This window comes from Drosophila innubila, chromosome X (genome assembly GCF_004354385.1).
Source record: "Drosophila innubila isolate TH190305 chromosome X, UK_Dinn_1.0, whole genome shotgun sequence".
Taxonomy (NCBI): Eukaryota; Metazoa; Arthropoda; class Insecta; order Diptera; family Drosophilidae; genus Drosophila; species Drosophila innubila.
Window position 1 is genome coordinate 27375908 of NC_047626.1, and position 71601 is coordinate 27447508.

Genomic DNA, 71601 nt, shown 5'->3' on the forward strand with positions numbered 1-71601 from the left:
CTGCAAATGTACATAAAAATAATGGCTAATGGATATTATGTACCCGGAACATAACCTTCTCTAAGGTAACCAAAACTCTAAATCCCTTTCTCCCCTCTCTTTCTCTTTCTCTCTTTATCTCTTTCATTGGCAACGTCCTTAAGCTAAATCACACTTACACACTCTCATACATAACTCAAGGCCCCATTGGGAGCGTGCGATGCTAAAAATCTCGCCAAAATATATTTTGTATGCCAAATAGTTGCAACAAAAAGGAATATCCCACAAAAAAAACCTCTAAACGAGGTAAAAGTCTAGTGACGAAAGCAATTTCTAGACCCAAAATTTCTGATATCCAATTTTGTGACGAACAAAATTCAGTTTAATCTAAAAATTTTAAATAAAAATATAAATTAATATAAAAAACGAAAATTGGCATTCGGCACTGTGAGTAAAAGGGTGATCTTCTTTGTACATAAAATAACTTTTGCGCAGTGCCGAATGCCAATTTTCGTTTTTTATATTAATTTATATTTTTATTTAAAATTTTTAGATTAAACTGAATTTTGTTCGTCACAAAATTGGATATCAGAAATTTTGGGTCTAGAAATTGCTTTCGTCACTAGACTTTTACCTCGTTTAGAGGTTTTTTTGTGGATATCAGAAATTTTTGCAATTGCTTTCGCTTTTGACATTGTAACTTTATCATTAATGCAGGCAAATAGTAAAATATAAAAATTTAGTTGTTGAACGTATTTCATATTTAAAAAATTTATTTCTTTAATTATAAAGAAAAACTAGGGGGCCCCGCCCCCTGCTCGCTTTGCTCGCGTTGCTACAGCTGAGCATACTATACTGTCGGAGACCTCGTACTTACTATGAAAAAAAAAGTTTTTCATACTAAGACTTGGATTTCACCCGATCGGTCCTATGACAACTATATGATATAGTGGTTCCGATTAGAACCAACTTTGTTCAGGATATATAAGTCTTAAATAAATGCATATTCTATTAGTTTGGTTACGATATCTAGTAAAATAAAAAAGTTTTTCATACTAAGACTTAATATTGGACCGATCGGTCCTATGACAGCTATATGATATAGTGGTCCGATTTGAACCAACTTTGGTCAGGATATATAAAACCAAGTTAAATGCATATTGCATTAGTTTGGTTAAGATTTCTCATTAAACAAAAAAGTTTTTCATACTAAAACCTTATTTTTACCCGATCGGTCCTATGACAGCTATATGATATAGTGGTCCGATTTTAACCAACTTTGGTCAGAATATATAAAACCAAGTTAAATGCATATTGTATCATTTTGGTTGAGATATCTCATAAAACCAAAAAGTTTTTCGTACTAAAACGTGATTTTCGACCGATAGATAAATGTATTTATTCACTTAACAGGTAATATCTTCCGAACCCCTCAACCAAAATTTATGTTTCATATACCAAAAAACGCGAAATTGTACGTATTACAACATATTAAAATTTAACAAAAATCGTTAGAGCCGTTTTGTCAGAAATCGCCAAAATGTAAGCTAAAAAACTTGATTTCACCTGTAAAATGTTACCTGAGTACTTTAGAAAAAAAGTTTAAAGGTACGCCTAACAGCCCTCAAACACACCTTTCTAATGATATATAGAACATGTCTGTAGCTTCTATGGTTTGGAAACTGTTGAGGTTTCAATTTTATGGATTTAGCGTTTTCCCGCTAAACTAGCGGGAAATTGAAAAAGTCGTAGAACAAACATTTCTAGATTTTTGAAAAGGAATCAATCCCCATCATTACATTTAAGCTTCTTTAGCGCTTTGATGCAAACAGACAAACAGACAAACAGACAAACAGACAAACAGACAAACAAACTGACTTTTCATTTCATTTTGAGAAGTCCACTAAAATTTTCAAATTTAAATATCTTTTGAACCAGTTATCGGATTTGGGTGATTGAGGTATCAATCGACGCGTATTTTTAAGTAGAATTTTTAAAAATTAAAAAATTTTACCAAAAAGCCCCAACGGCCCCATAAGCTGCAATTATCAAAATTTTTCCCCTCCCACTTACACCCCCGTATCTCATGACCCAGGTTGATTAGAAAAAGTTTTAGTACGCCATTTTGTAAGTTAGAACTAAACCTGTCGATCGGTATATAACTCGATCTGATCGGACAGTCGTAGCAAATTTTCCAACTTAGCTGTATATATAGTTAGTCGCCTTTCGCACCCTTCGTGCTGCTTTCGTCACTAACGCGAACTGCCGTCCGCAGTGATAAAAAATATACACCAAATTGGCTAAAAAAAATGATAAAATGCTAAATCCACTTGATTTTCATTGAAAAATGACGAGAATCGTAAGAAATCGTTGTAAAAAATTCAATTATTTTACATATTTATATAATCACAAGTAACTTAACTAACTAAATATAATTCTAATTACCTAAGCCACTTTTTATGAACATTTAAACTGTATTCAAATATATTCCTTAAAATTAACAAGCTAACGATATAATTACCATTATGTAATGGTGATTCTTTTGTTGGTTATTCCTTAAAAGGTTTTTTTCAACATTATAAAATTAAAACCAACTAACTGGGTCAGTGGTTATCTTCTTAATAATCTTAATAACTGTTTGTAAAAAATTTCGAAATTTTTTTTAATTTATTCCTTAGACAATTTATTTACACAAAGCTAATTAAATCAAATGACATATACTTATATAAGCTTTTAAATTTTTAAATTCATACTAAATAGCAGTCAAATAGAATGCATCATATTTAATATTAATTTACTTAATATTACTTAATATTACAAACTACGTATCTTTATGTCAATGAAGATGAAGAATTTTTTTGATTTTCACAGGTTGAATTCTTACAGGGAAATATATAAGAAATCCTGCATTACTATATATAAGCAGATAAATCGAATTTGGGGTGTGTGTGCGAGTGTGAGAAAGAGTGTGTGGATTGTGTGTGTAGCTTAAAAGCCAACATCAAGAAATACAACAAAAACAACTGTATAAAATGACTGCACAGCACAAATACGTGCAATGTCCTTTGAGTCACGTTCCAGAAAAATAATTCAAATAACGATAAGGCACCCAAAGCAGCAACAACAACAACAAGGACAACAACGACAGCAGCAATTTTTCACTGTTTTACCAGTTACGGGAAAAATGTCGGCCGGATATAAACAAAATATAGTTTCCTCTACGATCCCCGTCATCTTTCTTCTCCTCGCACAATATACACATATACATATATATTTATATACGAGTATACATGTGTGCGTGTGTGTGAGTTTTGGCGTTGCATGTCAAGAGTATGTAGTACTGAGAGAGAATTGGCCGTATTGGTTGTTGCCACGCTTTGGCGACCATAACTCCAGTTCCAGCCCCAGACCCAGACTCAGACTCAGTAGCCCCCTCACTCTGTCAGGCACTGTGAGGCAACGAGCCTATCTGTCTATCTTTATATCTGCCACACACTCACACGCACACACATACACACGCACGGGACACAACCAACACACAAAACACTCAGGCTCGACTAAGTCTATATATCAGCGCTCCATCTATGGCTCACAGCTTGACTCGCTAGCACAGTGGAGTAAAAAGCTGATGAACTGAGCCAACTTTCAGTACTGATAATATTCGAAATCAAGATTGTGGTCTCAGAACTAAAACTATCGGTCTAAAAAATGTGACGAGAACATAATATTTCAAATAAGACCAAGTTCTTTTTATAAAAAGAACTGTTTTTAAACTCAAGTCAACAAATAAAAAATTATAAGAAAAATTTTTAAATTTTTTTTTTTTTTATTTTGATATATACATTTTTTCTGGCTTGGTTATTTTTACATATACACTGATAAAAAAATGTTCTAAATTCAAAATTTTGGTCCTAAACATAAAATTCTTAAATTATGAAACACATTTTGATTTTAAGAACATTTGGAAAAGGACCAAATGAATAAATTTTCCTATTATAAGAATAAATGTTCTTGGTCTTTTTTTCAGTGTACTCCTTCAATATGTTATTTCTTGGAGACAGTGGGATTCGAACTCATGCTACTTATTTACAAACCACCACTGTTGGTTTTAAATCAAATATGACATAATTATACTTTCCTAACAATTAAAGATTTTTATTCTTTTATTAAGAAGTAAGTTTTTTTTTTTAGATTAATATTCTTAGTATTAGTAATTCGGTCTTATTTTAAAAATAATTATTTATAAGAAAAGTATTTCATAGACAATAGAAGAAATCTTTAAGGAAAAGAATATTGTGAAGTGCGTTATTGGTTTTGTGTTGCGAGTGTCCACTGTGCCATTCTCCAGTGGCAGTCCAAGCTCGATAAGGCGCCCATCGACAAAGACGACACCCAAACTCGTTTGTTACGCTCACCCGAGAAATGGACTTAGGGCTCTGGGCTCTACTGTGCTTATGTAGGGGCAGAAAGTGCGGGTTCGGGTGGAGGTGGAGTTGTAGCTGGAGGTTAAGGTACGGTCGGGTAAAAGACAACGCCTTACACAGCAGCAGCAGCAAAAATATTTGTGCTGCTATTTGTAATCCTGTGATCTACTGAGAGACCAGGAATATTGTTACCTTTGGCCGACTCAGTTGGAGTAATAACTTTATGCGAAAGTCGGCAAATGAAATCAGGCTCAAAGAAGCATAAAACTTTTGCCAAAAACGCCAATGATGATGAGGTTGTGCAACCCTCGAGACAACCCAGGCCGGATGACTATCCAAGTCAGCGAAGCGACCGACGTTTCATGTCTGCCTCTGTCTGTAGTTATATCAGCGCCGTCATCATCGATATAAACTCTCGACTGACTGACGGACAGACGGACAGGCGGACGGACAGACGGACGGACAAACTGACAGAGTGACAGAGTGACAGTCGGTGTAGAGGCGATGGATGGTTTGATAGTCGTCCATTGCCTCGGCCTGGGCTCATTCATCCATTCATTCATGCCAGTCAGGCAGTCAGCCAGCAAACCGATACACCGCAGTAATCGGTGTGCCAGAGAGGGAAGAACGGGGGTGAGGGCGAAGGAAGAGGTGTGTGTGAGTGTGTGTGGCATTTGTGTGACTTACTCGCACAGCACTCGACAGCAAAATCGAAAACGAAACTCTGTTTGAAAACAAGTTGAGTACGATGCGGTTTGGTGGGAGTAGGAGGGATTGCTGCTGGGAGGGGGGTGAGCTCGTTCAGCATACGTATACGTAATCTGGCATTAGATTACTGATCCATGTCAAATCTTTGGCTTAGGTCTTAGCGTTCCATTCGCGTTGTTTTGATTGATACGAGAGACCAACTAAATTCAACGCGAATCGCCAGTTGCCAGTTGCCAGTTGCCACTTGCCTCAAGTTGGTGTCGACACAACGCTGCCCAGCAGTCTCTCCCCCCCTCTCTCTCTCTCTCTCTCTCAGTTTTCTTTCCTTTCTCTCTCACTCTATCTATCGCTCAGTCTCTATTCCATCCTGCTCCATACGCACCGTTGATTTTATGCGCATCGTTTCCACATCGCAAAGCAGGCGTCCAAGTTTCAAGCTCCTTGTGCACAGTCCCAACCCCTGAGTGTCCCCTTCGCTTTCCATGTTCGCCCCCTAGCCTCAACCCCTCATTTCTTTCGTGCAAAAGCTTAAAAAAAAAGTTCAATGCATTACTTATAAAATTAAGCAGTGGCAAACGTAGAAAACAGACAGAAGCCCAAAATCAAATCGAAGGTAACACAGCTGAGAGAGAGAGATAGAGCTGAGAGGGCTGATGGGGGGCAAGGGGTGGACACAAATGTGACTGAACAGGTGAATTATTAGGCAGCGTTACAGCAGCTGGAAACCAACTGGCAAACGGGCAACTGGAAATGCCAGTTGATTGAACTTTTTGTGGAACGTTCGTCAACGAGGTGGGAGGAAGGTAAAATGACTAAAAAGGGGGTGGTGGGAGAAGGGGGCCAACTGATGACTAGGATTTAGTGTAATGGTAGATGGTATTAAAAAAACGAGAAAACAAAAAGCAATCTCGCATTTGATGCTCTTACACTTAAATGCATTCCCAGAGTGCCATGCAAATTGTCCTAGAGGAAAGCAAAATCAAAGATTACTTTGCTAGCTACTCGATAATCAATCCGGTTGTTCGCATCCAATGTCCTGAAAGATCAGTCCATGTAATACCTAAGCCCTAATAACCAACCTATTGAAAACTTCATTTAACTAAAATTGAAACATCACTAAGAATTTGACTTTATAAGTGATTCTAATGAAATGAAATTTCACAAGCATTGAAAGTTTACTGCTATGAAAATGTTGGTTTCGACATTAAATAATAATAATGAAACCTAATTTCATTAGCAAAACCACTTTCAATGCTAACAAAATTCGATTTTCATTAACATTACAGTTGTAAATGCTTTTGAAGTATGATTCTATTATCAATAATTTAATTAATGTCTTGTTAATTTGTAATTTAATGCTAATAAACTTAAATTAAATTTAAAAAAAAAATTGTTAATGAAAATAGTTGTTTCGACATTAAATAATAATTGAAACTTAATTTCATTAGTATAAAATTCGATTTTTATTAACATTACTATTTTAAATGTTAATGAAATCAATCAGTAAATTAATCAATGTCATGTTAATTTTTCAAAAAATGTTATGAAAATGTTTGTTTCGGCATTTAATAAATTTTTTGAATACGAAATTAAGTATTCAATAAACATTTTTTTTACTTTGAAAAATTATCATGACATTGATTAATTCACTGATTGATAAGCAAACGTATGTTTAATGTAAGTAAATTTCAATATTCATAAGTATTAAATGTGATAATAATTAAGCTCTGTTACCTTATTTCAACTGTTAACAGGATACAAAAGTACAAAGTACAGTCTACTTATAACTTTACTTAAGAAACTGATTTCAAGAGCACCTCAAACAACGACTTTGCTCAGAAGCATGATGAATTTATTACAAAACTAGAAGGCTCTGCCCCCTGCTCGCTTCGCTCGCGGTTCTTCAGTCGAGTATACTTGACTGTCGGAGTCCCCGTACTTACTTACTATGGAAAAATCTATGAATGGAAAAAATTAAAAAATATTTAGTTAACTTAAATGCATATTCTATAAGTTTGGTTACGATGTCTCATAAAACATAAAAGATTTTCATACTAAGACTTGATTTTCGCTCTTCGTCATTGCAAAATCTTGAAACTCTAGCTTTTAAATTACTCTTACAATTTGGATTTTGTAGATTTTTGGGCGATAAAGGTGGCGTGGCCGTATTTTGAAACAAACTTGATCTGCTTGCGATATAGAGGAACCAACATACCAAGTTTGGTGTCTCTAGCTCTTATAGTCTCTGAGATCTAGGTGTTCATACAGACGGACGGACAGACAGACAGACGGACATTGCTATACTGACTTGGCTATCGATGCTGATCAAGAATATATATACTTGATAGGGTCTGCCACGCCTCCTTCTGCCTGTAACGCGCATATTCTTTAAAACAAACTTAATAGACCCCTTTTTTTCCTTTTTTTATGTACGGGGTTTAAATATTTTTACCTAAATTGCAATCTTTTTAGAGATTTTAAGATTCTCATTTATAAAGATAATTTTCTTAAGCATAACTCAAACAGTCTTCTAAGTTATTTGCTCGACTTCTCGTTCAACTCGTTCACTTAGGATAAATTCCAGGCACTATAATTGCTATGCAAGGATATTTCCACTTGGTTGATACAACCAATAGATTTGTTGGGAATTGCGACTTAGTTGCTGCTCCTCTTGGCGGCTTCTGCCTTGGCAGCATCATTAATAATGCACAGTTTACCTTAAGAGGATTTTCAACGCCTCCCCAAGATAATAAGTAAGGACACAAAAGCCTCTCCACCCCCTTCACCGCCTTCCCAGCAGTTCCCCGTTTCTTGCTCCCCAAAGAGCCAAAAATCCCCCCACGCAAAAACTGAAGCAAATATGAAAATATATGTGGGAATATAATGTTTTGTTCGAGTTATAGTTGTTTTTGTTTTTGTTGTAGTAGTAGTAGTAGTAGTTATTGTTGTTGTTGTTTTTATTGTTAGTGTTTTTGTTGTTGCTATATCGGTGAGTCCACAGCACGCCCTAATTTTTGGGCTTATTATTAACCAGCTCGCTTTGGTCCTTGTGTTCCGACCTGGTTCTCGTTTTGTTGCCGCCGTCGTCGTACACACTCCCCTCACCCTCCCCCTCCCCCTCCCCTTTGCCATGGCCCGTCCTTGTCGAATTGTAGGCGGGGATAGCGGTGTGGGCGTGGTCCCAGTTAACGGCAACAACATCTGTGAAGATGCTGCCAAACGCCGAAACGCCAGCATAATTATAATAATCATTTCATAATCATATTTTATTTTAGTTGTATGGAACGCCCGCTGCTCGCTGCTCGCTGCTCGAATTCCCCGCTACCCCGCTCGCCCCCTCTCCTCATACGTTTTACCCCTGCCCGTGGGCCCGCCCCTGGATTGTCCCAGCAGGTTTCCTCGCCTGTTTGCTGTTTGCTTTTCTCTTTGCATTTTTTTTTTTATTTTTATTTTGAAACAGTTGCCAAAAACATATAGAAGGAGTCGGAGTTGCAGGAGGAGGAGTTTTTGCCTGGCTGAAAGGGCAGGGTGGTGGCATGGACAGAAGGGCAGGCAACTGGAGAGAGCGACAGATGTGTTTCTCATTCGATTTTTAATATGCGGCCAATCTAACTGTAATTGGTTTGTTATTGTCTCCCGGCTATAGAAGCGATGCCTGCAAGGAAGCAAACCTCAGGAGACTTTTTCTGCATCGTTTCCCTGACTGTGTCTGGTGGTGGGGTGGGGTGGGGGTAAGGGGTGCCAGCAACCCCTCCCTCCCTCCCCTTGCCTTCCCCTTTACCGTACTGTCGGCGCTGTGTTCTCCCGCTGTGGTAAATATCTATCGTTTATTGTTATTGCTCTTGTTCGCTCTATTGTTTTCATTGTTCGTCCTTCGTCCTTCTGACAGTCGACCTGTCACCTCCTTCCCTCTCTCCCTCCTTCTCCTGCTCCTTGCCTTCTTGTTGCCGGTTAAATTTATGAAAAATGTTGTTCACACTTTCCTCTCGAAATATTCGTGTGCTGCTGCCAACACCCAGGGGTTAGGGTTGCCCTCAAGGGTGTTATGGGTTGTTGTTGTTGTTGTTGCTGTTGCTGTTGCAAGTTGGTGTACCAAATGGGTTACATGCTTGCACATGTTGTACTTCACCTGCTCTCCTCAACACCTCGGCAATTGCTTCTTGTTGTGTCGAGCACGCCAAAAACTAACAAAAACTAAAACAACTTTTCCCCAGGAAAACCAGGACGAGACCTTTGTGAAAACGCTTGGACAGATTTTAATAGGATCAAAGCTTGTGCTCGACACTGAAATGGATGCTTCTCACTTAAGCTCTTCGGACTGATACGACAAACGCTACAAGTTGATCGAATTATTCGAGTTAACAGTGTTGCCAAAGAAGACACTGAAAGACAAACAGTGTGACTAAATTGATTGAGAGCTAAATACAAACATATAGAATTATTAGAGTTGATCAGCAAAGCAGAATCGTTTAAAACTCTTCATATTTAAATAATTTTCATCTTAATTTGTTGGATTACTGTTAATAGAGATAATATTGAAAAATTCATTAAACTGCGCAACAAGAAAAATTCAAATCATTTTGAAAACTCCAACAATTGAATTGAAGTTCAAGCTCATTAGAACAGATTCAGCACTATATATTGCCAATGTGACCCAATTGTATTTGAATGTTTCTTTGATAATGATGAATTATTATTGATCAAATTATAAAGGAACAATTGTAGAAGAACAATCATAAGATTTTTAAAATCGTTAGAGGAGGAATTCAAAATGTTTTGAAATCTCGAGTATATCATGAGTTTAAAAATATCTTAGATATTGACATTGCACTATGGCATATTTCAGGAAAGTACGTGGCAAAAATCAATTTTCGCGTTGTTCCGTTTAGCAAAAATTTGAATGTGGTTCGATTAAGAATTGGCTCTAGTAATTTATACAGAAAGTTTTATATTTTTTAGTATTTTTTGAACAATTTCTGAAAGATAGAAAATATGCGTTTTAAGCGCAACTTTTGATCGGTATATCTTTCAATCGAGGTGAGGTTTGGTATCAAACTTATTTTATTCTTTAAACTGACTTATATTTAAAAGTAAATTGATAAGCAAAAAAAAATTTTTATTTAAAATTTTTGTTCAATAAACGTATAATTTTGGGGACTTTTACAAATATAGGTTGATTTTGACGTTTGTTTTTGATGCTGTGAATATTCAAGAAGAGGTTAAAAAAAAAACCATTTCCACAATTGTGCTCAGATTTTTCGTTTGAACTTAAATATACGCCATTTCCCATGCCACGCCTTCTCTTATTTTTTGGACCAAATTTTCTTTGAAGTGCTAAGAATATATATAAATATAATATTAGATCGATATCTCACCGGGCTCTTAAGTTACAGATTTGTGCCACCTAATTTCCTGAAATACGCCATAGTTATTAAAAAGAAACTGCGCAACAAATGGAATCGAAATGTTTGTTGAAATAATAATAATGTTAATAAAATATGTAAACTCAAAATTAATCAACTTACAACAGCAGAGAATTAAGCTTCTTAATATTAAAATGTATGATTTATGGCAGTGTGACCGTATTGGTATGTTCGATATAATTGCCACAAAAATATCCTGCAAAGCGTGAAAATAATTACAAATGAAGTTGATGAAATTTGCAGCTTAAAATTAGATATAATCAAAGGGAATATACGAAAGTTCTTGGCATCGTCTCAGTCACATTTTGTGGCCGAGGACCGCAAGGACAAAACTTAGAAAGCGTAACGAATGAATGTGGCATGCCCCAACGAATGCTACAAAAAAGGGTCAAATGTTGCTCAAATGAAGGGCGGAAATGAGAAGAAGAGATGAGGAGAGAAGGAGAGAAGGAAAAAAGGGAGACGGGGTGTCTAGCGGTTTTTGTGGGTGTGAGCATTAAACTCGTATGCAGTTTAAGCCTCGTCTCGGGACGCATCTGATAGTATCAGATTTGTCGGCCGTGCTATCGTCATTACTATCGCTATCGTTATCGTCTGACTGTGCCCAGGGTCTCTTCAATCTAAACGATTGATGGCAGCAGCAGCAACAGCAGCAGCCTGTCATGTCACCCTTCTCCTGCCCTTTCCCCCGCTCCCTGGCTTGGTGAGGAAATGATAAATTGCGCATTTGGGAGTTTTAAAGGTCAATTTAGGGGTTAGTCTGTGCGCCTGTCGTGGTTACAAACTGACTGACAGAACGACTCGTCATGGAGTGAGCCAAAAGAGGTTGAGCTAACTGGTAGAGGGTTTGACAGTAGGTAGAAACACAGGACTCAGAACATAGGACACACAGCCCATAAACAGCGACACTTCAAAGTTAACTCGCACAATAAAAAATACTTGTACGATTTCGCTCTCAAACATTTGTAGCACATTCGTAACCATTTGAAATGCAAAGTAAAAAAAACAGAATACCCACATTAAACAAAAGTGCGCCACTGTGGTGCGTCGTAAAGGGGTTGCACCACTCGAGTGCACCACTGGGCGGAAGAGGAAGAGGCATTTGCTTATAGGATTTCCCTGCGCCTGTTGACTTCTCGTTGGCGTTTATATTAATGGCCCAAGCGACTGGTGCGTACTTTTCCTGTTCACATCCTTTTTTTTATTTTTGGGATTCTCGTTAGACACGACTCGGGCTTTACCTGCGAGTATCACAGAGGTATAGAGAGAATAGCGAAGAGAGCGGAGACTAGGGAATGAAGTGCGTGTTCAGGTGAATGACTGTTGAATCAAATAAAATACGAGTTTTTAATTCAAATGTTGTTCATAAATTGACATCCCTAAAGAAGTGTTGGATTGAAATCACTTTACATTCTAGAAATAAATTTTAAAGTCTTCATTATCCCTATATTTGTATTGTCCACAAAAGGGACCATCACTTTTAATGGTTATTTAATGGCTTTTTATTTAAAAAAATAACAATTAATAGTTACTTGTATTATTATATAATTATTATATTTGATTTTTAATTTAATAGTCTGTTACAAGTCGTTCAAGTCATTTTTGAGGAATTAAATATAAGTCTGTAAAGACTTTTAACATTTGAAAACTTTTGAACAAAAGTCTTTGTGAAATAAAAATCAATAATAATAATTATTTTAAATTTTTTTAATCACAAATGCAATTGCATGTGATTTATAAAATCAAGTCTATAAATAACCATTAAGTGATATTTTTTTAAGTCTTAAATATAAGTTTATTGGCTGCTTGCAGAGATATTGAAAAAACAAAAATTTTGGTACATTCGAAACAATAATTTAACTTCTTTCTGTGGTTGATTTTTTTAGTTGATATTTTGATATAAGTATTCAAAATTCCATCAAATCACTGAAACGAAAATTTATTCAGCAAGATGTTATTCGGTAACTAAACATAAATACAAGTCCTTAAAAGAAAGTTTTCTTATCGCAAAGTAAAGCAAATTATATAGTTAATAATTGTAATTCATCTAGATGAATGGGAAAATGTTAGATATATACATTAGTTTTTTGAGATGCAGTATCTTGGAAATAGGATAAAATTTCATTTTTAACTTTAGTTATAAAAATCAATTATACTATAAATCTCATTTTGTGATAAAAAAAAAATTATTAATAATTTTTATTTAAAAATCATTATATAACATTAATTTAATTTAAATCGAAAAATAACTTTTATTTTTTATTTTATAATAATGATAAAAATTAAAAGATATTTAATGATTTAAAAAAAAAATTTTAAATGTAATTATTAATTTATAATTTGTATTTTTTCATCGAAAAATAAAAGTTATTTTTCAATATTTTTTATGAAAATCAACATATTAATTTTTATTTTATCATTTGTTTTTTAAGCTCATTACCGTTACGGACCCTGATCGTACATTAATATTTAATATAGTTTCGAAAGATTTAAATAAATTTCTGAATTCTTTTTATTAAGAAATATGAAAAAGTTAAAAGATATATTTGCTTTATATTTCTCCAGAAATGTGTGCACAAGATATTAAAATAAACGTAAATAAACAAAACTACTTTCAATGAACTAAAATTGTTACAAAAGAAAAAATTAACTACATAAGTATTTTATATTTCATATTATTACCAAATAATATTGATTTTTTGGTTTTAAATTAGATAGAATAATAAAAAAAAACCAAAAATTAAATTAATTTCGATTATTTATTAATATTGCAATGATTTAAGTGTTTATTGGATGTACTTCAGTACTACTACTTTACTACTTTAGTATGTTTAAAGTTTTATCAAAATAATTTGTATATAATTTAAATACGTTTTCAATAAAAATGTAAGATGATGAAATCATACATGTCGGTATTTATTTAGAATCCTTTCAAACTCTGTCTATTTAAAGTTAAATAAAGTCTTTGTTCACTGCCAAATCTTAAACAGATTTCATTAGTTGAACTCAAGTAAATTTTGGAATATTCTCTGATGTTGACCAAGGGGAATTCGGAATTGAGTATTCGGTGTTCGGCGTTTCCCGACGATTGTGTGAGAAATTTTTTGGTTTTGGTTTTGGGCTTTGTGTTCGTTTCCTGTCGCATTTCATTTAAAAATTCTCATGTCAAAAGCACACGATTAACGCGTGTCGGGGGCGGTGAAGCGGCGAATTAAGATATTTACGCTAACAAAACCATCGATTCTTAGTGAGAAACTGGGATGGTGATGGGAGATGGGAGATGGGAGATGGTAAACGGGAAAAGGGAGAGGGTGAGGGTGAGGGAAAGGAAACTGAAACTGGAGCTGACGTTGAGGCTGCAAGTTGTGTGGATTTTGTGTCCCTTTGGGCGGCGGCAGATCGCGATAAGAGAGCGAGAGAGAGAGATAGAGAAAGCTGTGATGGTAACCTGGTCTTTGACATCTCTCAGCGGCACGCGATTGTCAGAGTTGCGCTTATCACAGCAGCCAGGCAACATTTGGTGGCACGTGCGGTCACGTGACCGACGTTTTACACGTGCAACGTGCAACTCGCTGCTGTCGTTGTCTGATATGCTATGTCACGGATGCGGATGCGGATGCGGATGCGGATGTGGGCGTGGCAGCAGCCCACACTCACACTCACTCACACTCACACACACGCATACACGCACACACCTTTCGAAGTGGACAAGTGAACAGTTAGAGGTGGCATGCAACATGGAATTGGCAGCAGGCGGCAAATCTCATTTGCAAGCTAATTGCAGCCAGACTAACAAATGGCATCGAAATTTGCAATTTCTCTGAATACAGCGAGTAAATCAAAGGACAGACAATCAGAGAGAGGGAGAGGGGGAGAGAGGGAGAGGGAGAGTGGTAACTGATGGAACCACCATAAAAACATATGACACCATTTTGACGAGACACGTTTGGCACACGAAATTATGCATCAAATAGATTGCTGTGTTGACACTTAACCAAAGCGAGAGAGAGAGAGAGAGAGAGGGAGAGAGGGGAAGTGGTACTAATCGGACTTGTCATGTGCCCATCACAACAACTGCAGTTGAGGATCGAGGGTTGCGGGTTGCGGGTTGCGGGTTGCAGGTTTTACGGGTTGCGCCTCAAACAAAAGCCAATTGTCAAAATCAGAATCAAAATCTGCCTCAACAACTATAACAACAACAACGTCGAATCTTTTTTCTTTCCTCTATATTTTGTTTTTTAAATAGCTTCAATTGGGTTTGTAATTTGAAACTTGGCTCAGCAGGGTGGTTCGGTGGTTCAGTGGGTTGAGTTCAAATGGGATTGTGGTGGTGCTTGGATTCGATGTTCTACCAGTGTTATATGATTAGCAGCTAGACAGACCGAAACATGGCAATGACAGTCGGACAACGCCTAGATAAAACCCTCTATAATAATACAGTTATAACTGGCAATCAATAAAGTCGAATCACACATCAACAAAAACAGCCACAAATTAAAGATGAAAGAAATTTAACTAAATCACAGTGACTGTAACAATTGATTTTTTTTTCTTTTAATCCGAAAAATCATTCACCTATCGTAACCAAAAATATACCAAAAGGGCAATTCCACAATGATTTACAAAATTAATATTAATATTAATATATGAGTGTTAATTAAAAAATCATTATTATTGAGCAAAAATATTGAACTAAAAAAATAGTGATTATTCTTTTCATTTTTGTGCTCAAAAATAAGAATTATTTTTACTCAAATTGTAATTTTTACTTTTTACTGGCAAAATTTATATAAATTATAGTTTAAATAATCAATTCTTGACTTCAGGAAATGTAGGGAAAAGTGAAAATTACATTATTTTTGAAGATAAAATAATTTTTAAGGAATAATTATTATTTTATGAGCTCTATTTTTTTTTTCTTGCTCAAAAATTATTATTCTTGTTGTGAACTATAACTTATAATTAATCGTTATATTGCAAGTAAGTCAAGAAATATTAAAAATAATCAATTGTGGTGCTCACTTAACCCTAGCATCCTTGCATCCTTTAAAACGTTAATAGCGCCCTACGTTGCAACTCTGTCCAGTCTATTGTTTTTTGTACACATTTGGGCATTGTCTTTTTTATAAATTCTTTGACCAAATCGAATTGTGATTGCACCGTAAAGCGCTATTTACGTTTTAAAAATGGGCACATGTGCCATCTGCAAGGATGCTACGGTTAAGTGAACACCTCAAATATATAATTATTTTTATAAAAAAAATTAGTATAATGATCTGAAGCGCAGTGTGTGCCCATCTTTCAATTCAAATTTTTTAAATGCCAAATTAGGCACAAATTTTGCAGTTTATAGAATTCAAAATATTTGTAAATAATTTCTCAACTATACAAGCACAGCGTCATTGCAAAGCGCCCTCTGTTGTCATAATATGCAATCAAACTTATGAATATCGTAAGTTTCCACAGAATATGCAAGAAACTGGTTTTAGTCTTCGCTAATGTTATTGTTAAGTGGTTGACAACCAAATAATACGCAACATAACATTTTGAAACATGTTATACAAAACAAATTAGCGCCAATTTCAAACTAATATTTGAACAATCGTTTTATTTATGCAATACGAATAACTATTAATTAAACTATAAACTTTAAATTAATCAAACGTGATCATTAAAATGCAAGCTTTGACTTTCGTCACAGGGTTAAATTAAATATTTTATTTATTAAAACAACAATTAAAATGCCACCTTATTTTAATAAAATATGCATTTAAATTGAAGGTTCCCTAGCTTAAAATTTATACAAAAAATATTGAAACCAACGAGTCTTCTAATAACTGACGTAATTTTGGAAAAATACTCGATCCATTCTGATAGTGAACACAAAAATCATAAATGATCAAAGGATAAAGCAAAACTCGTCTTTTGAATATAATTGCAGTTCATTTGCATTTATTGTAATCTTTAAAAAGAGAACAAATTAATTTAATGAAATTAAAGTTATTCTTAATCAGATATTTTTTATAATAATCCTATAATTGGGTTCTCACAAAATGCACATATGTTGAACACTTTGTGGGGAATCAAGTAAAAATAATTGTATAGTAAATACTTACAAGCTTCAAATGTAAAAAAAAAAGAAAAACTGAGCTGAACTGAATTAATCTTCTAAGTACATTTATTTCTTGCGTTCGTAACGGAAACTATAAACGGGAGCGCTGTCTTTGGTTCCCTTCTTAATTTTTCGAGGCTTGAGTAGGCGTGGCTGTTTGAGGGCATACTTCATCTCCAGCTTCCTCTTTACAATGCTCAGTTCACGTTCCCGTTGTTCGCGTTTCTTTAATTCATTGAGAAGCTGCTGCTTCTGACTGTTAACTGTCGTTCCCTGGAATATTGAAAATAGATAACAGATTAATCGTTGCAAATGTGCATTGTAAATATACAGTTAGTCAAGTAATAGGATAACAAAAATCACAGATATTTAGCAGGAAAATATTACTCAGAATACGAAAATTCGAAAGAAAATATTGGGAAAACAAAACTAGGAATCCAAAATTAGGAAACCAAAATTAGGAATACAAAAATTAGGAAAAAAAATGGGGAAGAACTAAATAAAGAAATAAAAAAATGGAAAAACAAAAATTAGGATAAAAAAAAATTGGAATACAAAATTTAGGAAAAGCCAAAATCAAAAATATTTTAACTTTTTCCTATTAGCAAAAATATATAACATTTTGTTGAACCATCTGTCTGAAAATCAATAGGGTCTACATATAAATATTGTGAGCCACTTTGTTTTAAAATTCAATGCATTCTTTATTTTTTTTTTCGACGTTCGATTCGAGTAACGATGTTTGATCTTGTTCATCTTGCTCTTTCGTTGTGTAGTTTAAAAATTTTAATATTAAATTAAATATATCAGTTGGGATAATAATGTAATAAATTATGTATCCACTGTAGGTGAATTTGATTGCTTGTCGGAATAATAACTTGACCCACTGTACATTAGTATATGTATCTCGCTCTTACCTCGGTTTCAGCTGCTTCGACACGTTCGCCCAATGTCTTGGGTGCCACTGGCTGTCTGACTCCCGCCTCGTCGAAGGTGAAGCGCTTGTTGTGACCCGTTGTGGCATCCACATCCACAATTGAGGCACGCAGTCGATCCAGTTTGCGTCGCTCCACTGTCAATTTCATGATCACGTATTTGAGATCCTGCGTCTCCATGAGGGCCAACTGCTCGGGTGTGTGCTCATCCTTCTCCTCCTTTTCATGGTGCACATCTTCGGAGAGCTTGGAGTTGACCATGTGATGGTAGAACTCATCGGGATTCTTGTTGAGTGCCCGTTTGTGCAGCACCTTCAATGTTTTCTCCTTGCGTTGCGCATCGAGTGCGCGCTTTTTGTAGTCCTTCTTCTTCTCGAGCAACCCCAGATGCTGGCGGGACTCGGGTTGATGGCGCTCCCGGTGCACCTTTTGGTTGCTTTTTGAAGCCTTCTTCCAAGACGACATTTTGTCAAATGTATTTGAAAATAAAATCAATCAAGAACTAATTTATAAATTAAAACGTGCTGCACTCGCAGCTGAGAACAGCGATCAGTGCTGCCAGCTTGTTAAAAAACAAATAGTTGAACATATGGCAGCATCACCAACGCGCGTGCGGTTTAAAAATTGACGAATGAGCGCGAAAGTCGACCGCCCCGTATTTTTCCACTGCTGTCAACCTTTAAAGAGGAAAAATAGCTGTTACCAGCCAGAAAGCATCCGACAAATAGATAAAAGTGCGATTTAATATAAATAGCCCTGAACCCAAAAGCGGTGTGGCAAATATCGCTAATTTTTTTCTGTGATTCAAGGCTGCCACACCGTTTTTAGATTTGAAGGCTGCCAGCTTGTTGTATGTTGCGATGTGACTATAAACACAAGTTGGCAGCACTGAACTGGTACACATGTGCGTTTGAACTGCAAAACGAGAACTGCATAAAATAAACGTTATTCATTCGTCAAGTGGCAACTAGAAACATTGTGAATTAAAATGGTTAAAAAGAAAATAGATAATCGCATACGCGTAATGATTGAGAATGGAGTAAAGCTGGGCCACCGCACCATGTTCATCATCATCGGCGACAAGGCGCGCGATCAAGTCCCAATTCTCTATGACATTCTGACCAAGTCGACGGTCAAGGCTCGTCCGACGGTTCTCTGGTGCTACAAAAACAAGGATGAGGCTATTTCCAAGTGAGTAGTAGATATTGATTCGCCCCCTCAAACTGTTTGTTAAACACATTTCGATTGTAGTCACGGCAAGAAGCGGGCCAAGAAAATCGCCGCTGGAAAAGTGGATGTGAATGAGGCGGATTTGTTTGATTCGTTCCGTGTGGCGACCACAATCCATGGTCGCTACTACGATGAGACACATGCCATACTGGGTCGCACATATGGCGTCTGTGTGCTGCAGGACTTTGAGGCATTGACACCAAATCTTCTAGCACGCACTGTGGAAACCGTCGAGGGAGGAGGCTTAATTATACTCCTCCTGAAGACGCTGCAGTCCCTGAAGCAGCTGTATACCATGAGCATGGATGTGCACAAGCGTTTCCGTACCGAGGCTCATCAGACGGTCACTTGTCGATTCAACGAACGTCTGATACTCTCACTGGCGGATTGCAAGCGCTGCCTGGTGGTCAACGATGATTTGACCGTGTTGCCGCTCAGCTCCAAAACCATCAATGTGGAGCCAGTGAATGTATGTCTTCCAATCACTCCGCATCTTCTTACATTTGTCTTAATTCACGTGATTTTTACAGCCCGGCAGCATTGGCAAGTCGGAGAACGAGAGCAGCCTGAAAGAGCTGAAGGAAAGCCTGTTGAATGCCCAACCAGCTGGTGCTCTGGTCAATCTCTGCAAGACCTATGACCAGGGCAATGCAGTGGCCCAGTTTATTGAGGCCCTGGTGGATAAGCAACTGAAGCCACCGATTTCATTGACCGCCGCACGTGGACGCGGCAAATCCGCCGCTATGGGTCTGTCCATAGCTGCCGCCGTGGCCTTCAACTATGTGAATGTGTATGTAACATCGCCACATCCCGAGAATTTGATCACACTCTTTGAGTTCGTGCTGAAGGGCTTCGATGCACTGGAGTATCAGGAACATGCCGACTACACAATCATTCGCAGCACCAATCCCGACTACAAGAAGGCCATCATCCGCATCAACATCACCCGGAGTAGCCGACAGACCATACAGTATATTGCTCCCAATGATACGCATCTGTTGAACGCCGCCGATCTGCTGCTGATCGATGAGGCGGCTGCCATTCCCCTGCCGCTCGTCAAGAAGATGATGGGTCCCTATTTGATCTTTATGGCCAGCACGATCAATGGCTACGAGGGCACTGGACGCTCCCTCAGCTTGAAGCTCATCTCGCAGCTGCAGAAGGAGAACAATGCACGTCCCCCACTTAAGCTGGATGAATCGATTCGTTACCAATCCAACGATGACATCGAGCGTTGGCTAATCAATCTCCTCTGCCTGGACGCCAGCAGTGTGCCGGCGATTAGCTCGGGTTGCCCCACTCCCGATGCCTGTGAGCTGTATTACATCGATCGCGATGCTCTGTTCTCGTACCACAAGGCGGCCGAAAGCTTCCTGCATCGCTTGGTGTCCATCTATGTGTCCTCGCATTACAAGAACACTCCCAACGATCTGCAGATGATGAGCGATGCACCTGCCCATCATTTGTTCTGCCTGCTGGGTCCGGTACAGACCATGGATCAGCTGCCCGAGATTCTTGTAGTTGTTCAGGTCGCGCTCGAGGGTCAAATCTCAGCACAGAGCATCAGCGAGTCTCTGGGACGCGGCAAGAAAGCTGCCGGCGACCTCATACCCTGGAACATTGCCGAGCAGTTCGGAGATCGCGGATTCCCCAAGATCTCCGGTGTGAGGATCGTGCGCGTGGCAACTCATCCCAATTACCAGCGCATGGGATACGGCAAGCGGGCCATTCAGTTGCTCAAGGATTACTATGGGCAACGGCATGCCAAGCTGGATGATGTCAGTTTCAAACCCAACCAAGGTGAGTCATCCCATGGGATTGATTTTAAACCTCTTGCTTTGACTGTGCTTTGAACTCCTTTTAGCTGGCATTGAGGAAGTGGAGGAGGAGGAGCTGAGTCTGCTCAAGGAACAGATACGACCACGCAGTCGAGTTCCAATTCTGCTGCAGCGTCTGCATGAACGTGCACCGGAACCGGTTGAATACATTGGCACCTCCTACGGCCTTACCGCGGATCTACTCAAATTCTGGAAGAGCGCCGGCTTTGTGCCCGTCTATCTAAGCCAAAAGTCCAACGAGCTGACCGCCGAGCACACGTGCATCATGCTGCACATGCTGGAGTTGCGAGATCATAACTGGCTGCCACTCTACTATCAGGATTTCCGAAGACGCGTCCTCAAGCTGATGGGCAAAACATTCAGGGAGTTTGACACGAAACTCTGCCTGTCGCTGTTGAAGAACAAGTCGGTGGAGGATGGGAAATGCCAGCTGGACAAGAGTATCCTTGACGCATACTTTCTACCCCACGACCTGCAGCGACTGGAGAGCTATTGCCGCCAGCAATCAGAGTTTCGTCTGATTCTCGATCTGCTCCAGGACACAAGCTGTATTCCAGGGTGGCCGCTCAATCGGAGTGGCTACGAATCTGCCAATGAGCTGCCGCGTGGCGAGAAACTGAAGCCGCTGTCCCTGTCCCTCGACAAGGAGCTGGAGAAGACGGCCCACAAGATAACCAAGCAGCAGCAAAAGGAACTGGAGCGTCTCATCGCCGAGGCGCAGGACGAGGCGCCTCCCGAGAACTTGTCTCTGCAGGAATTGAGCGAAGCAAACAGTTCCATGAGGTAAGGTATTTGTCACCTCTCTCTCACTCTGTCTCTCTCTCTCTCCCTCACTTTTAATCTTTGTTTGTCTCTCTCTTGGCCATGGAATTGATGAATTGGCCACTTTGTAGTTAGACTTTGCTATTTGCGGCAATGTTATAAGCCAGAAATCAGACTATTTTAAAAATTTTGACATACTGAGAGAAAGTCAAATATATTCTCTGTCAAATATGTTTTAAGGGCGTTAAATAGTTGAAATAATTAATTAAAGAAATACTCAGTTTATATTCGGTATTGTTATAAGATACAAAGAAAATTTTATATATTATATTCAAATATTCAATCTGCATTTTCATATTATAAACAAAATTGACAGTTACTCTTTTTAGTTATTTCGTTACATATTTTAAAATCAAAATATATTGAAATCACTTGATCTTCTGACATTAATGTGCTACTTTATCTGACAACATGCTTTTTTAAATTTTGCAGTGGAATAGGAAATTCTAAGCGACAACCTGGAGGCAAATTCAAAAAGAGGAGATTGGAGGAGGAAAATCAGAAAAAGACGAAGAAACGAGCCGGAAACAAATCTCTGATTTAGTTCTTCCATTTCTTTTTAGCTTGTTTTATATAAGTTTTCGTAATAATAAAAAAAAAGAATCGACGTAGACTAAATTTTAATAATGCCCTTTTTGATTTTGAGTAGGGGTGATAGAAGACATTCCTATAGAAAGCCTGGGTCAAATTAAAACAAATAAAATACCCTGTGCCTAGACTCTTACATGCCGTTCGGTACGCCGCAGATTTGATGCCCTTGCAGAACTCAGTATTACATTTTCGACTGATTTTTCAGAAGAAAACTACATAATATAGTGGACCGATTTGAACCAAATAAAACCAGTTTATCTCCAAAAACAAATATGTACGTTTTTTGTATTATAACTTGAGACCAATCGTTTATGTGGCAGCTATATGATATAGTGCTCCGATCCAAAAATAAAAACAAACTGGATCTGCGTATGATATCCAGGAACCAACATATCAAATTTGATGTATCTATCTCTTATAGTCATAAGACTTTACGGTGTTGTAGTTTTATTTAAAAAATTTGAAAATAAACTTGATCTGCCGGACATTATAAGGAGTCAAAATTCCAAATTTGGTGCTATTAGCTCTTACCATCTCTGAGATCTATCGTTCACACGGACATACGCACATGGCTATTATGGACTCGGATAATGATGCTGATCAAGTATATATTTACTTTATCTACCACACCTCCTCCCTGTTACATACTTTTCACAAACTAAATCAGGGGTGCCACAGAAAACAAAACCAACCGAAAGTCTCCCAGAAATGTATGGAGTTTTGGGAGATTTCGGTTGGATTCGCGTTCTGTGGCGTTCTGAACATGGGCAATTCTCTAATGTCGAATGCGACATTTGTACGCATTCAAAGTAAAAAAAAAAAATACGCGAAAACATTTTTTGAATTTTGACAAAAGGCAAGACTTATGGATATTGATTAGAACTATAATTTTCAGTAATGCTTCGATTTCAAGAAAATTACAAAACAGAAGTCGTTTTCGAAAGCTGAGGAAATATTCGAATGTGATTAATAGAAGAATGTTATGCATTGATGCATCTTAATAATGTCTTTTATTTGATTCGAAAAATATTAAGTAGTTTATTTGTTCCGCCATGTCTTTTATGATTTTGTTTACTTCGTATGAATTATATATTCACTTTTTTAGTCCCTAAAAAGCTTTATTACTAGGTTTGAATTGTTCTCTTTGCATTTTAATTGCCTTTTTGCCAAACAATTATTATAATACAAACACTCCATTTTGGAAGCCACCTTGGCAAAACAGGCAAAAATAATTCAATTAATCTATTCGGTATGCTCATTCTAGTTGACTTATATATAGTATGTGTTAATTGTTTAAATTAGTAACTCAAATTTTTTCCGGGTGAAAATTTGTCAAGATGTGAGCTTTTGAGCAGTTGTAAGTTTTTGGCTACGGTTGACATTTCTGTGGAATTGCCCATATACTTTATGGGGTCTGCCACGCCTCATTCTGCCTGTTACATACTTTTCACAAACTTAATATACCCGCACAGGGTATAAAAGAGAAGAAAAATCAGAAAAGGACGAAAAAACGAGTCGGTATAAAATCTCCGATTTAGTTGATCTATTTTTATAGCTTGTTTTATATCAGTTTGTGTAATAATAAAAGGAGAATAGAATCGACCTAGACTAAATTTGGATGGTGTCCTTGTTGGCCTTGGCCTTGGCAGCGGCCGCCTTGCGTTGATCGCGCAGATCCTGATAGCTGACGCCGGCATCCTTGTGGGAGTTGCGTGGAAAACGCTTCACCTTTGACCTCTTGTGTGTGCCGGCCACAGTTGTGGGCAGAATGTTGCGCTTCTGGAGCAGCTTGAAGCGATCTGTGAGCAGATTACTCTCCGTCTTCACATTGCGCAGATTGCCGGCCAAATCCTCTGGCATATTGACATCCAAATCCGGCTCCTCGAACTTGTGGCGACCCAAACGCTTTGGCTCGAACTTTTTGCGCTCCGCCTTCGCCTTGCGATGTTTCTTCAGCTCGTTGAGCTCCTCGGCCTCCTCTTTTACCTCGGCACGTATGGACTTGATTCTGCACAGGGGGAAAGCATTATTATAGACTATCCAACAATCCGTTTTGGTTGTCGTTAGACTCACCTGATCAGATCTGCGGTCTGTTTCTTGAGCGCCTTTTTGGCCTCGTGAATACGCTGGAGTTCCTTTTGCTTGAGCTCCTTGTTGCGTGCCTGTTTGCTCTTCTTCTTATTCTCCACAGGAGCATTGACTGTTTGATAAGCCGTCGACTGCTTCTGATCCTCTTCAGGCTGCTCCTCCTCAGCCTCTGCCTCTCCCTCCTGCTGAATGCCCTCGCTCATTTCCAAAATTCGACGCTTGTCGCGCTCCTCGGGCGTCACCTTGCTAAACATGCTGGTGGTGACGCGCTTCAGATGCTGCTCCTTCTTAATGACACCCTCCTCGTGCTGCACAACCTGCGCCAACAGATCCTGATGCGCCTGCAGCGAGGGATTGTAACTCATGCCCGGATGCGGAGGCTCAAACTTTCTACATTTACAAAATATAAAAGAAATATAAGTTTCCACAAGTTGCCCTCGATTGACAGTTGAACGTACTTGGCCTTGGTTGTCTTATGATGGAGACTGGAGTGCGTTTTGACCACCTTGCGACCCACGTTGCCGGCAATATGCACAGCCAGATCGCGACTGACCCAACCCTTTTCATCCTTGAGGCCGGGTATTTTATCGCGAAAGTCCTCCTCGACCCAAACATCTTTGTCAGCTGGAGCACCACGCCTGCGACCTTTCTCCTGATCCGCCAGGCGACTGTCCAGCTTTTCGTAGTAACGTGCCCGATCGCTGTTGGCCTGACGATGACGCCCCTTGGTGGGATTGCAGACCTCCAGTTCAATGTTGCGTCCGTTTTTCTTCTGATTCACATGATTACTGTTGAGCACTCACATAGTTAGATATAGTGAGGATAGTTATTACCACATGGACTTACCGCTTCACAATGGGATCCTGCACCTTGGATGTGTTCTCTAGTGCCTGATATGTGCGCATGGGCTTCAGGGCATTCAATTTGCGCTTCTGCCTTATGGTCAGCAGCACGGGTGCAGGCTTGAGTGGCGACGAGTCCACCACAAACAGATCCTCATCCTTCTTGTCTGTAAAGGTGCTGCAAGTGTTGCGTTTTTGAATTTGTTGTCTGTCGACCGCATTGTTTACAAACTTCGACTCACCCAATACGCTCCTCTTGACGCTGATCCTCTAGAAACTGTTCGACATCTTGTATGTCGGTCTTGCGCCAGGCGGATTTGTTCTTCTTTGAAATGCGCTTTTTCTTAATCGCAGAGTCCAGCGCGGCCATGGCGCTTCAAAACAGATAAAAATAAAACAAAAAAGAATCCAAATTCAACACGTGCAAACTGCTGGCGTTATACAGCACTGAAAATAGTTTACACACTGTAAGTTGATGTTAAGCGACTGTTAGGTCAGCTGTTATGGCGGCCATACACGCCGCAATCAATTGCCAATCGTAGGAACGAATGAACGTTCACAATGCTTACCAGGTCTACCATTTTCCCGTTAAATCTGGCCTTTTTGGATGGCCAACTTCGGGAAAATTTTTAAAATTGAGTGAAGCGGGCATTCTGGATTTTTTAGATTTGTGTTTTGCTTTTGTTGTTTAGTTTTACATAAAAATTTCTAGCAAATTGTCATCACTATCTTTTGATAATTGAAATAAGCTAAGCAAAGATATCGGGAATATCTGGCTGGAAAGCATCCGAAATAGCTAAGATACTAGCCAAATGTGCGCGGCCACATTGATAAATTGGTGGCAGCCTTTCGACCGGGTGGCAGCCCTCCAAACCAGTGCTGCCAAGCTGTTATGGGGAACAGTAGCTATTTTTGGCTGGGAATCCTCCAAATTTGTTATTGTGGCACTTTGGCAAACAAACTCTGAAAGTAGCCAGAACTAGCTATCAAATACCTAAGTTGGCAACAGTGCAGTAAGGTTTCCTTATCTCTCTTGCGTGGGCGTGTTTTTGTTTTTCCCTCTACTCTTCACATCAGCGCGGCAAATTTAAATCAGTCAAATTGAGGTGCGCTTTTGAGATTCCGTACAGTCTTTCGCATAGTTTTGAACACGTCGCTCACTCTCGCCGGTAAATTGATCTTATCGCTGTACAAATACAAAATAGTTTAGGTAAGTATACATGTGAGTGTGCGTGTGTGTATGTGTTGATGTCTGACGTGTACCAAACAAAACGCTACGCATTGTAATGAATAAAGTGTTTTCGCATTATTTTTTTGATTTGTTATTGCTGATTATGAAGGCTTATCAAATTAAGAATTTAACTGAGAGCTGCGCAACTTTATAAATCTTGTTTGATCCAGGAATTGTCACAGAAGGAATTCAGTAGCCACAATGGACGCACCGACATTCGCCGATATTTCCGCCAAATTCACCGAGGCGACTCTCGATGAGATCATTCAGAATGCTGGCGGCACCAAGCACACCTCTTACAAGTTCGGCGAGGGCGGCAAGAAGGGTGACTCCTATCTGAGTCGCGTGTTCCGGCTGTGCGTTTACGGCGTCAAGGAGCCGGAGGGCGAACAACTGGAGGTCAACGTTGTTGTCAAGGGCATGCCGGCCAATTTGCACAGACGTCGACTATTCCGCTCCATCGACTTCTTTCGCAATGAGATTATATTCTACACGAAGGTCATTCCAGCGATTGAGGCCTTCCAGGAGTCACGCCAGCCCAAGCCAAAGAATCCCTTCACCGAGTATCCCAAGTGCTATGCCACTGTCTGCGATGGCGTCAACGATTTCATCGCCCTCGAGGATGTGGGATTCCGTGGCTATCGTTCCCCCAATCGGTAAGTAAAAAGAAAGAGATAGAGGAGAGAGTAGAGATTAGAGATTTCATATGTCCTGGGTACTGTTGTCAATTTGACTATTTTTTGCAATTTAAGCCAGGGACCACAAATACGAATTTTTAGTTTGAAAAAATTAAAGCCCAAAAAGGCTCCAAAAACTGTGGGGAAAAATACACAAATATATTTTTGTGCGCCAAATTCGAAAACATAATAAACTTTTATTTTCAATTTTTATTTTAAAAATCATTTTTAATTATTAAAATTAATTTATTAAATAAAAATCAAAATTTATATAGAAATCAACCATAATTCAAAACAAGAAATGCTTGTCAATATTTATAATAAAATATTTTAAAATTTCAATTTCTATTTTCAATTTTTTTTATAAAAATTGACAATTATGATAAGAATAAAAATTCTTTTTAAATACTATTTTTAATTTTTATTACAAAAATTCGAAGTAAAAATTAAATTAATTTTTATTTAAAATAACACTTACTTTGCAATGGGAAAAAAGTGTTATTTTTGGCTTTTAAGATTTATTCCGTAACATTTATTTTAAGAATTAAAAGTACAAAAATTTAAAGTGAATATCTTTATGTATATCACTGATAAATTATTCAAAACCTTTTATATGATACATTTCAAGTCTTTCAAGGAAAATATCCTAAATATTCGTTCTTGAAGGACATGAGATGTATTATAACTCTCATTTGATTAACTTATTTTACCACCTGGTACTTATTACATTAGCTTGTCCATATCGATCATTTCCGATATTTCGAATCTTATTTATAAATAAACTACACTTTTAGCATGAACTACATTCAGCTGGAGGATGCGCTCCTGACCATGCGCACATTGGGGCGCTATCATGGCGTTGCCTTGGCCTTCAATGCTCTGGATGCCGATAACTTTGAGAAGGCCGCGGGAAGTCTGCAGGAAACATATTACGGGGAACATACACGGGAATGGTACAAGGACTTCCTCAAGCTGGCCCTGAAGGTGTCTAGCGATGCCGTGGAGAAGACCTTCCCCAACACCAAGTATGAGACGCTGGCGAACAATTTTCTGCAGCCGCAACTGTTCGATGATATGATCAATCTGGTCTCCACCCGTTCCAAGTTGAGTGTCTTTGGACATGGTGACTGCTGGACGCCCAACTTCCTCACTTCCTACAGTGACGATGGCAAGCCGCAGAAGATCATCATCATTGACTATCAGTTGGCGCGCTGTTCCTCGCTGGCACTGGACATCAGCTTCTTCATCTATTCCTGCACCAGCCAAGAGCTACGTGAGCAGCACTATGACGAGCTGCTCCGTGCTTATTTGCAGAGCGCCCAGGATCTGATCAAGGATCTGGGAGGCGACGCAGAGGCTATCATCTCTTGGGAGACTCTACAAGAGGAGATGAAGCAATTTGGTCGCTTTGGCTGCGGCATGGGCATCGAATCACTGCCAATGTCCCTAATCGAGGACGATGAAGTGGCTGACCTGGATGCTATTGTTGAGGACGCTGTCCTCACGGACGTCTGGAGTATTACGCCCTTTGAGCAGCCCGCCAAACAACAACGCATTGCTGAGATCTTCAAGCATGCGATCGATCAGGGATACATTAAGTAATCCCCCCCAAATCCCACTAAACCAGAAGCACATTGTGCCAAGACAATAGTGCAATTTTAACTACAATTATCAGGATCACTGTACACTCAGATAATTCAATTTTGATCAAATATTGACACTAGCTACAACTGCTCAAGTACTAACGGTATTATTTAAGATAAATATTTTCATAAGATAATTAATAAATATTTAGACACATTTTTGCACCACAAAAATGCACTGAGTTTGATTTCAATCATTATCTTTTATCTGCGTCAGAAAGAGAATATGTATATTTATTTTCAGTATGTATATAAGAGTGGGTCAATAAAAACCGTAATCTACGATGAATTCGAAGAAAAATTGCCCAAGAAACCATATGTCTAAAATCAATATCGAGCTTTCACTTTTTTCGAGAAAGGTTTTCATGTTTTTTGTATGGCGAAACTGTCTGTTAGGTGAAACTTACCCCAAAAAAAAAAAAAACTTCAGATAGGGGAGATAAGAATTAAATGTCGGTCTTAACTAGATTTTTTTTTTAATTTTTTGTCAAGTGAATTAATTTAAAAATTCAATTAAAAGAGACCGCCAACTTATTCTTACCTCTAACTTCATCATAAATCGCCCTCCATTTGGGGTTTTTATTTTTTTTTTTGTTTTAGAGGGAAGGTTCACCTAACAGACAATTACCAATATATGAAATATGTTTAACTTCTCCGTAAAAAGTGGAAGCTCGACATTGATTTTAGACCCATGGTTTCTTCTTAGAATTCATCGTAGACTACGAATTTCATAACCGCCTTTTTTTTACTCCACACAAATTAACCCACTCTAATGTATATTAACCCACTCATATACAGACAGCTCTTACATACCCTTTTCTTTTAATATTAAAAAACATTGGAAGCATCTTGGAAACAAACCTACGAGCCCGCCCAAAAGTATGCTATAAATATTTCACACGACAAGTTTCCAATGCTAGATTTTGAAAATGCTAAATTTTAAATGTTTTCAATAATCTTATTTATTATTGAATTAATAATTAAATTGCTACTCAATTTCTTCACAAATTTCTTTAATGTAAGATTATCTGAAATGAGGTAAAAAGTCAGATCTTATTATCCAATAATTCTTTTTCACCCAAGTCAGTGATTCCTTTAATTTTGTATTGATCTTCAAAACACTTAAGGAAAATGGAAGAGTGAAAGAGCCGAAGAGATGAAGAGAGAGTCTGCAATCGCAGTGAAATTCTGAGAGTCATTTCACCCCCAACTTGTTGGTCACGACCTTTTATTTGCTCTCAATCCTCTCTCTTTAGTTCTCACTTCTACGTTGTAATATTGCGGCAGTGTTGTTATCTCTTCTCTTCAAAAAAGATAAACGAAAAAAAATAGCTAGTCGTTTAACGAGGCAATATTTTATGAAAAATATAAAATAACGCAAACTTTTTGAGTTGAAAAACATCTCAACTGAGAATTTTGCGTCTGTCGTTTTACATCCTTGTAAAGGGTATGTTAAGCTTGTGCAAAGTATATATTTTCTTGGTCAGTCGGTTGAGTCGATCTGGCAATGAAGATAATTATAAAAAAAAAAGTGGGACTAAGGTTTGTTATACCAAGGAAGTTGTATAAAACACTTGACACGACAAAAAATATTTCAAAACTACAACAACAATAAGAAATGTTTTACAAAAATGCAACATTTTTTTCTAATTTGAAAATTAAAAAATTTTCAAAGCGCAAAACTATTTTTAAAATTGAAAATTTCTATCTATAAAACCAATATTTTCTGAAGCGATAAAAATTATGTTTGTTGATAAATAAAATATAGTGAATATAGAAAATCCTAAGAAAATTTATAGCTATTTCCCGCTAAAACAGTAGAATATTTCTAACGGAAAAGATATAAAGTGAGCAACACTGGCGTACAGCGTCGCTTAAACACGAGCATCGCTGGCGTTGCATGCCTCAGTCTCTCCACGCACGCGACGAGCTGCGGATCAACGCTGCGATCGTCGTTCGTCTGAAAGTGGTTCTGAAATACATATATTAAGATAAAAGAAGCGTATTTAATATTTGTATTATTACTATTCTTTTTTTTTTTGGTTTTATAATTTTTGTAAGTTTTTTCAAAATTTTGTAAAAACGCATGTGGAAAACGCGACGGCACTTGAAACGATGCCATTGCCGTATATACAAATAAATATATATACATATGTACGATAATATACATTGTATATATAGTTCTACATAGAATGTGAATGCGTTAGATTAGTGTGAGTCGCGAGTGCTATATGTTATTTTTTTTTTGTTGTGGATTTTATTGGATGCACTGCAAAAAGAGAAAAGTGTCGAAACGAAATGCAAAAGAAGAGCAAAATAAATTGTGAGTGCTGATTGATTGATTGATTGATTGAAGAAGCTCGCTAATTGAAGAGCCTTCAAGCTAAAGATGTATAAAACAAGAAATTAAGAAATCAACGCAAAAAAAAAAAAACAAAGATATATCATAATCAAAATAAGATAAACGAGCGAAAAATCAAGGAAAACACGACAAACAAATAAATAAAAGTGAGTGCTTCAACATGAGTATGTATGTACATATGTAGTATATAGGGTAGTATATACAGATGACAGTCGGCAGATCATGATCATATTTTACTATATGCAATATACCAACCGACGGCAGACAGACCGGACAGTACTGGACAGACGAACCCGGGGCAGTCCGCATTCATAAGCTTGCTACGGTTATGGTTATGGTTATGCCCGGTTTCGGAAGCAGCCCGCCAGTGGATGATCATGATGATGATAATGATGATGATGATGATGATGCTGCTGCTGCTGCTACTGCTGATCTCTCGCTGTCTCACTGTCTCTTGTCTCGTTGCCGGTCTCGCTTCAGTGTGTGTTTTATCACAGGCAGAAAGAACGGGTGAAGAGGGGAGGTATTAGGCATCAGGCTGAATCTGAATCTGAAGCTGGGGCTGGGTCTGCAGCCGAAATGGAATGGAATTAAATTAAATCAAATGATAAAAAATATAAATCGAGTGTAAAAACAGTGGCAGCCCTCTGTGCCAGCAGTTAAAGCTCAGCGTAAAAACACACAAAAACAAAAACAAAAAAACAATATAAAAAAAAAAAATCAGAAAAACAAAACACAAAATGCACAAAACCAAAATGAGAATTGAAATCGGAATCAGAATCAGAATCAGAATCTGAAACTGAATGAGAAACCCCAACAAAGTCCGACAAAACTGACGAACCTACCAACTGGGAAACTGACAAACTGACAAGCTGATGGCATGACGTACTGTTGGACAGGCATTAGGGGGCACACACATACACAAACAAATATACACACACACACAGAGAGAAACTAATGGATATGCTCTCCCATCCCGTCGTATATTAACCGTGCACCACATGCCACAAAGCACTGCAAGAACGGAAGGAAAAAGGGCTAAATGGTAAACAGCGACAATGCAATAGGGAGTCGAGAATCGGGAATCGGGAGTCGGGAGTCGGGAGTCGTAGAGTCGGCACTTGTTACTTACTCCTGCTGCAACCGGTTGCTATCCATAAATAAATTGAGAAATACATTGAACTCGTTGAAGTCGTTTGCCATTGCTTACATAATGAGATTTAGATTCCCCTTCATTTGAAAATGTCAAAAATCTGTGTGTCTGTCTAGTGTAAAAATAAGTTGTTTGTTCTCGAATCTGCATCTGCATCTGCATCTGACTCTGTAGCTGTAGCTGTTAACAGTAGCTGTATCTATATCTATAGCTGAATCTGTATCTGTATCTGTTTGACAGCATCCGCCAAGCAATAAACTGTACTCGTGCCCTGGCCAAACAATCGCCAATCGATCCACTGCCATTTGGCATTTGTCAAAAATATTCGAACACACACACACACCCACACACACTTATGTACATATGTATATTATATAGCCAGAGATTTGCGCACTCACTAATTGTATACCCTGTAAAGCTGTCTGCTGCCCATTGCCCCGTCTTGATTGTGAAACGTTATACAAATAATTTTGGAATATTGTAAATAATGCTTTCTTCATCAGATTCTCCCACTACAACTTCATATCCATTTGAATTTTGCATACCTTAAGTTTTCACAGGGCATCTTTTAGTCGCGCGTTCACAGTCCACACATTTTGTATTATTTATCTTACTGATTCGCAATATTTGATAAATGATTTGCAATTTGTGTGGGGATTTTTTTTGGGTTCACAGTAAAAAAACAAAAGATATTCAAACTGTTTGTTATCGATAGACTTTGCATTCGCAATATCCAATTGGCTTAAAGAAAATAGCATTACTGAATTTAAAAACAGTTGTTGATATAAAGTAAAACTACTGTTTCTGCTTTTAACAAAGCAAATTGTAAAAATATGTGGAGAGAATTATTTTTCAGTTGATAATCTCTTCATATTGTAATAAATTTTTTTAACACGTTGTAATTTGGTTTTGCAATGTAGTATGTTATATGAAGTAGTAGAATAAATATCGCCATTTTTTAGATGTTTTTCTTTAATATTTGTAAAGTCTTCACATATACTAGTATTACAAGTTGCACTGAAAACCTTATAACAAATTGCGTTACAAGTTTTATCTTAAGTTTTAGTATTAATTATATTATGCTTGATACACCCACTTTAAGAGAATTCTATCTACATCGAAGCACTATAGTTTTCGACCACCCAACAAACGTTTTCTACAGGGTGTTATAGCTTCGTCACTCTGAAGATTAATTTATGTTATTACTGTATTATTGGTATTTACACTGAAATTTCGCAAACATACTTGAATATGCGGGCACACACACACACACACACACACACACACACACACACACGCACACACAGTTGGACAAATGTGAGACAACTAACTGAAAAGCTCTAAACAATTCTACTAAATTGTTGCTGAAATGCCGCTGATCAGTCAATGTTGTTCTTGTTACTGTTGTTGTTTTTGTTGTTGTTGCTCATGGCGCGTTTCATTAAATTGTTGCTGTTTGCTCATGGAAACGTTTTAATGGTTTGTCGCGCTTGGAATTTACACAACAATGAGAAGAAAAAAAACAAAAACAAAAACGAAAAAGCAAAAAAAAGACAAGTAATACTAATAAACAACAAAAACAATCATAAAAAAAGAATGCTGTGGGCATTCAGTTGATATTTTAATAATGCCACTGATGACCGCGGCCTGTTGTTGTTGTTGTCGTTGTTGTTGCTGTCACAAGGAAAAATTCCTCTTCTTTGCGGCTCTTTAAATCGTTGCCCAAATTTGAATCCCTCAAGAGATTTTAATACGATTTCTTGTGGTATTTTTGCATTAAGATTTGCGCAATCGTTTTTAAAAGTAATTCATTTTGGATTTTAATCCTAAACTAATTGTTCAGAAGAATGAAATGAAATATGGTTTGTTCTTCTGAACAGATATTATCGATCCCTTTGCAGATGTTTGAATGTTTTAAAATCAGGTTGTTAACCAAGTCTGATGCGAACTTGAATTCGAATCTACAAATCCACTCATAATATTCTGAAATCTTAAAGCTTAACTTAATTGAAACTTAAATCAATACTGCAATTACTATCTTTTTAATAACAAAAATACTGTATATGATTGCTTGAAATAAATCATAAGATTAATCAATTTCTAATGTAGACAAAATACTTTTTAAGCTTATATAATATACTTACTATATAAGTGAATTGACGGGCCAATAAGCGTACAAAATTTGCCTACTATATAGGCATAAAATATTGAGTTGAACATTTATAGTTTATATAAATAATGCAATTTCATTTGTTGGATTGTAATGCATTTGCATCTGGGGCCCAGTTAAGAGCAAAGGCTCAGGCTGAGTGACCCATTTCGAGGACTGGTACGCTGTTTCGGTTTCAATTAGCAGCGAGCTGCAAAATGCAACATGATTTAAATTGCTGTCGCTGTCAGTTGTCAGACAAGAGCGATAACAACAACGACAGCAGCAACGACAAGGCGCAGCACGCCTCAGACGCACCAAAATGTATCTTATAGATACATGTCTCTGACATAATAATCTCGGCAAGCACAAAGCGAGACGAATGCTGTTGTTGTTGCCATTGTTGTTGCAGTTGTTGTTGTTGTTGTTGCTGCCTCAATGTCTCTGCAGTTGCCACACGCCGGCCTGTGTCCTCCTTTGCCTCCCGTTCGTTCTCTCTTTCCGTCGGGGACTATTCGGAACTTCTTGGATACTATAAGTATGTATATTCGAGTATCTATATCTATAAATATGAGAGTCTCGGTAGTTCTGTCAGTGCGCTAAAAATATGCTACACTTGATTTTATATTCCTGTTGTTGTTCTTCTTCTTGTTGTTGTTGTTGTTGTTGTGGCCGATTGCACTTTTCGTTTCGAGTTGTTCGAGTTCGAGTTGCTGGCCAAGATCAGGAGCAAACAGCAACAGACTGGGACGTAGTGCCAGGTCAGGGTCCGAGAATCTGGCAATGAGAACATCTCAAAATGTCGAGACATCGAAAGCTTATAAAAAACGTACCAAGCTATAAAATCTTCATCGCCTTTTTCTATTAATGTCTTAATTGACAACCAATTAAAGCAAATATTTATATAAAGGGTGATTTAAAACATAAACAAAGTTATTCTCATTAAATTACTGCAAAAAAACATAATCTTCTGTCCTCAAAAACGATTAATATTCATCAGCTTGTCGAAAGTTTAAAGCTTTATTAATCTAAAAATAAAAAATTACAACAAATTTGAGTTTTTAAAACTAAAAAAAAACGAGTCTAACAGAATATTTGTTAAGGGGTTTTTTTTCTTAGCAGGTATATAATTTGATTTAAATTAGCATCAGACATTTGTACATTTGTGCTGTTTATTATGCCTAGGGTTAATCAACAAAAATCGATGGAAAGAGTTGTATATATATTTATAATTATGAGATATATTGAAAATGATTCTATAATAAATGAAATATGCATATAAATGTTTAAACGAAAAGCTATATCTTTCTAATATTTCACTTTGAGTTATCATTATAATTTTAATAATTTTCAGATTTATAGGAATCAGAGATAAAGCTAAGTCATCTGGTACGTCAACAGATTTTATTTATGGGTAATATGTTTTGATATTTCATTTGTTAATTGTTGCGACATGACGACTGATTGACCAACTCACAGATTAATGAAAGAGAGAGAGAGAGAGAGCGAGAGAGCGAGAGAGAGGGGCCGAGTGACAGGGATGGCGCAGGGCCAATAAATAATGAAGACGACGTAAATTGGCGCATTTGTTAACTTGGCCAAACATCAAAGACAAAACAAATAGATACGAGTTCTGTATCTGATAAATACAATTCGGGTCATTTGTTATAAACACACACACACACACGCACACACACATTCGAAGAACCGGAACCATTCAGCATTAGAATACAAGCTAATCATCATTCAATTAACATTCAAATGCGTTTTTAATAGCCACTGACATTATTGGGCGTGGCAGGTGCGGATTAGGGCCCGCCACCTTCATTATGAACCATAGGAAATGCCATTGCCTTTTATGAGCCAATTTCCTATATGAAATGAAATGAAATGAAATTCATTAGAAATTGAAATTGTTCACCGGATCTTGAGTCGTTCTATAGCAACGAGCACACCAGAGATATCGATTGTAAATCGAAACAGATAGTCTTATGAGTTATCCCCAACTCTCATTATCAATCTAAATCCCCAACCGATCCGCGATCCCTTTTCTCCAACTCTTTCGGTTCCACTTTGATCAATATTCCAACTTAATTGATTGATCTGCTTCTGCAGTATCTTATTATCTTGATCGATTATTCCCGAAGTGGCCCAGTCAGATCTGTCTCTCTCTCTCTCTCTCTCTCTCTCTCTCTCTCTCTCTCTCTCGGTCAACTCATAATTCATAGAATAGGCTCGTGTATCTACATATGTATTTACATATTCATGCCCCTTTATAAGCCAGTGCGCTTCCCTATTCCTCCTCTTGCTACTTCCCCCTTTTTCCTCCCCCTTCCCTGCCTCCCCTTCCTCAACGCTTTCGTTGACCATTGAGCTGCTCTGCTCGTCGGTTTACGGTGCCGGTGGCCATACGAGTAATGGTTGATTTTAATTAAATATATCTTCTTCCTGTTGCTGCTTCCATTATATTCGTTTCGTTTCGTTTTGACTTGTTGTTGTTGTTCTTATTGCTGTTGTTGCTGTCATTGCTCTATGAGGTCTGTGCCGTATGCTAAACCCAAACCGCTTTACCACTGCCTATAAAACCCGCTTTTTCCTACACTCAGAAAAAAATCAAGATTTCCGTACTTTAACAGGCGATATTCAAGTACACACGATCTCAAAAGCTGTCTAAGCTCGGAATTTCTAAAGTTAAAAACAAAAAACTTATTTCAAGTACGAAATGAGATTTTTCGGGTATAATTTAAGTACGTATTGGGTTTAATTCAAGTCTGTAAAAATTGAAAACATGCTACTTTAAGTACACAAATATCTTGAACTAAATCCAAAATGTACTTGTTTCTAGTGCATACAATAGTATGTATATTAAAATTAAGCACAATACCAAAATTTAATACCATTTAATAATGGTGCATTTTGTTGGTAAGCGACTTTTCGGAATAGGTGCTGATTTTACCAGCGATCCAAGCTTAACGTCATCTTTGCGTCGCTAGAACCAGTTAAGAATTCTAAGGTGCGATAATGAAAAAGAAATATCCCAAAATGTACTTGTTTTTAGTAAGAAACGTTCTTATTTTTAACTTCCGTTTAATCTCGAAAAAAACTATTTTAAGTACAAAAAAAAATTAAACTAGCTTAGAAGTTAATCGGAATGGGCAGTCAGAATTCTAATTTAAAATCGATTCATACTAAAATCAAGATTTTTAGTACACAGCAATCTTAAAATTTTAAGAACGAAACGGTATAAATTCAAGTACGGTCATACCTAATTTTAGGATGGCATATTTTTCTGAATGTATCCGCTTTTCCACTCTTTGCTACGAGTCTCATTTCTAACGAGCATAGAGTAGACTAGATCAAGTTTTTGTTTATATATTAGTATATAAGTTCCATTTATCAACATCATAGATTTTAATATCAAATGTAGGTTTTAAAAGTTTTTTATGTAACTATTTTGAAAAAATTCAGAGAATACAAATCCGATTGTTTATCATATTCAACGATTTGAAATGGATTTAAATTAGATTATAGCAGGGAATAATACTGCAGCCGGTAACGAAACCGTTAAACGAAACTAACCGTATCATTTGAAGTACCAGAATCGGAACCGTAACCGAAATCAATTATTTTCAAGAAAAAAAGAAAATTGAAACATTTGTACCGGTCCGGATTAGGAACACTTTTTTTTTCTGTATGTCCATGTATATGGTTTTGCTTTATGTTAAAAAATAACTTTAAGTTTTAGTTAGACTTATCTAAATACGTTCTTGATTCTGAGACGTTTCATTCCAATCATGCCAAATTGGTCAAAAAAAGTTGCTTGGTCAAAAGTCAAACAAACTTCAAACTTTCCAACTTTATCAAAACGGAACCGAAAATGTATTATCTTGAAATTCCAATGAAGTATTTTATTTTTGAGTGTATTAAAACATTATTTAACGATTTTAGATTTCGTTTCATATCTGATATCTTTTTTCATGTGTCTGTAGTTCCTGTTAGACCCATGACCCACAAGTTAGTATAGCGAGAGTTATTAGTTTGATTGGTTTTCCTTGGTCTTATCCATTGCAAAGTTGAGTTGCTGGTGCAACGGAAGTGAAGCTACTGCCTCGTGGTGGATGTGGAAACATTACCACTCTCTTTTTCTCTCTCTTCCCTTCTTCGCCTTTCTCTCTCTCTCTCTCTCTCTGTATCTCTATCTCTGTTTCGCTCGCTGCTCTGTTGACTGACAACCGCTGCATAAATAATAATTGTATGCCTTTTATAATAGTTTCGTTGTTGTTGCAGTTTGTTGTTGATGCAAAGGAATCGAGACAGTGGCAAAAACTGCAGGCAGAGCGGTCGGCGGCTGAGCAATGAACCGAGCGAAGCAAATGCCGCCCTCAAGAGGGAAGAGCAGAGTGGAAGAAAGGGAGAGGTGGAGAGCTGGAGCGGGGGAGAAGTTTGGGGAGTGTGCGAATCGCCTAAGCACCCCGTTGACATTAAAGTTGATTGCAAACTGTACGCATTTATGATGTTCATGATGACGATGATGTTGCTAATAATGATGATGATGGCGTCGCATTATCATCATTATGATCATCACTGGCCGCCGGTCGGTTTATTAGTTTGCCTTTGCGCGCGTTTTTATGGGCGATAATGGCACCCCGTCTCTCTCTCTCTCTCTCTCTCTCTCTCTCTCTCTTATACACTCTCACACTCCCGCTCTTTTTCTCTGGCTTTCGTTGAGCTTGTCGCTGCCCGCTGTGCTGCCATTTTCCATTAGTTTGCAACTCTATTTCAATAAAACGAGAAAAACAAGCGCCGAGATTCCCCACAGATTTTCCATGATAAGTGTGTGAAAAGCTTATGCCTGGGAAAATTGGCAAAATGAAAAACGAACAAATTTACAAATAAATTAACAAATATTTATTTATTTAAAGTTTTTATGAATTCTTCTTTCTTTCAACAGAAATGCAGCCGTTAACGCAGTCAGCCGCAGCAACAGCAACAGCATCACCAGTAACAACAACAACAACAACAAGAACAACAACAACGAAACATACAACGAGTAGCTGTAAAACTAACAACAACAACTTAACATTAGCCATAATGCATAGATCAACAAGAACAACAACAGCAAGGAAAACGAGCGCAAACTCCAAATTTCACAAACGCCGACGAAGGCGACAGCGCAGCTGGCAGCGCAGCAGCAGAACAACAATAGCAACCGCAACCGCAACAACAACAACAGCAACAACTAGAAGATATAGTTATCCAAATCTGAGCAGAACTGGCGCCTATCTGACGCTGCTGCTTCTAACCACAACATGTTCCTTGTGCGCCTCCGTCTCCGTCTTTGACTCCGGATCTGAAACAAGCGCCGTCATTAGCAGCAGCTCTGCTTCAGCTGCTGCCACTGCCGCTGCCTCCGTTGGGGCATTTGCGGTGGCCAGCTCACCGTGTGCACCACAGCATTGGTGGAATCAGCTGCAGGGCAAGTGCACGCCCTGCACCAGCTGCCAGGGTGAGATGATATCGCTGCGACCATGTCAGCTGCATATCGATACCGTATGTGGTTCCATTTACGATCTGAAAATCGATTGGGTTGTGCTCGCCCAAACGGAGCGCAACTGGAAAGAGGTAAGCAGCCCCCCCTGACCACCCCTGAAACGGAGATAAGTGGAGGCGCGGTAGATCCTATAAAGTATATATGTTTATTCTTGATCTGGAAGAGTTGAGGCTATGTCGCCATGTCCGCCTGTTCCTCAGTCCCTCTGGTCGTCAGTCTGATGACCATGTTTCCGATTGGTTAGGTACGATCGGTCGAAAATTAATCTTCAGTAAAACAAAACTTTGTGGTTTCTTGAGATACCTCAAACAATCTCACTGATTTTGGTATTTTCTTATTACATTCTAAACAAATTCAAAAAAATAATCGGACTACTATATCATATACATAAATTAGCTGCCAAAGAAACTTTTTATTTCTTGAGGTGTCTTAACCAATTTCACAGATTGTGTATTTGGCATTGTTTTTAAATCCTGAACCAATAAGGGTGGAATCGGACTACTTACTGTAGGACATAGGAAGGATCAGTCGATAGTTGAATATAGGGCTTTGCAAGGGTATACGACTTCCCTAAGTTTAGGTATATTTCTTTCTTCTGAATACAAAAAACATTTGTTTATTGCATTTACAGCGCCGAAAGTCCTCGGAGTATGAGCATATTGATCAGGCAACGGCGCTGCAGCATTTGACGCACGAACAGCTGCAGCAGTTGCATGAGGAGGCAGCTGCCGCTTTGCCCCTTGACTGGCAAACGGGCGCTCTCTTCATAGCGGTGCTTGCCTGTCTCCTCTTCTTCTCGGTCGCCGCCTGCATTCTTATTCATCATATGCGCCAATGGCGTCGCATGGAGCGTCGATTGGATCAAGGTAAGTCTTCTCTTGCAATTCGCAATCAGTTCTAGCTCTAACTCAACCACAACTCTAGGAATAGCAGTGCTTGAATATAAAATACTCTGAACCCAAACATATTCAGTTACCCTAAGACATATAACAACTATCTTTTTAATTCAAAATATATCAAGATCAAGTTAGTCTTTTAAAACTCAAAATATCTTCAACATTGCGTCTATGAAAATTAAATTTTCTCCAAATTATCGCCTAATGAAAATTTTGTTATAATTCGCAATTGGTTTTAGCTTGGTTGTGCTATAGTTGGATAACTTTTTGTTAAACTGGGACGCTTGATTCGACTTTCACACGCTTCGACCATGGCCTCGACATGATCCTCTTTCAGGGGGCACCTTTAACCCCCACACTCTCTTCACAATGCACATGCTGCTTTCTATGCTCCGCACGTTGCACGTTGCATTGCCAAAGGTTGCAGCGTTTCAGTGGCAATGACAGTTCCCTGGTCTTTTCACTGTTTAGCATGCCCGGCATGTGGTTGAGTGTTATTTGATTTCTCGTAGAAAGCTGAGAGAAACAACCTGCAACAACAACAACACACACACACACAGAGAGCCCTAAAACGTGGCATGGCCAACACAAACAGCTCTTACATATTTATAAGCCGACGGGCCAGAACACGACACTTTGATGTATGGGAGCTCCGACAATCGCCAGCGGCATCTCCAGCTCCAGCTCCGACTCCAAAGGCAGCTCCATCGTCAACGACTTGGGGATCGCAAAAGACGCGAGTCCCTTTGCACAAAGATTTCCAGCGAATTGCAGCAGCAATCTTTCCCTCTCCCTCCCCCTCTCACTCTTTCTCTCTCTCCTTCTTCTTCACTCTCTCGCTTATTGTGCCTATATGCCTCTCTATCTGAGAGTCTTCACAGGTGCATATTAATGAGGTGCCCCTACATGAGCTGCGCCTGTGCCAAAGTAGAACGAAACGTCCAAATATTTGGCGCATGTTCGTCCGTGACGTCGCCTCGTCGCCTGACAACGTCGACAGCGACAGCGACAGCGCCATCGACGTCAACTTCAACGCGCTTTGCATACTGCGCAGCACCAACATCATGTTACTTCTTCAAATTCTTCATTTGTTATTCTTATTAATATTTTTCGCCAGATTTGATTTATATTCACCTTTTTTTATTAAATTTATTTATTTACGTTTGCCGTTCATGTTTAATCTGACCGCAACATGCGCTCCATAATCCAACTCCATGAGAAACAAAGGCAAAAAAGATTATCAAAGGTTAAAATGATTTCGTTTATTTCCTCTTTAAAAGGCTGCACTTATGGAGATCATTTCTTATTCTTTAAATATTCCTACGTTTATATAATTGAATTGGTTTAGAAAACATATATTCAAGTAGATCCTAAAATTATTAAGTGAATATTTATAATTGCGAATTAAACTTATAAATGCCACTGAATTCCCAAATAGTCACTAGTTTTAATTTGAATCAAATTTCCCCATTAAGGGAATTCCTTTAAGGTGCATTATAGTAAAGTTAACTCCAATGCTTAAATGCTCTACTGCAAAGTCATATTGTTATGTGTCTATCTTACTGTGTATCTTTTAAATATATTTTAAATATAGTATCTTCTGAATATTCTTATATTTTTGCCTGTTTTTTTTTAACAGCTTCTCAGGGGCAAGAGAGAGGCCAAAAGGCATTTTGCTGTCCTTGACAATGATAATGTTCATGTTGTTTCATTTGATGGCAATGCAAGGGAATCGGATTCATTCCCAAGACGGCATAAAACATTAAACATTCACATAGAGAGCCATATGTAGGTCCAAGTATTCCCCCTCATATGTCATAATAAAGCAGCATTTAAGAAAGACGCAACCCGCAACATAAATGAGGCATGCAACGCGGCCGCACACAACTTTCAATATTTTGTATCTTTTGAGGGCCCCATTCTCCACTCTTCATTTCCCTCACTTCTTTAGTTGTCAGCTTTGAGTTTTCCACCGATTTGACGTTCCTTGCGGATTTAGTTTAAACTTTTACGAGCAAAAGACTTCATAAAGTGGGTAGCTCATAAAATTTTATAGAGTTTCCATATGAAAAACCTCGTTCATAAACTTAGCTCAATTTCTTTGTGATGTCGGTAATTTGGAATTAATTGTAAAAATTACAATAGCTTTTATTGGATAGCATTTTGCCTTTTCTGCCTCAATGTAGATTATTATTTAAAGCCTCAGATCGTCAAATTATACAAATAAAATTTGATATTTAGCTAAAAGTTTTTTAAATACTAAGGAGGATCCCAAGATTCTTTACTTTGTTGAGTGTTATGATTCTTTCCTTTGATTTTTAGCTCATTTAATTTATTTTTATTATAATTCTTATTAAAATTATAAACTTGGAAACAATTTAACGGTTTCATTAATAGATATATTCCCATTCAGTTAAAGTATCCCAGTTTAAAGCTAATAAAAAACCTTGTTTTTTTTTTTTTTTTGTTTTTATTTTTGAGCACCTAAATTGATTTGGAATTAACGTAAAAGTGAAAGCTTTTAAGAACTTTAAAAAACTTGAACTCGCTGAGTGTTTCAAGTTTCTTGTCTTTTTCTGAGTTCGTCTAATCTAATCTCTTTCTATTTTCGATGCCTCTAGACTTTAGGTGCCACATGCTGTTGAGGCGCAACAATAGCTAAAAGCAAAGAAAAATAATAATAACAACAACATTGGTTAACAGCGTGAATTTTCCACGCTTTTCGCGCCTTTCCACCCACGGACTATGAAGTGTTGGGGATTGGGAGTTGGGGGTTGCTGATTGTGGACTAGGGAGAGGGTAACGTTGTCTGTTGTCTGGGGGCCTCAGTTTTGAAATTTATGCCTTGCTTTGATAGGTTCCCGTGTTTTTTCTTGTAATCATAATTCAGTGTGTGTCGACGTCGACAGCGGCGTCGACGTTGGCGTTGACGTTGACGTTGACGTTCAAGTCAGCCCACGCAGCGATCAGTGAAAAAGTGCAGCCATGTCCAGTGTGAAAAATTTATGAAGCCGACAGCGAAATGAAAATAGAGAAGCCAAAGGCGAGAAATGAGAAATGGGACAGACAGATAGACAGCAATAGCAATAACAACAACAACAACAACTCAACAACACTTGCCACAAGCAACGATCCTGACAGTGGGGCGATCTTAACGATCCCAGAAATGTCTGAGATGCCAACTTTACCCATCCTCAGACAAGGGCCGGAAGCATTTCAACACACACACACACACACACACACACACATGCATCTTTGCCCAGGTAAAACGACACGTGCAACGGAAGAGTCCCCCTTCCCCTCCCCCCTTTTGCCTTAATCTGTCTGCGTTTGTTACATGCGGCATGAGGGATGAGGGATGAGGCATGTAGCGTGTCTAGCTCAAGGACAAGCGGATGTTTGTAGACCGCAGAGTCGAATCACTTCCGTAGGCATGTAATGAAATTCCAAAATCATGTCACAGCCAGAAAATGCAATAAAATAAACGAAGGGCAGGAAATGCCAGGCAGTAACGCCGGCAGCGACTGCGACGACGACAGAGCGACAGAGTGACAGAGCGACAGAGTGACAGAGCGACCGCTCTTTATGTAACAGATTTGTTAGCTGTTGTGGATGATCAACAGATGAAAAGCGGAAAAACAGTGTCAACTGAATGGAATATCGAGCAGCAATTATGAAATGAAATGGGTTGTAGTTGCAGTTGCAGTTGCAGTTGCAGCAGTTGCTGTTTGGAGAGTTGTTGCAGTTGGGGCATGCACACGTTGTACGACATATGCTGTTCACGGCTTCCGTCTCTATATCTATAAATAGTTAGCGAATTCAATTCAATTTTTCAACCCATAGTTGATGATTAAATATTGGACCAGCTGCTCTGTTGTACAGGAAGTTGTGGCTGCCACAGGAAAGGTGTGACTGGGGCGCATTCAAGCGCTCAATTGACAATTGCCCCGTCATGTTGCACAGTCCTGTCCGCTTGCCTCCCTCCCTACCCCGTATCCGTTGCTCTTAACGGCTTCCCATTTTCGTGCTCATTTCAATTTCCATTCGTTTGGCACGCGCTTATGGCTTTCTTCAACTTGGAAATGTGCTGCAAGCAAAAGAGGCAACAGAGGCAAAGATGGCGATAAATTGCCCCGTGTGGCAGCTAAGCAAATGCAACAGATCTGCGCACCACTCGCAACTGCCAACTTGCAGAAAATGTTACACTCCAACTCGGGGGATCTGTTCTCTGCCTTTTTACGGCTTGTCCAAAAATAGCAGGGCATCTTGCTGCTTGCTCCCTGTCAGCGCAGAGGGGAAGGGATTGAGACAGAGAGCGGCGGACGATGGAGGGGATTGAGGGGACTGAGCGGACTGAGGGGTGCGCTAATGTAGGGGGGACTACTAGGGCGAGGGCGAGTCGCGTGGCATTGCAAACAAACTTGCAACTTTCGAGTACTTTTAATGTGGCACATGCCCCAAAGTGAAGTTAAAAAAGGACCACATAAAAATGAGAAGCGAAAAGTGGAGTTAAAGCGAGGTAGAGAGAAAAAAATAGTAGCGAATAGTGAGAAATAAAAAGTGTCAATTTTGAGTGAACAGAAATTACATTGTAAGTCGACATTCTTTTTACCGAAAAACACCGATTGCTGATCTATTGTTTATTTATTACTATAATTTTTATATAATTTATATACTAAAGTGAATATCTTTTGTCACAAAAAAGAATATCAGAAATTTTGGGGCATCTAGACTTTCGTCACTAGACTTTTACCTCGTAAAGGCCTAACTCCAGCAGGCCCGGAAACAGAAATTCATATCAAACTTCATCTAAAAAACAAGTGGGAAAAGCAATAGTCGAGATCCCGACCATAGGATACCCGTTACTTATTTCAATATATATCAAAGTACATAAAAGAAATTACTTCCCAACAAAAACTACTGCATACATTTAGGTGATTGTATTGAAGTAATAACTTTGTTTATAACTTTGGTTAGCTAATACTCCCGTTCTACTTGTCCGATCTTGCTGCGGCTTAGTAAGATTATAGATAATGTTAATAGATAACGTTATTATCTTAAAAACTGTGGGTGTGGTGGTTTTTCGCGATTTGCGGGCGCGGAGGGGGCCGTGGCTTAAATTTGAAACAAACTTGATCTGCGTGGGGTATATGGAAATCGGTGTGCCAAATTTGGTTACTCTATCTCTTATAGTCTCTGAGATCCTTTTGTTTATACAAACATGGATATATCGACTCGGCTATGGATGCTGATCAAGAATATATATTCCTTATAGGGTCGGAGATGCCTCCTTCTCCCTGTTACATACATTCCAACGAAACCAATATACCCTTTTACTTATTTTTTAAGTAGCGGGTATAAAAACGAAATAAATTCCTGGAAACGTTTTTTTTATATGAAGTTTGACAGGAATTTTTATTTTCGGGCCTGCTGGAGTCAGGTCTTAAAGAGGTTTTTTTTGAAAGTTGAATGATTTCTGGAAATTTGTAGAAAGTAGTGAAAATTTCCTTTTGAGAGACTAACCTAAGTGCATTGAGATCTTAAGTATAATGACACTTGAAGTTGTTGTTATTATTGATCAAATACAAAAATTAAAAAAAGATAATACTTTCTTTGAGCTCTGATTAATGTTAATAATTTGTATCGGATGCAAGTTTTCGTTGATTGAAATCAAATAAGAAGAATCGCATACCGAAGAAAACACAAAACTATAGAGCTGAATAGCTTTTATATGGGAATCTTTCCACACAATTTCGTTTCTTTTAAAGATCACTTGAATCACATGATCTGTTGAAATTGTTTCAGCTTGCAGCACCTCCAACTCCTCCTTTCCCTTTTCCATATCTGGACGCCATTCAATGTTGGCTATTTGTGTTTCTTTCCGGATTTGCTGTTTTCACTAATCAGTTTGCTAGAATCTTCTTGGCATACAATTTCCATGGAAAAATCGACTGTGCCGCTTTTCCCAAACTGTTCCAAACAAACTGAGACACACACACTTACACACACGAAGTAGACATGTGTAGATTTACACACACACACACACACACACTGACTCGCACCTCTCTATAGAGAAACTCATCCACATGTACTTAGTTTTCTTCGGCGCATTGAATAATTTTTAAACTAATTGAACTGCGCAAATTTGAAAATTTGTTTTGCTTTTCCCATTTTCCTTCTGCTTTTTCTCAAAAATCGTACAACGTAGCTGCTGCCGTTGTTGTTGTTGTTGTGTGAAAATTCGCTGAGATTGTTTATAATAAAAAGCAAAGAAGCGATCGTAGCCGTCGCGTCTGTTGGGCAATGGAACTTAATTTTCTTCTTGATTTTTTTCTCAGTTTCTCTTGACGTGTTATTTCTTCTTATTTCGTTTTTAGTTTATTTTGTTTTTTTGTTGACTTCAGTTTAAAAATAAATGATAAATTATCTGCTGGCTGCTGTCTGCTTTGGCCACGCCTCTCGTTTACGCCCACGGCTGCTTGTTTACAAGTCGGAAATGCGCCCGATTCCCCCACCTCACTCCCCTAACCCCCCTGACCCCTTTTCGATTTCCTGCGCCAATCAACAATGCCCACAGCAATAACAATTGCTGATCTGACAGCGCGAATACAAAAATATAATAAATATTTTAGCAGTCTTATAGCCATAACTATAGCCATGTTTATGAAGGCCATAACATTATTTATAGACCTTGCTATTCGTATTAACGTGATTCGTTCCAAATTTTCCATTCGTTGCATGCTAGTTGATCGTGTTCCTTTAGTTTTAATAGATTCCATCGATTGTTGTTTCACCCAATGGCAGACTTCAGCTATTCTGTTTTTCAGTCATATCTGAAACAAACAAAACTTTTTAAAATTTTCGTTTCGCTGATCAAGCAATCGATTAGTGATCGTCATATGTCAAACAAAAGGGCTATCGAATCTTTTCCAATCAGAGGTAGTTTAGAAATTTATCAGATATCAAATATTTAAAGGATCTCATATTGCAAGTATTTTAAAACTATTTTGTAAATCGCTCAAAAAAAAAAAAAAAAAAGAAAACAAAATCGTTTTGTATTGATCACTTGCTGAGCGTTCACTGATCATTTATTATCTACTAGCTTTTACTCCATTTTAAAAACATGTGTTTGTTGATCTCTGCTCATATGATTTGATCAACTGAATACGATTTATTATTTTGAAGATACTCGATAGTATCTCATTAGTCAGCTCATTACTTACCGATCACTTTACACAGATACTTAACTATAGCGACGACAAAGTTCTTTGTTAATCGAAGAACCTTTTCAAAGTTTTTTTTTTCAGTAAGCATTGATGAACTGATCTACTTCGTTTTATTGATTGTATGATATTTGTATGATATTTAATTGTATGATATTTAAGCCAGAATTAAAGTAATTAGGTTGAGGATTATTCGTTAACTGAAATTTAAATTGTTTTAATTAGTTTTGTATTCAATCAGAAGCTGAGCGGAATTTTATTATCGATTTGATTACCGATCGTAGATCTTCTTAAGCTACTGATAAATTTAATTCCTGATCTTCCCGAGTACAAGTTACAAAGTTTCCTTTTATCATCGATCAACTGCATAGTCATTGATCTTCTTGATATTCTAAGACAAGTTCCAGATGTTGTTAATGGTTTTTGTCAAGCGAGAATTGTAAACAGTTTACCATTACCATTTCCATTTTGATTCAAATTTTCCATTTTCTATTTTCCATTTTCTTTTTTCTGTTTTCCTTGCAGATGTGGAAGAGTTGTCCACGAAGCTAATGGCCAAGCTGGCGGAGGTGCAGAGTCTGGATGGTGGCACCTTCTTCATAGGCAATGCGGATGCGCTGCGCGGTCTGCCCGCCTCGGCAGTGACAGCGGCGTCAGCGGCTGCCTCGGCAGCGCAGTCGGGCATATTTCAGCCGCAACATGTGCTGCTGCCTGGTAAGTGTGTCAAAGGTCATGCCACTTGAGATCGGTCAAGCCCAAATGCGACACGACTGACCGCCCTGGGGGGTGGGGCAGGCGTTGCAAAGACGCCGCGGGATAACAATCGCTTGCAACAGACGAAAGAATTTCTTTTGTTTGTCATTGTTGTTGCTTTGCGCCTTTATTTTGTACTTGTACGAGTATGTTGCATGTTGGTGTTATTTGGTTTGTTTTTTGGCCAAGGCGTTTGCTAATTTGCATTTAAATTGGCCATTGAGCCCGTGGGCGGCGGCCTCTTGGCGGCGACAATAGCCGTTTAATGGGCCCATCCAACATCCAACATCCACAATCCACAATCCACCATCCAATGCGTTCGCAATTGATTCCATGGCAAATGCAAATGAGAACGCGCCCGTTCTGAATTTTAATATGGGGGCCTACGACTGTCACTCCGTTTTGACAGCGACGCTTGTGGCCTACAGCTCAAAAAACAAAAATAAAACAAATATATATAATATATTTATATATAATAAGTACTTTACTCACATATCCATCTACAACTCTCTTCTGTTTCGTTCTTTAGTGGAAAAGCATGTCAAGCATCAGGAGCGACGCATTCTGAAGACCCTACAACCGGGCAATGTGTACATCGAGGAGAACAATGCAGTTGGAGTCGGAATAATTCCAAACTTCAAGGGCTGAAGGGCAAAGGTAAAGGAAGATGAACTGTTTTGTTGGTAACAACAACAACAAGAAGCAGCAAAGCAACATTTTTTGTACAAAGAAGAAACAGATTGAGAGCTGGAAAACTGAAGTGAATCAATCGGAGAATTATCTAATGCGTACGACTATATTTTTGTCTAATAATTAAATATAATTAAATGTTATGTTGACTTGTTTGTAATGCAAATGCAAAGCAATTAATATATATATATATATATTGCGTTAGTTATGTGTATGTTGGCAAATAATTTGTTCAAAGTGTCTGTACAATTTATTTGCCACGCCGAGCGTAACATTAATTCTAAATGCGAAATTGACAGATCGTTTTGTACATACTTATCATAATGAAAAAAGAATATTTTTTTTCGAAATAATTTGAGAGGGAGAGTTACAAACTATGAATGAATAATATAATAATAATAGTATTCCCATATGATTAACAAATTTCTACTTAATGTAAATATTAAGGCGAGCGAACGCGACAACGAAGTGGCACCAAGTGGAACCAGGCAATATCGGGAGCATATCAGCTACTAATTTATATAGTCGGGCATATTGTATATCACACATACATACATCCATACATGATATCGTTTCATCCATGCACATATACGATTAAATACTATATTTATCGATAGATCCGTATCGATGTTATACCATATTTCAAGTACTATATTAATTTAAATTAATTATTTAACGAGCGCTTTGTTTACACACCTTTTTTTTATTATTATTATTTTTAATTATTAATTATTTGTTTATAGCGAAAAATGCGAGAATATTCAATTAGGATTATAAATATTAAATATTTCATAATAATAATTATACAACAACAATAAAATCGCATAAGAATTAACAAAAAACAACAACAATAACAACAACTAATAACGACTATCAATGAGAATAGCAACAAAATCGAAAGAAAAATGTAAAATTCAATTCAATGAAGGAAGATCACAAAAAAAGAGCAAAATGTTTATGTTTTAAGTGCTATAAGTGTGCAACAATAAAAAGTTTTATGAATTAATTCACTTGTTTCAACTTAATTTTAATTTGTTTTGTTTATTTCGATTGGCATTCTTTCTTTTCCTTTCGGCATTTATTTACAATGTGTGAATTGAAGGCTTCCAATTGATTTGCTCCCCGATTAACTGCGAGCACTGGCCAGAGATAGGGATAAGGGACATGGAAGGGTAAAGGGTAAAGATTCGACCCTGAACATTGGCAATTGAGTCTGTGTCAATGATACATGTGTATAAATGTATATGTGTGATTGGATCGAAGCAGAGTAATTTTCCCGGAGCGAGTCTAATGTGTGAGATTCTATATAAAATAACTTATGATAAATCAAAACTGACGATTGATTTTTTGAAGCTATACGATAACCTTTCAGATATACGATCTTAATTAAATACGAGTATGTATGTGATGACGATTTGTGGTAAAAGAATCTTTACTAATAAACCATCTTATAATATCATATATATTTTTATAGATTCGTCTGATTTCGTAAGCTTTATAAATCTTTTATAGATTCAATCGTTGACTTAAATTTCTTTATTGATTTTACTTTATACTATTTTCAAAATGGAGTGTATGTATTATAATAATTATTTGATGATATCTTTCTTCCAGCATCAAAAAGTTAATAAAAATGCAAAGCAAACACTTTAATTAAGACATTCAAGTTTTTTAATAAATAAAAAGGTAAATATATATTAATTTATGCATTCAACAATTCTCTGTAAAATGCTAGAGAAACTTATGTAACGTAAAGCTAATTAAAATTAAATGAGAAGAGATTTTTAAACTCAAAAACCTGGAAAATTAACTTACATTATATAAAATAATATTAAAAAAAGGTATTTGCAAAAAGGCGTGTCCATTTCGGAGAGCTTTGCGTTTTTCAATTCCAACTCGAAACAATTGATATTTATGTCTGTAAGGCTTATCAAGAGGGAAAAAGATGTTCAGTGAAAAGCAGAATAAAGCATTGACATAGATAGTATGATTTAGATAATTTCTGTTTCTCTGTTTCTCAGTGAATATGTAATTTTTCAGTCAATTCCAAACTAAACCTGAGCTCCCTGAAGATCATCAGTGGCACCACAAAGTCTGTGACACTTTGCGCGTACTCCACCTCTCTCTTACTCTCGTTCCCTTCGTGTCTCTGTGTGTCTTTTTCAGTCTAACAACTTGCTAAATGCAAATGTTGTGTGCGTTTGTGGCAGGAAATGTCTTTCAATGGAAATGAAAACGAAAATGGAAATGGTCAGAGACTTTGCCCATCCCCCCCTCACACCGTTTGTACCCCTGCTTGCCACTACGCCCATGCCAAACAAGCAGCAAGTAGCCCGACAAAGTTGCTCTCTTGGGTGCATTTTGAAATTTGCATTTTGGAATTTGCATTTTGTATTTGACGATTAACATTGAAAATGGCAAACGACAAACGAGTGCTATTGAATTTATTAATGTTGCAGTTGCTTAGCAGTTACACAATTAAATGTTTGTAAAGGCAACATTATCGTTGTTGTGGTTGTGACTTTTGTTACTGTTGTTGTTGGCACATCAAGTACGCGCTTTGCTTTTGGCCAAGTTAAATAAAATGGCGACGCGCCGACTGAAAAACGCGCAAACATTTCTAATGAAAATCCAAAGGCAACAACAACCACAACAACAACAACCATCGATATTGGCTATTCCATGCACGAGCCAAGAGACTTTCTTGTTTGTTGTTGTTGCTGTTGTTGTTGCTGCTGTTGTTGGTTGGCCAATGCTGCCCCTAGCAATGTCTTGACTGGCCAACAGAAATTAATTAGCTGAGACGTGGCATAAATTAGCAAAAACTCAACCAAATACGAATCGTTCCAATCGAACAGCCGTTGTTTTCTATAAGCCATAAAGCCGATAGATCAATCAATCGAGAAGCTCAAGACAAGCTATTGCCAGCTTGTTAATAATTACAATATTCGGCTACACAATTTTTTAACAAGATTAACATGTTAACATCCATCTGCATCAGTTGCCACGGCTCGACGAACAAGTCGAGTCATAATTACTCCGTTTAAAAAGAAAACTAGTCGGGATCCCGACCATAGGATACCCGTTACTTATTTCAATATATATAAAAGTACTTTAAAGAAATTACTTGTATTACTTTGAAAACATTAAATCGCCATAACTGCCGTTCTACTTGTCCGATCTTGATGCGATTCAGTGGGATAATAGATAATAATAATAGATAACGTTAATTACCACAAAACACTTATCATCTTAAAAACTGTGGGTGTGGTGGTTTTTCGCGATTTGCGGGCGCGGACAGACACACGTGGCTATATCGACTCGGCTGTTGATGCTGATGTAGAATATATAGTATATACTTTATATGGTCGGAGATGCCTCGTTTTCCCTGTTACATACATTCCAACGAACAAAATATACCCTTTAACTTATTTTTTATAAAGAGCTCATTCGATTATCACGTGAAATGTATTTTTGTTACTTTATTGCATTAGCATTTTAAACTTATAATATTAACAAATAAACAGGTGAAAGTTGGTCTTGTCTGTAATTTTTATTATTACTTATCAAATTAAATTGTATATAAAACTGTTGGATTAGATTTTTTGAAACCTGCGAAACAATTATTTATTTATTTACTGTCAACTGTGGCAGACAACAAAATATTATTTTAAATATAAAATTTGCAATAACAAAAAATTTATATTTTAATCAACTGTAAAAAATTAAATAAAAATATGCATGAAAATTTCATAAAAAGAAAACTTTTAAGTCGTTCATCTTTTCTTGTTAAGTAGTAAAAACATGTGAAAATCCAAATGAAATATGTTAACTAACGTTTTTATCAATTCAAGATGTTCCTGAAATGTAAACCAACCGAAAACAAACCAAAAATGTATAGGTATTTAATTGATTTGTATTTCTGAAATAAGCCCATAAAAACAAATTTCCCTAGTTTTAAAAGACGGACAATCCCATTTTCAATACTTAAAAAAAATCAAAAAAAAAAACTGATCTTAAAATATAAATAAAATGATCAGTGTTCATTACAAGCCATCAGTTGGTTAATCAGTCAGTCCCAAAATGTGTCCTCGTTTCGAATTGAAGTCGAAGGTGGCACAAAGATGCCAACTGGCAAGCTAAACGCGCAACGTGCTGAGCTATTGTGGCACATGCCAAACTCACTTGAGAGTATTTTTAAAATGCGACATGGAGGCGACATGGCATTGTCACAGCTGCCGCAAGATGCGAGGCTGCAACATGGTACTGCAAATGCAACGGCAACTGCAACGGCAACTGCAACTGCAACAGAGCAGCATCGGGTGCACTTGAAACTGATAAGGCGTGTGGAGCATAAAAAACGAAAGCGGAAGGAAGCGAACATTATGGAAATACTAGAAGCACTTGAAGAGCCAAAGCAGCTGCGCCAAGCAATTCGAGGGCGTTGCCATAAATCCATTTCGTGTCGTCTATACTTGTACTTGTAATTGTTGTTGTTGTTGTTGTTGTTGTTATTAATATTGCTGTTGTTGTGGAACGTGATTGCCAATTGATCGATAAATCAAAAATAGCGCCACGAATGCGACTATTGAATGGAATCGGAGATGGCAACAAAGTGTTTTGCCAATGTGCATGGGCGTTTGTGCTGTTGTGCTGTTGGCCAATAGGCGTGGCAGCTGGAGGAAGTGGCTGGTGGTGGTGGGAGGGGGTCTCTTCAAGTGCTTGCTTCAAATTTCATTCACAAAGGCGAAAAACGTTTGATAGCCATTGGAATGAGCAATGCGTCCGCTTTTGGGGACTGTCAATTAGCCTGGTGCTGGGCGGCCTGGACAAAAATTGGTGGCCACCAGCAATTGATACACTTTGCTTAACGTTTTCGGTTTACGATTTTGGACCTTGCGTTTCCGCTGGCCGAGAAACGCGAAACGTAAAACAAACAACGCAATGCGACGTGGCGGAAATGCGAAAATTGCAAAACAAGCCATGAGTTTCTTTCGTTTGTTTTTATCATTAAGTCAGTGCAACAACAATATTTCAACGTTGTTTAAACAATTCGATAGACAGAAGCTGAAGCGTCGGAAATGCATTCACACATGTGTGAGAAACATCCCGAAACGGATGCTGGCCCAGGAAATGATTAACGAGAGTTTCCTATGGTCAACCCTTATGCATTGCCTGGCTGTCCATTAATTATTTCGAATTTCCCATGATTCTAACATGGCTGAATATTTTTTTTTTGGGACAAAAATAAATAAATGTTCTTCACCATAAAAATCTCCACTTGTAAATAATTAAAATTTGTATTTCTTATTTTATTTATTTATCTATTTACTAAAAATTAGGTATATCACTGTGGACGGCAGTCCGCGCTAGTGACGGGGCCGTTGGGGTCTTTTGGTAACATTATTTATTTTTTAAAAATTCTCATGAAAATTCTAATCGACCAATTCCGACAAATAGCACAAAAGATAATTAAATTTGAAATTTTTAGTGGACTTCTCAAAATGAGATGAAAAGTCAGTTTGTTTGCTTGTATGTTTGCATCAAAGCGCTAAAAAACCTTAGATGTTATGATGGGTATTTTTTCCTTTTCGAAAATCTATAAAAGATTGTTTTACGACTTTTTAAAAAAATCGCTAGTTTAGCGGAAAAACGCAAAGTCCCGCTAAAATTTAAACCAGAATAGTTTTCAAACCATAGAAGCTACAGAAACTACTTTCTTATTATAAGTACTCAGGTAACATTTTACAGGTGAAATAAGGTTTTTTGGCTTACATTTTAGCGATTTTTGAAAAATAGATAGAATAGAAAATAGATTCAATAAATTATAGTCAATAAAACTCCGCGTTTTTTTGGTATATCACACTTATCTGTAAAAATTAATTTCGGCAAGATATTACCGATTAAATGTATATATACATATTTCTAAGAGTCCAAAGATGACAGCAGCAATAAATAATCAGTGTTGTCAGAAAATTTTCTTTGCGTTACAGAAAAAGCCAGTGTTGCCAGACAGTTTAGTTTTGTTTTTTGAAATTTCTTTTTCTCTTTATTATTAAAGAAAACAATTTTTTTTTAATATGAAAGAAATTCAACAAATAAATTTACATATATAAAAAAATCTGTCTGCATTAATGATAGTTATAATATGGTAAAATGTCAAAAAGAAAGCAATTGCAAAAAAGTAATTATTATGTTCGTGGTAGCTCACCCTTTTTGCGCACAGTGCAGGATGACAATTTTTGTGTTTTTGTTTTATTAATTTATATTTTTATTTAAAACTTTTAGATTAAACTTTATTTTGCTCGTCACATAAGTGGATATCAGAAATTTTGGGGCTGAAATATGCTTTCGTCCTAGACTTTTATCTCATGTTAAGGCTTTTTTTTGTGGGATTTGTAAGTCTCGCGAAATAAGAACTAAACTTTATAATGTTCTAGTTGATAAAAAGTTGAAAATAACATTTTAATTATTATTTTAAACTAATCCCTTCGCAATGGTTCAGTTTTCTAATCTTTACTATAAATAAATTATTTCTGTTTAATTTTTTTAAAAACCACATGGCTTTGTGTCTTGTGTGTCTGCGCTAAACTTTCTTCGTCAAGTGTAAAGCACATGCTATAGGTGCGGATCTCTGCTAAGCAAAAACACTCACGCATTCGCGTTGACTGAAAAACTTCTCAGCAATGACACGAACCCAACGCATTTATTTTAGTTTCTTTTAGAATCAAGGGGCTTTTTGATTATTATGAAACCAGAATGCATTGCAAAAAATTGTAAAATGCTCAAGTATTAATTTTTTTTATGTATAAGTACTGGTGCGCATCTAGGGGGGGGGGGGTCAAAAGGGGTATTTTGCCTCGGGCCCCGCGTTCGAGGATCTCCGATGGACTTTATCATAAGCGGGAAAAGTCAAGAAAAAATGTTTTTGTTTGTTTTTTATTTTCTTTAACTTATAAATAATAACTCGATCAAAGTCTAATATTGAAATTCGATTGAATTAGAGTTGGACCCCATGCCTACAAATATTATTATTGAAAAAACAACTTACCCAGACGATTTATTTCGTTAAAGAAAATAAAACTATTAATGAATAGAAATGGGCCTGAAAATCGCGCGGTCCCGGGCCTCAGCAAAAATCCCGATGCCCGGTTCGCCCGAAAAGGCGCAAGAATTTTTCGGTAAGATGTTTATAGTTGTTCTGTAATAATTAATTATAAATTAAAAACTACGATTTTTCTTTATTTCAAGCTACTTGTGATGACCGTCTGTGGACGGTCTTAGTGGTTAAGGTGAAAAAATTTTTTCCCACTTGCAATATTTTGATTCAAATATGTACATGTTGACGTGGGTGTTTTGATGTTTTTATTGTTATTTGACAATGTCACGATAAATCGGAGCAAGTAGAGCCTGCGATTATTATTTTTAACTTTTTTGGCCAAAGAATTGAGCATTAACTTTAATTTAAAACGTTTATTTATATTTAAATTAAATTCAAATTTTTTTCGCCTAACCCACTAAGGCCGTCTACAGACGGTCATCCAACTTTTCACCTGGCGCTTTTAGGTGAACTTTTTTCAAAAAACCAACTTTAAATTCGTGTTTTTCAGCCCAAAATCATGCTAGAGCCAAAATTCTCAAATAAATATTCTTCGTATTTCTATTCCAGTGGATAAAGGGTTAATTTGATAAGCCTCTAACGAGGAAAAATAATTAAAATTAATAAAGATAAAATTTATTTTTACAGAAAAAGGAAATAAATTAAGAAAATTAAAAAAATCATTTAAAAATTAATTTTCAATAACAAACTGCCTATTTAATTTACATTTTTGAATTATATTTCACTAAAATAAATTGTATAATTTCCTATAAAATTATTTTTATTGCGACAATTTTTGGATGAAAGAATATAATATATTAGGTACATATATGATTCTTCAAAGTTTCATCGCCCCCAAGTTATTACTCGTAATCTGTTGTGGCAACTTTCTCCAACCTTAGCTCATTGATGACATTTGCCTTGGTTTTTGGAGAACTGGTGGCAGGTGGCAGGTGGTGAAATTAGCGTGATTTCCGCCGCAAGTTTTTGGTTGAAACCCCTTATGAACAATACTTGGCACAAACTAAGGCGAGGCAACAATGGAAATGATGGCTACCAACTTGGTAAATCACCGAAATCCGCATCTTTAGCATCTTAACGGCCAATTTAGCGTGGCGCAACAACAACATTAACAAAGGGGTGCACAAAGAAAGAACAACAATGTAAGACAAAGAGGCAATGATAATAATAAAAGATAATAAAACAAACGAAATGTCTGTGCCAATGGCGAGAAATCCCAGCAGGATGAGTTTTTGGCCTTGCAACCTCGCTCATTGCTCCGTTGTGGCAGCCACCGCTTGTTGCAAGGTTCGCAAAGCTAAATAAAAACACTTTGGGGAACAATATACGACACTGTGCACCACTGACACTCCTATCTACCCCACTTCCCGCTCCACAGACTCTTCACTTTATGGCGAAAACTTTTGCGACACCTCTTGATCTCCCGGGAGACAAACTCGAAGCTTCTGCGCGGCGGGAGGGAACCACCCACCGTAGGGTGCAGAATACTTATGGTAGGGTTGCGGGGTTTTTGTCATTCTTTTGTAATTAAACGACGCCTAGCGTCAGGCCTCGTTCCAATATCTACTGCCCTTCATTATCTACTAACCCACCCAACTCCTTCCCCACTCCATAGCCTATTGTCTATTGCCATTGCCTTCACCCCACAGACAGGGGGTTTGCTTAATTTCGCGTGCGGCATCGCACAATTACACCAAGAATACAACAGACAACAGCAAGGTGACTTTTTGTTCACCTGAGCATCGGAGTGCAACTCGAGGTGGTTCAATTTACAGATAGGGACAGACAACATGTCGGAAAGAGAGGCATACAGGAAGAGAGATAGAAACTGGTGAAGAGAAGGAGAGGGAAATATTAAAAGAAATGTATAGAACGTAGTATAGAATATGAGATAAAGGAATATAAATGAATGAGGTGTAAGAGAGGGATATAGTAAGAATCGCTTTTCTAAATCTAGAGATATAACATATGGTATAGAAAGGGAGAAAAAAAATGGAAGGCACGGGCCTTCTATTTGGGCCCGGTCCAGGTACGAAATACATTTTTTAAGTCCGGCCGATCAAATTTTAAATTAGCTCAGCCCGGCCTAAGCCCTGGCCGAAATTATTAAATGATTTTTTCAAATTCCTTAATTTTTTCAAAAATCTAAAAAAAATTTTATAAACTTGTTTTTCTGTAAAAAAATGATTTTTTCTTTGCTTATTTTAGCAATTTAGATTTTTTTCCTCGTAGATTCAGCCAACTCATTCGGTGGCATGAAAAGCGGCATGAACAGCTTTGATAGCAGAAATAGTCTTGATGGTGGCACGACATTACGCCCAAGGACTTAACGCTGAAAAAAGTTTTTGGCGCTATATACACTTTCATTTCGAATATAACGCTCAAATTAATCTTTGGGCTTTATGCCCGATATGAAAATAGATGACAAAATTCAAGACAAAAATGAAGTTACTTTGGTGAGTTTTGTGCCTTATAATAATCGGGGCCCCGCTAAATAATATTTGTAGGAATGAGGTCCAACTCTAATTCAATCGAATTTCAATTTTAGAATTTGTGCGAAATATTATTTAGTTTTTTCTTAAGTTCAAAAAACAAAAATCAAACACCAACATTTTTTCTCCACTTTTCCCGCATATAAGAAAGTCCATTGGAGATCCTCTCAACCCCGGGGCCCGGGGCAAATTGCCCCTTTTGCCATCCCCTAGCTGCGCGCCTGGCTGATCCTAAAATTCAATATACAATAAATCAATTATAATATGCTGATATTCAAGATCAAAAAGAACTAAAACATATTGCGGGTCATAGTTGTTTCCATTTTTCAGTAGGTATCTGAGAATATGAGGATAGGCACCTGGGAGCATTTGTTTTAAATATCACTTTTAGTTACAATCTCTTAGTGAACACATCACAAAATATTTAAAAATTTTAAAACGTAAATTTTCCTAAAAAGTTTTTGAGACAAATTGTGAAAGTAAAGGCGCGTTAAATTTATTGAATACATTACATGTAATTATAGAGTGACAAGACTCTGCAACTGGATCGACGGTCATTGATCAGATTGTTCAATTATTTGAAGCACTTCTGTGGTGAGTGTTAAAGTAAATATTATTTTAGCATACATATTTTTAAGTTATGTGAATTGTTTATTTAAAATCCAATTACGTTTTTTATATCACATTTTTGCCAATTAAAAAAAAATGGGCTAAAATATTTTAATACAATTGTTGTGAATGATAAACATTGATTCTCTGGACGTTGTGATATTATTCGTGATTGGCAGATATTGCGAATTCAGTGTACCCACTCTTACTACATAGTATTCAAACTAAGCCCTTGTGAGTTTGGAGAAAACACAATTTTTTTTTGTTATTATCTTTCGTCACACAATTTTGGGGCTTGAATATACTTATGTCACTAGACTATTACGTTGTGTGCAGGCTTTTATTATATAATAAACCATATATTGCATATCTTATGAAGAATTATTCTAGTCATAGGTCTCTCGGTTAAAGTTAGTTAGAGTAGGTAAAAGGAAAAAAATACTTTTTCCTAAAGTCCCCATAAACTTTGCATTGCGTCATCTGGATTTTCATTAAGTTTGTGCGGTGTCCTAGTTCAAGAGGGTTAAGGAAGAGTTGGGGCTAATGGTAGAGAACCTCTGAAAATGAGATACGCTAAGTGCTTAGGCTTCATTAGCTGCGTTTTTCTGCGGGCTGCGATTTCGATTTCCATCAGACATTTGAACCGTATGAAACCGTACCGAACCGGGGCTGAACCTAAACCAAAACTCTTAATGGAAGCCCGGACAATTGAGTAACCGGAACCCCGAGAATTTGAATGTTGAACGGTGTTGATTTTCACACAACACAGCGTGAAATTAGAAATCAACAACGTGTCCTTTCACGAACAGATTGGGCATGCTGCGGGAGTGAATGTGTGTGTGTGTGTGTGGGTGTGTTAGGTGTGTGGTGTATGTGTGTTGGTGTAGGCTTCAGGTGTCGCCGGACAAATCAGTTTTGACTGCAACTGCTGCACTCTGCGGTCAACGTCTGCCGTTGACAGACCAAATTAAAATGTCCTGACGTCATGTCCTTCTATCTTTCTGCCATTCTGTCTGTGTCTCTCTATCTGTGTGTGTGTGTGTGTGTGTGTGTGTGTGTGATTCAGTTAATGACCAATTTGCCAGGCTCTCATCACACCCACAGCAAGCCAGCAGCTGTCGCAATTCGCGTAATTCGGATTTTGGTAACAACATCGCATTCATCAGACTCGACTCCCGACTCGACATTTTGTGCGATAAATCTTAAAGTTACGAAAATTGGCAAGCAAACAAAATGCGGGCCTGATAAGCACAACAGGCGACTGACAACAAGACAAACAACAGTAAACAACCAACAACAATCGGTTGGAGAATTACAACATGTCGCATTTTGTACGAAATTTGAATAAATTTAAAATGCGTGAAGCTCCCGCCAAGAAGTTAGGTCTCAGCTACAATTAACTTTTAAGTGTACCATTTTACAGATACCGCAGATATTGTTGAGATATATGTACTTACATAAGTATACCACGTTAAACCACCCAACCACCCCTGCCCTGCCCTGCCCTGCCTTGCCCCATCCTCTGCTTTCTCCAACCCTTCGGAAATCGGGGGAGGAGGGTTGCCAGTTGCAAAATAATTTCATGCAATTTATCATGTCAGCGTAGCCAGAGAAAAATTCAGAGCACCACAAAACCTGTTCTAGATGGTGAATCATCGAATACTCGATACCCTGAATGGTGAGAGAAATCGATAGCAGTAAACGCTAGTGACCAAGCATCACATCATAGTCAGATTATATATATGGTACATTTACTCGCACAAAACTATAATAATTATGGTTATTGGTTTATTAAAAGTAGTTTAAGGTGCATATTTTTAAGTCTCTCAAAACTCCATACATTTTTGGGAGATTTTCGGTTGGTTTCGTTTTCTGTGGCACCCCTGTATAAAGTTCTTTAATATTGTAGCTGTCTGGCAACTCTATATTGGTTTATCTAAAGTAGTTTAAGGTGCATATTTTGAAGTCTCTCAAAACTCCATACATTTTTGGGAAATTTTCGGATGGTTTCATTTTCTGTGGCACCCATGTATAAAGTTCTTTAATATTGTAGCTGTCTGGCAACTCTATAGTTATGAGATTTCCCATCACTAGTAACTCGATTATATTGCTGTCACTCTTCGACAATTAGAATAGATAAATATGTTAAGAGAGAGTGTGTTTCTCTAATTAAGAATTTATGCGAAATAGATTTCATTAAAAAATAGGCTTGTTTTTTTAATTTTTAATTTTATTACTGTCTGCGACACAAAGTAAATATTCTCAACTTTGAGGGCAGGGTATATGTTCAACAACAAAAGTGCGTGCGATTTCCGCTTCCGCTCTTTGGCATCCATAACGAATTTTTGCATAAATAGAAAGCCCACTCTGTGGAGCCTTTGTGGTTGCTTCAATTTGGGTTGTTGCTGATGCTGTTACTGTTGCTGTTGTTGTTAATAGCCAACCATTTATCTTGCTTAATGAAATTTGCGAAAAATCAAATGTAGAGCGCAGCATGTTGAACATTTTGGCCTTTATTAGCCGCTGCAATGCAACTGTTAAGGGCTGCTCCTTGGAGCCAATGTCAACGTCAGCGTCACGTGGCACTGAGAATCAAATATTGCGCTTGCTTTCGTGGCCAGTTTAGATACCGAACTCGCCCCCTGCCCCGTGCTCTCTTTGTCTTCATCCTTGTGCTTCTTGTCATTCATGACTCGCGTGCGTCACGTGCGCAATTAAATTGACGCATTCTTGACGGATTCGTTTGAGGTTCCCCATTCTTCCTTTTGACTTCTGCTAAAGAGCAACCAGGGAATTGTCCATACCCAGTCCCAGTCCCAGTCCCAGTCCCTCTCCCATTATCATATCCAAGCCGCGTTGACATCATTAATCACATGAACATTTTATTCTTGCGACTGTGACAACTCTTGAAAGTAGCCCTTCAAACTGTTTCCCTTTGTCGTTCACTCAACTTCTGGAAAAAGCACTGTTGAATTCAAATCAATCATAGATATACAAAAGCTCGACAAAGAAATTGAAAACTCTGAGCTTAAATAAAAGCGCTCAACAGAATAGTAATGATTGACTGAAGAGTTATTAACTTTTTAATATATATTCATTGGAATTGGATATCCCTTAAGGATCTTTCCTTTTTCTTGACTTGGCTTTTCCCTTACAAATTTGTTATTCATAATATTTTTTCCAATTAATTAACAACTCTTAATAATAATCTTAATATAATCCTGAATACAATTCTAAGCACAGTTCTTAACAGAATCCCAAAACACAACTAAGCGCTTCTTTCTCATACTATTCATAATTCTTTTAATTATAATATTATTTTAACTATAATATAGGGAATAGTGAAATTCTTATAACGTCCATTTCGTTTCTCTTTCTTATTGCGGTCCCAAAGATATTTCATGTTTTTAATTTTGATTCCTTTTCTCTGTCTACTGTTCTTTATTTTAAAATTTAAATCTAAGTTCGTATTGGTATTGGTATTTGTCAGTGAATAAAACCGTAACAAATATCGGTTTTTTCCTTTCTGTTCCGGTATCAGTGCCGGTACGTACTGGTACAGCAATTAAATTTAAAATAAAATAGAATTAAATGTTATTAGACAAAAACTTTATTAACAGACTTGTACAATCTTCCAAAAAACGAGGTACAAACAGATCAAACAAACAGACAAGCAAACAGACAAGCAAACAGACAAGCAAACAGACAAGCAAACAGACAAGCAAACAGACAAACAAACTGACTTTTCATTTCATTTTGAGAGGTCCATTAAATATTTCAAATTTAATTATATTTCAAACTAGTTGTAGGATTTAGTTAATCGAGGTATCAATCGACGCGTAGTTTTAATAAAAAAAAAACAACAAATAGTTAATTTCAGCTAACGGTTCCGGTATGATTCCCTGGTATTTGTATTCCAATATCTTTTTAATTTGCTATTACTATTTTAAAATACATCGCCAATTACTGCATCTTTTAAAATAATTTTTTGTAATATATTGTAATGTTTTTTGTTGCTTTTATTATTATTACCACTTTTCATAAAATTAGAACTCCTTCTTAAAATGTTTTTTTAGTTTTAATTCCTTAGCTTATTGTTACTATAAATTCTTATATCTTATAACTTTACCTGCCATAAATTTTCCTTATGCAATTCATATTATAATTTATTTTACTTTCTCTTCTTAAAATCTTTTTTTAATTTTAATTCCTTAGCTTATTGTTACTATTAATTCTTATAACTTTACCTGCCCTAAATTTTCCTTGTGCAACTCATATTATAATTTATTTTACTTTCTCTTGTCTTGTTCTATTTTATCAACAATTTAATTGTAATTGTTATAGTAAAATTAAACATGGTTCGAGGCGATTTTCATTACTTTGTGAGATGGATGCATTTGTGTTGTGGACGTATTTGTGATCGGGCGTAACCGTAACTAAACATTTGGATTAGACGGCGGTGACCTCTGGCGTGTGGTGGGTAAATTTAGGCCCGGCTGCGGCTCCTGCTGCGGAATGCCGACTGTTGGTTAGCGAAAAGTGAAGTGTGTGTTGGGGTGAAGAGGAAAGGGGGTGAGGCAGCCGCAAAACGCAGAAACCGCTAAACAGCCAGCGGCGCCAAATGCAAACAGTTTAAATGTCATTTGCGGCACTTGGTGAGAGATTAGGGGGTGGCTGAATGGTGCTGAAGGGGGAGAAGGGGGCAGCATTTAAAATGGTGAAATGAAATCGGTATGTTGGCTAAATAAATTTCGCGGCAAATCGACAAAAGGGCAAATCCAGTGAGACCCTCCGCCTCCTCTGCTCCTGATCTGGAGTCCACAATTGGCAATCGACGCCACAAATCGCATTTTAAGCCTCGCGTGCGATTAGTTTAATTGCCATTGCAGTGACAGTAGGCAGGGGGTGGAAGGCGGTAGGTGGTAGTAGGAGGGATGTGGCAACGCAACAGGACAATGCAACATTTGCATAGCTGCGGTTGCCATTACCATTGCCATTGCCATGTCCTCTGTGTGCGTTCCCTTAATGCGAAAATAAGGATTAACCAATGAAATTTATAAATGCGCCAGCGCCCAGCTCCAGTTCCAGCTCCAGCTCCAGCTTCGACTCTGACTGCATCCTGCATCCTGCTGTATCCTCTGTGCGCGCGCGTAAATTGAGTGCATAAATTGGCCGCATCTCCGACTCTTCAGCTCTGCGGCTCTCCGGCTCTTCCTGTGTCGCATCGGCCGACAGGGCAATCTATTTTGGATTAAATCAAATCGAAATAAACGATTTTTAATGGCCAGCACGCAGAGTGTGCAGCTCATGCTCCTGTTTCTGATCCAGATCCTGCTGCTCCTGTATGGGTCTGGTCACAGTGGCAAAAACGAGGTCATTAATTATTTCTTCAAAAGCAAAAGATAAGCCTGACCAGGCGACCGAGCGACCGAGCGACCCTGCCTGCAAATTAACCCCCAGGACACTCTCACTCTCTCGCATCCTTTTTGGCGTTTTGTGTCATTAGCTTAAAAACCGAAACCGTAAAGGACGCAAAAGGACAATGGTCAGCTGGAAAACCCTGCTCAGTTCGCACAATGCACACACGCGTCTCGCCTTCTCTCTCACTCTTTGACTCTGTCTCTGTCTTTCTCTTTGTGTGCAACTGTTGTTTGTGGCACCACGATGCCGATGTCGGCATCGGCCGCATGTGCCACAAAGATTAATTAATCTTTAAGGACTCATTCGTGTCCTGTTTTTGCCTGCCAGCTTCACTCATTAGGCATTTTGGCATTTAGACATTTGCATGTGCAGCCGACACCAAAATGAATTTATGACCCAGACTCTTGCCCCATTTGCCACAGTGTACGCTGACTAACTGCTCCTGGCGTATATCCGACATTCACTCTGACCTCAAGCATTTTCCTTATCCTTCTTTTTCTCCACTTTCTGCTCTTGTCCAAATGAGCTCACATCATGTAATAACCCAACATTCCAGGCTATTTATCAGGACAAAACTTGAACATTAAACTCCCATCTGGGGTTCGGTATCCCATTTAAATGTTCTTCTTTGAATAAGAACATCTAAATATACGTGCTATACTGAATTAAAAAAGTTCTAAATCAATATAATCGATATACATCTATAAACATATTCAATTCGATAAAATCAAACTTCCTAATAAAAATCTTATCTCACAAAAGATGCATAAATGAAGTGCCACTATTTTCACTTATATTTATTTTCAAATTTCAGGCTATTTATCAGAACAAAACTTAAACCCTAAGCTCCCATCTGTGGTTCGGTTTTCATTTAAATGTTCTTCTTTGAATAAGAACATCTAAATATACTTGCTATACTGAATTGAAAAAGTTCTAAATCGATATACATATAGTACATATATATACATATTCAATTCGATACAATCAAACTTCCTAATAAAAATCATATCTCACAAATTATGCATGAATGAAGTTCAACTATTTTCACTTTTATTTGATCTATCAGATATTAATTTCATTTAAAAAAGTTATAAAATTCACGGAATAATATCGAAACCGTTTACCGAAGTGAACCGTTTCACTTTTAGTACCGAAACCGGACCCATAACCGAAGTAAATTCTTTTTCAAAGACCGAAACCGAAACGCTTGTACCGGGACGGTTTCGGTAATTTTTCCAAAAAATTATATTTTCTGTATGTATGTATAAAATTTTTCTTTATATTAAAAACTAACAACAAATTCGGACTTAATTTCATTTAAAAAAGGTTATAAAATTCACGGAATAATATCGAAACCGTTTACCGAAATTAACCGTTTCACTTTTAGTACCGAAACCGGACCCATATCCGAAGTAAATTCTTTTTCAAAGACCGAATCCGAAACGTTTGTACCGGTACGGTTTCGGTTATTTTTCCAAAAAATTATATTTTCTGTATGTATGTATACAATTTTTCTTTAAATTAAAAACGAACAACAAATTTTGACTTGTAAGTTTGCTAGTGTTTCACAACTTTGTATAAAGTGGACCAATTTTAAGCGGAATGTTATGTTGACATTATGGTTTGGCCAGTAAATTGATTGTGCATTCAAAATTTTATTAATTTTGTTATTCTTTTAATTAATTCACAACAACACTACCATTTTTCACTTTTTAAAATTGATTTGCTGTACCAGTACGTACCGATACTGACACCGCTACCGAATGAAAAAAACCGAAATATGACCTTTTAATGAAACAGCTGTTTTGAGACATACCGGAACCGATATTTGTTTCGCTTTGATTCCCTGATAAAATTCAATTTTCTCAATTTTTTTAATTTTTTTGACATTATATTGTTGAACAGAAAAACCAGCAAAATTTTCAAAGACTAACTTAAGACTATGAATTGAATATGCAGCTTTAAAAGAATAGTTTCTTATTCTATAAATACTGTGATTTTTACCAACAGCATTGTCTACATGTTTTGCCGAGTTGACCTCACTTATTTGACTTAATTTCATTGTCAACTTCTTCATTTTCTCCTTGTGCTTGCCACGCCTCCTGTGCACTGGCCACAAGTATTTGTCAGGCTTTCACTAAACTGAACGCTCAGTCCATTGCTTTGAGCGCCGTGAGGCATTTATTTTGATTATCAATCGACATTCATTTCTATTTGTTGGTTTCTTATCGTAAGCCACATCATCATCAGCTTCATCAGCAGCATCATCAGCAGCATCCTTGGCATCATTATTGCATTAGGGGGGAGATTCTCATGACCCCGCAAATGACCAGCAAAGCTTATTCTATATAGATATAAGACTAAGCCCTCAACCAGAGGCAGAGTAAAGATGTTGCTAAACTTCAGTGGCATGCTTAAGCCACATCAGAGGCAACAACAACAAAATGGCACCATAACAACAGAGGCATGCCTTAAATATTTGCAGCCTCCCCCATCACCTTTCGCCTTTCCACCTCTTAATTTCGCATTCTCTTACCAATTGAATTGGAGCCAAAAATGTTTGTCAAAGTTTTGTCGCTTGTTTCATGTATAAAATATTTACAGCTGATTATTTGCTCAAGTTAATGTGTGTGTGTGTGTGTGTGTGACATTTAGTTGAGCGCAAAAGTTATCCTTGTTATCCTTTGATGCCACGACTGTGTGTTCTCTAATTTATTAGCTCGCATACGTGAATTATTGTCGTCTAGAGTTTTCCACTCTTTGACATTGATTGGCAACTGGGAATTGGTCTCCTTTTCACTAACAGCAAACATTTTTGCAAATGGAGAATTCAGAAAATCTCTGCATTTAATTAAGATATTCTTAAAAAGGTTAAAACAATTTTAAAATTTTTAGGAAATATATTCTGTAAATGTTTATCTTAATTTTGCCGGAAATTAAATAAGTCACTAACTAACTAAATTACTTTACGTTAGTATTACAGTTTCCCTCAACTGTTATCAGTGTAAATAAATTACTACTCATGTATTATTATCATACTTATATTAAAAATCAATTTACCCATAATATAAGCTAAAAGTTAAATTAGATTAGATTAGTTAAATTAAATTAAAAAAAAAAAAAAAAAAAAATGGCAAATAACATGTATGTATACTGTACTTTGCAATGAAAATAATGGTTTAAAAAAATGCAAATTTTATTTCGCCTGATCATAACTTCAGCTTGACAACACACAACAACTATTTATAAAAATTTGGGGAGCAGTTAAAGCGCTCAGATAGTAAGTTTATAAATCTATTTATCCATCCATCCATTTATAAATTTTTATAGATCTATAGAAAAATGTATGTCTATATTTATGCATACATATTATTGATCTCGGGTCTCAGTTGGCTGCGTTTGTAATTCAAATGAATTGTTGGCATTAAAATATTTGGAATTCGAGATTAGAAGAGCTGAACAACACAGAAAAGCTGACAGCGATAGTTATAGTAAGTGCGTGAAAGAAAGAGAGATTGAGGCAGAGAGAGAGAGAGAGGGAGTGAGATCAAGAAGAAGATAGTCTGTCAGGTGAGTGTGTACCGCAGAACCTGTCGACTTAGCTATAAACTATGCTGATAGTCCTTTAACTTCTACTCTGAACTCCTTTTTCTGTTGCTCCATTTCTTGCAACGTCTTTTTATGTCCAAACTTTGGGCATAAAATGTGAGAAGCTTAAGGATAATAAAGCTCAAGGTGGGAGGGCAACATTAAGATACATGCGAAAAGGAGTTGCGTTCGAAATGATTAATGATGTGTGTGTGGCATAGATGTTAACGCTTCAACACACACACACACACACACACTCGCGCACATACATACACACATACACATTGGCAAATCGTAGGTTGTCGCGACAGATGTTGTCATAAATAAAAAGCGGCAAGCGGAAGGACTCAGTACAAGGCTCTGTCAGGCAACATGTAAATAAACACACTCTCACTCACACGCGCACACAAAGCCACTGCTGATTTATAAGTGTTTATGTGTATGTGTATGTGTGTGTGTGTGTGTGTGGTGTGAGTATGTTCAGGCCACATTAACGTCAAATCAGCCGCATAAATTGCGTAAAATGCTCAATTTATTAAACGAAGCATACATTTCTTTTTTTTTTCTTCCTTTCGTGTAGGGGCGTGTTCACGGGGCGTATGCGCGACAAGTGTATTTTCGAGTTAATAAATGTCACAATCCTGCACTGCCAAATGCCGAATGCCAAATACCAAATGTCGAATTGTGTATGCATTGGCTCTCATTGCATATTTAAGTAAACGCCTCAATTGTCAGTGAATTCTTTGCACCACTCGCACCACCAATCGCAACTCGTTTATTATGCGCGTGAAGTGGCAATTGTTCAAATTCTAAAATAGCAACAACAGCAACAACAACAACAACTACAGTAGCAGGAAGAGCTTTCCCATTGCCAAGTGGCAATTGGCAATTGCTTGGAACGTCGTCATCAATCGATTTGATTCTCTCTGTGGCCTGAGTGGTGCGGACAGTGGGGCAGTAGTCAGGCTGCTAGCCCAAAAGCAATCACAACAGTGTTATACAGATATACCCACTCCACTCAAAATTGGCTCATAAAATTTTTAAAACGTTTTGTGAGTGTGTGTGAAAAAAGTGCTTAGTCGACTTAACAAATACTCAAAACAAGTTTGCAGACCTTCATAGAAATGTTTTGGTGCGGTCCGTGGATCGGTTTCGGGAGCTCCTGGGTTCAGGATTTGGTTCGAAACTCTTGCCCCAAATTAATACAATAAATTATTATTTTTTTAATTTTAGTCCTTAATTTTAGTTCCTTGATTTTAGTCGTTAAAATTCTTTAATAAAAACTTGCTTTTATTTAATAACTCACACTCTTGATTTATGAAAAAAAGCCTAAAATGATTAATTAATTCTAAATATTTGTATACCGAGTCGAACATTTTTTTTAAGAAAGAGGTTCGCGATGGGATAGATTTAATTTAGATTTTACTGGTATATTTAGCTTAATTTAGAGTTGAGCACAACCGATTTTCTTAACTTGTCATGACAACATAAATTCAGTATCAAAATTTTTGAGTAATAGTAACTAATTATTTATTAAGTTTTCTTTACTTACAGTAAGGTACACCCATGTAATTTGGTCGCATTTTTCTTTCAATTTTAAAGCTATTCATTTACATAGTTTATATCGATTTCTCAATGTTCATCAATCTCATTTTCTTGATCTTTATCTCTATCTGCATCTTTTCACCTCTCTCTCAACTTTTACTTATATTCACTTCCTTGTCTCGCTAGCCATATCTCTATCACCAATAACTCTCTCCGCCTGGTATCTTCGAATAGGGCATTTCCAAGTCTCATATGCCCATTATGTAGATTTCTTTAGACTGTTTCGCGCATTGTTTTGCAATTGCACTGAGGACGTGCTGGGGAGGATTCATACTCCAGCTGCATGTGTGTGTGTGTGTGTGTGTGTGTGTGTGTGTGTGTTGGGTCTGTTCGTGTGTAGGTGTCAAGGGTATTGTCCTTGCCAAGGCAATCTTTTCATCCTGCTATCCAGGATCCAGTTATCCTGCCAGCTATCCTGCCATTCGCCGTCTCACGAACATGAACGCTCGTTAAACGGATGAGTTAAAAGTCAAAAGCCCTAAAGGATTTTATTTGAATTGCGGTCTGCGCCACAGTTCGACGTTTGCCTGCCCCCAAGCCTGACTGCACCACTACCAGCAGGCGGCATCAATGTATACCCTTCTATGGAAGGCCAAAATCCCCCTTCGACCATGTTGTGTGCCATGTTTTATTTAAAGTTTATCTTCGCTGCCTTTTTTCCACTTCCTCAGACACTTGCCGCTAATTTCGCGCCAAGGCTGCGGCAAAAAATATGTACAGCATAAAATGTGGATAAATATTTTGGCACAAGACAAGAACAAAACTGAAAAAAACCCTTTTCTGCGTGCTTCTTTTTTTTTTTTGTCTTTGTTGTATTCGTCGGCACGTCGCATTTCAAAGCCGTGTTGAAAAATATTTGAAATAATTGCAAAAATGTTAGCGGCCCTCTGAGTTTTTTTTTTCCGAGTATGAGAGCTTTTTTTTGTGCGTGGCGTTTGACTTTGTCTTATAATGCAGCAGACCTTACGATATGTTTTTACGGGGCTATATGGTTACGGAACTCAATTCCTTTAAATATGCCAGGCACGTTTACCACCGTCGAAAGCCCTTTAAACTGGAACAGACACGTTTCGTATAACACACACAAGTTTACAGCCCCTTCCTTCCCACTGAGATAGCTTTACAAGTCTGAAATCAAGCTCCAAGTAGCACAAAGTATCTTTCTCTTTGTGGTGTCAAATACTTGATCAAATCTCACTTTAGTCTTTAGATTCTGAGTGTTTTGTTGTACACATTTTGGGATTAAAGATATGTACCCTTTCTGCGATCAAAATGACGAGTAAAGTGTATTGAATAGCAATGTAAAATTAACGAGTGACGACAAATTGCAAATGACGAAATAAATACGAGTGATCACTTGCGACTGTCCAGTTACGACTGACGAGTTGGGATTGACGAGTAGTAACTGACGAGTTGAGATTGATCAAATATTAACTGTATCTCCAT

The 71601-nt window shown here is 37.4% G+C and overlaps 5 protein-coding genes across 6 annotated transcripts; 3 read left to right on the forward strand and 2 right to left on the reverse strand.

Annotated features, from left to right (window-relative positions):
- Positions 1 to 16680: 16680 nt before the first annotated feature.
- LOC117782686 (probable U3 small nucleolar RNA-associated protein 11) lies at positions 16681 to 18144 on the reverse strand. Its single transcript, XM_034619718.1, has 2 exons — positions 17564 to 18144; positions 16681 to 16919 (listed from the first exon to the last, which is right to left on the reverse strand). The coding sequence occupies exons 1-2, from the start codon at positions 18044 to 18046 to the stop codon at positions 16713 to 16715; spliced, it is 690 nt and encodes a 229-aa protein (XP_034475609.1). The 5' UTR covers positions 18047 to 18144; the 3' UTR covers positions 16681 to 16712.
- A 263-nt stretch (positions 18145 to 18407) lies between these two features.
- On the forward strand, positions 18408 to 22095 carry LOC117793594 (RNA cytidine acetyltransferase). The gene is made up of 5 exons (XM_034633952.1): positions 18408 to 18772; positions 18833 to 19280; positions 19342 to 20611; positions 20676 to 21432; positions 21904 to 22095. The coding sequence occupies exons 1-5, from the start codon at positions 18570 to 18572 to the stop codon at positions 22013 to 22015; spliced, it is 2790 nt and encodes a 929-aa protein (XP_034489843.1). The 5' UTR covers positions 18408 to 18569; the 3' UTR covers positions 22016 to 22095.
- A 1488-nt stretch (positions 22096 to 23583) lies between these two features.
- LOC117792870 (ribosome biogenesis protein NOP53) lies at positions 23584 to 25431 on the reverse strand. The gene is made up of 5 exons (XM_034633179.1): positions 25235 to 25431; positions 24997 to 25170; positions 24609 to 24938; positions 24136 to 24540; positions 23584 to 24070 (listed from the first exon to the last, which is right to left on the reverse strand). Exons 1-5 carry the CDS (start codon positions 25360 to 25362, stop codon positions 23671 to 23673), a joined length of 1437 nt encoding a protein of 478 aa, XP_034489070.1. The 5' UTR covers positions 25363 to 25431; the 3' UTR covers positions 23584 to 23670.
- Positions 25432 to 26018: 587 nt separating this feature from the next.
- Positions 26019 to 28716, forward strand: LOC117793617. The gene is made up of 3 exons (XM_034633985.1): positions 26019 to 26202; positions 26394 to 26879; positions 27695 to 28716. The coding sequence occupies exons 2-3, from the start codon at positions 26425 to 26427 to the stop codon at positions 28500 to 28502; spliced, it is 1263 nt and encodes a 420-aa protein (XP_034489876.1). The 5' UTR covers positions 26019 to 26202; positions 26394 to 26424; the 3' UTR covers positions 28503 to 28716.
- Positions 28717 to 30467: 1751 nt separating this feature from the next.
- On the forward strand, positions 30468 to 50220 carry LOC117792377 (tumor necrosis factor receptor superfamily member wengen). Of its 2 annotated transcripts, XM_034632509.1 has the most exons (6): positions 30468 to 31051; positions 39159 to 39194; positions 39225 to 39829; positions 40390 to 40624; positions 48403 to 48591; positions 49160 to 50220. In XM_034632509.1, exons 2-6 carry the CDS (start codon positions 39161 to 39163, stop codon positions 49276 to 49278), a joined length of 1182 nt encoding a protein of 393 aa, XP_034488400.1. In that variant the 5' UTR covers positions 30468 to 31051; positions 39159 to 39160; the 3' UTR covers positions 49279 to 50220. The 2 variants fall into 2 exon arrangements, with proteins under 2 accessions (XP_034488400.1, XP_034488393.1); XM_034632502.1 differs by having other exon boundaries at positions 39159 to 39829.
- The last annotated feature ends 21381 nt before the right edge of the window (positions 50221 to 71601 follow it).

What these genes read in the sequence shown, in the direction of transcription:
- LOC117792377 (XM_034632502.1), top strand. Translation starts at nt 39,161, where the DNA reads ATGCAGCCGTTAACGCAGTCAGCCGCAGCAACAGCAACAGCATCACCA. An exon ending in GGAGCGTCGATTGGATCAAG is followed by an intron (nt 40,625 to 48,402) that starts GTAAGTCTTCTC and finishes TTTTCCTTGCAG; the next exon opens with ATGTGGAAGAGTTGTCCACG. An exon ending in GCAACATGTGCTGCTGCCTG is followed by an intron (nt 48,592 to 49,159) that starts GTAAGTGTGTCA and finishes TTCGTTCTTTAG; the next exon opens with TGGAAAAGCATGTCAAGCAT.
- LOC117792870 (XM_034633179.1), bottom strand. Translation starts at nt 25,362, where the DNA reads ATGGCCGCGCTGGACTCTGCGATTAAGAAAAAGCGCATTTCAAAGAAG. An exon ending in CAGGATCCCATTGTGAAGCG is followed by an intron (nt 24,939 to 24,996) that starts GTAAGTCCATGT and finishes AGTGCTCAACAG; the next exon opens with TAATCATGTGAATCAGAAGA. An exon ending in CAGACCGCAGATCTGATCAG is followed by an intron (nt 24,071 to 24,135) that starts GTGAGTCTAACG and finishes CCCCCTGTGCAG; the next exon opens with AATCAAGTCCATACGTGCCG.
- LOC117782686 (XM_034619718.1), bottom strand. Translation starts at nt 18,046, where the DNA reads ATGTCGTCTTGGAAGAAGGCTTCAAAAAGCAACCAAAAGGTGCACCGG. An exon ending in TCGAAGCAGCTGAAACCGAG is followed by an intron (nt 16,920 to 17,563) that starts GTAAGAGCGAGA and finishes TCAATATTCCAG; the next exon opens with GGAACGACAGTTAACAGTCA.
- LOC117793617 (XM_034633985.1), top strand. Translation starts at nt 26,425, where the DNA reads ATGGACGCACCGACATTCGCCGATATTTCCGCCAAATTCACCGAGGCG. An exon ending in GGCTATCGTTCCCCCAATCG is followed by an intron (nt 26,880 to 27,694) that starts GTAAGTAAAAAG and finishes CTACACTTTTAG; the next exon opens with CATGAACTACATTCAGCTGG.
- LOC117793594 (XM_034633952.1), top strand. Translation starts at nt 18,570, where the DNA reads ATGGTTAAAAAGAAAATAGATAATCGCATACGCGTAATGATTGAGAAT. An exon ending in AAGGATGAGGCTATTTCCAA is followed by an intron (nt 18,773 to 18,832) that starts GTGAGTAGTAGA and finishes TTTCGATTGTAG; the next exon opens with TCACGGCAAGAAGCGGGCCA. An exon ending in TCAATGTGGAGCCAGTGAAT is followed by an intron (nt 19,281 to 19,341) that starts GTATGTCTTCCA and finishes TGATTTTTACAG; the next exon opens with CCCGGCAGCATTGGCAAGTC.